The following is a 72,089-nucleotide window of genomic DNA, read 5'->3' on the forward strand; positions in this document are numbered from 1 at the left end:
CCAATGTGGCCCCTGCCTTTGGAGAGTGGCTGACCTGGTGCATTATGTGTGGCAGAACCGAGATGAAACCTGGCGCACCCTCAAGCGGCCCCTGCTGCCAGAGCACCCGGAGTACCACTCCACCCTCAGCACAGTGATCCGATGACCAAGGGCGCTCCTGGGGCCACACCACACACTCCTCCTCCTCCGCCCTTTCCCTTCCTCTGACTCCCTCAGCTTCCTGTGCAGCCTCACCCCAGCCCCCTAAATACCTGTCCTCTCTCCTCTCTCTCTCCCCCTACCTCTCTCTCTCCACGCCCCTCTCTATCTCGCCCCGCCCCCCTCTCTCTCTCCCTGCCCCTCTCTCTCTCTTTCTCTCTCTCTCTCTCACACACACACACACCACACACACACACACACACGTGCGCGCGCGCGCGCGCACACACACACCACACACACACACACACGTGCGCGCGCGCGCGCACACACACACACACACACACACACACACCCCCCATCTCTGGTGCCTGGATTTATCTAGAGCTCCAACTTAACTTAAAGAATGGGAAGGACTTTGGACAGAAAAGAGGGAGGGACCCTAGATGAAAGGTTGTGGAGGTGGCAAGGAAGATGTACAACTTGAAATGTCTGGGCAGTGGCAAGACCAGCCTCAGGGCTGAAAGAGAGGATGCAAAGAGGGATGAGGAGGTGGTGAGACCAAGCTGCAGGTGGGGTCCAAAGTCGGGGTACAGCCAGATTTAAAAGGACACTTTGGGCTCTGCCTCTCTTCTCCCTCTGCCTCTACTGAGAGCCTCCTTCTTGCTTCTTGCCTCTCTCTTGCCCCTAGGCCCCTCTTCTTGCGCTCTGTTAGAAACCTCTCATCTCAGACTCCCTGCTTCCTTCTCCAGACTCTCCTTATCTCTCTGTGCCCTCCTTTATGCACTGACAGGGCTCCTGAGCTCCTTCCTGTGCGAAAAAGGTGGTCTCCTCTGTGACTGAGTTGGGGACGGGTGACTGGAGAGAGCTGGGGGAAGGGGGTAGACCCCAAAACATCACCAGAGAAATCAATAAAGTCACCTTTGTGAAGGAGGAAAAAAGGATCAAGAACAAAGTTCTATGGGCCAGGCGCGGTGGCTCACACCTGTAATCCCAGCACTTTGGGAGGCTGAGGCAGGCGGATCACCTGAGGCCAGGAGTTTGAGATCAGCCAGGCCAACATGGCAAAACCCCACGTCTACTAAAAATACAAAAATTAATCAGGCGTGGGAGCACATGCCTGTAATCCCAACTGCTCAGGAGGCTGAGGCGGGAGAATCAGCTGAACCTGGGAGGCAGAGGTCACAGTGAGGCAAGACTGTGCCACTGCACTCCAGCCTGGGCAACAAAGAGAGAGTCCGTCTCAAAAAAAAAGAATAAAGAATAAAGTACTACGATCCCAAGAGGATTATGTATCAGAGTTTTTCTGGAGTTCATGTATATAAGTTTCATTTGATTTCAATTATTTATAAAACAAATCAAGCAAAAAAAGTCTAGAAAATACATTGTGTGGCCAGGTACAGTGGCTCACACCTGTAATCCCAGCACTTTGGGAGGCCAAGGCGGGCGGATCACCTGAGGTCAGGAGTTCAAGACCATCCTGACCAACATGGAGAAACCCCCTCTTTACTAAAAATACAAAAAATTAGCCGGGCTTGGTGGTGCATGCCTGTAATCTCAGCTACTCGGAAGGCTGAGGCAGAAGAATCACTTGAACCTGGGAGACAGAGGTTGTGGTGAGCTGAGATCTCGCCATTGCACTCCAGCCTGGGTGACAAGAGTGAAACTCCATCTCATAAAAAAAGAAAGAAAGAAAATACATTAGGTAATACAATGAACACCCACTCAGTCTAAAATAAAACATTTCTAAACACAATAGACGCCCTTCCCTACCACATTCCCAGTACAATATCTTTAATTTAGCATTTGTCATTCTCTTTTATGTATTTATACTTTTACTACACAGTATATATTTCTTAACAAAAGATAATATTGTTTGGCATGATTTTTGACTTTACAGAAATTGTATAATACTGTATATGTCCTTTTAAGCTTATTTTTCTCACTCAAGTTTTCTTTGGTGGGGAAGGGGGGGTTTGTTTGTTTGCTTTCTGAAAACTCCCAAGTCTTATCACTCAAGTTTAAATATTTATTTAGCTTAATACACATAATTTTAATTCACTCATTGTATCTGCTATATAGTGTTTCATGATATGAATATATAATTTTTCATTGCATATCATATTGATGAGCATTTAAATTGTTACCCCATCTATTCTACTACCATCAATGCCAAAATGAACCCCAAATCTGACGCCTTATGTTGATTTGCAAGTATTTCTCTAGGCCAGTGGCTCTCAAATTTTAGAAAGCATCAGAATCACCTGAGAGTTTTATTAAAGAATAGACTGTTGAATTCCACCCCCAGAGTTTCTAATTCATTTCTAACAAGTCCTTAAGCAATGTTGATGCTGTTGGTCTGAAGACCGCACTTTAGAACCACCGCCCTAGGATGTTCATCCTGGAGTAAAATTGCTATCAAATAATTGTGCATCTTCAACTTTACTAAACGATGCCAAATTGCTCTGCAAAGGAATTTTAATGATGTGCTCTCCCAAAGAAGTCAGTTCTCTTTCTCATGTCTGAAACCACCTTTGCAAAATTGTGACTGAGACAGTGAAAGAGATCTAACGTAATCGACTTCATCTTGCTTCTAACCTCCAAGCTGTCCTTGTTCATTCCTGGGCGTAAGTTAAACTAACTTTGGGAGAAACTTAGTTTATAGTTTATAGTTTGGAACAAGGACAATAACAGCCCTTTCCCAAAGCAGACCTCCTTCTTGCCTGGGGACCAAACTGCCTTTGTAAGACTAATATTAGCCACGAGGTTAGAAATTATGGTTTAGGAGTCATGCAGCTGAAGGCTGCAAGATTCTGACCCTCCCTAAACTGCTCCTAAGATCAGCGCTTGAGAGATTTTGCAGACCCTGCACTTGATGGATCAGCTGGCCCCACCGAGATCGATAAACTGGCTCATCTGATCTTGTGGCCCCCACTCAGGAACTGACTCAGCTCTAGATGACAGCTTTGACTCCTTATGATTTCATCCCTGACCAATCAGCACTCCTGGCTCACTGGCTTCCCCCTACCAAGTTGTCCTTAAAAACTCTGCTCCTCAAATGCTCAGGAAGACAGATTTGAATTAATAATAAAACTCCAGTCTCTCACACAACCAGTTCTGCCTGAATTACTCTTTCTCTATTGCAGTTGCCCTGTCTTGAGAAATCGGCTCTGTCTAGGCAGTGGGCAAGGTCCACACTACATTTGATGATGTCATAACACTTCAAAAGTTTTGCCAATCCAAAGCATACGGAATTGTATTTCACTATGGTTTCCATTTGAAGTTCCCTGTTACTAACGGGGTGGAGCACCTTTTTATACAGCTGTAGCCACTCAGGCTAAATTATACTGTCTCTTATCTGTTCATTTCTTGGCCTATTTGCTATTAGGATGTTTGACTTTAATTTATTTCAAAAGACAAAATTACAGGCTGGACACAGTGGCTCACGCCTGTAATCCTAGCACTTTGGGAGGCCGAGGCAGGTGGATAACCTGAAGTCAGTTTGATACCAGGCTGGCCAACATGGTGAAACCCCGTCTCCACTAAAAATGCAAAAATTAGCTGAGTGTGGTGGCTGGCGTCTATATTGCTAGCTACTTGGAAGGCTGAGGCAGGAGAATTGCTTGAACCTAGCAGGGGCAGAGGTTAGAGTGAGCCGAGATCGCACCACTTCACTCCAGCCTGGGTTACAGAGTGAAATTCCATCTCAAAACAAACCAAAAAAAAAGACAAAATTACAACAAATTTAGTTTAAAAATCCACTTGGCTTTTATTTGTGATTCTAGAATCAGGCAACGCCTCACTGTATGAAATAGAATGGGTGTTCTGGTAGACAGAGCAGAGGAGGTTGGCTTTGTAGGCCAAAAAGGGCTGAAGAAAACAGAAACAGAGACCAAACGGTAAATTGGGCATTTCATAGTTACTTTCCTTCTAAGGTTAAAAACAGAGGGGACTGGACGGGCACGGTGGCTCACGCCTGTAATCCCAGCACTTTGGGAGGCCAAGGCGGGTGGATCACAAGATCAGGCGATCGAGACCAACCTGGCCAACATGGTGAAACCCCGTCTCTACTAAAAATACAAAAATTAGCTGGACATGGTGGCGTGTGCCTATAGTCCCAGCTACTCAGGAGGCTGAGGCAGGAGAATCGCTTGAATGCGGGAGGTGGAGGTTGCACTGAGCTGAGATCATGCCACTGCTGCCCCTGCACTCCAGCCTGGGCAATAGAGTGAGACTCAGTCTCAAAAACAAACAAACAAACAAAAACAGAGGGAACTTCCTTATTATGCTGTCTCAGGTTGACTGGAATCTCCTATATTTTGGAAAACTGGCCCATTTCAAAGTTCTGTTTGATTACATGGCACTTAGCGTAAGTGACTCCATTCTGGTTTGGGCTGCTGGGGCCTAGGGCAGGAGGCTATCCCAAAACAATGGCCTGTTATAACCCTTACTTAACACTTACGTAGTTATAGTTACTAAACCATCATTTTTAGAACATAATGAGGAAAGGCTGGGCGCCATGGCTCACGCCTGTAATCACAGCACTTTGAGAGGCCGAGGTGAGCGGATCACCTGAGGTCAAGAGTTCAAGACCAGCCTGGCCAATATGGTGAAACCCCATCTTTACTAAAAATACAAAAATTAGCCATGCATGGTGGCGCATGCCTGTAATCCCAGCTACTTGGGAGGCTGAGGCAGGAGGATCACTTGAACCCAGCAGGCGGAGGTTGCAATGAGCCGAGATCGTGCCATTGCATTCGAGCCTGGGCTTCAGAGAGAGACTGTCTAAAAAAAAAAGAAAAAGAAAAAGAAAAAGAAAAAAGAACATAATGAGGAAAATGCATGTCTAGCACATTTTTCAGAAAATTCAAGATATACATTTATACTGAATTTACTATAATACAGAAATTTCTGTGTTCTGTTAACCTAAAAGGGCAAAACTGAGGCAAACTTTAAATATAGAGAGTTAATTTGGGCCAAGGTTGAGGACTGTAGCATGGGACATACTTCCAACTTGCTTTTAGAGTGCTCTGGGAAACAAAGGAGAGGCTCAAACCCACATATCAGGAGGGTGCAATTACTAAAGTTGTTTGTCAGGAAGTCTCCTTGGTTTACAGAAATAACATTGGTTAGCGATTGGCTATCCATTGTTGAACTATAGTCTAGCGCCCCCGTTGCAAGTGGCTTCAAGAGGGGAGTGACTGCTGTTGCAGTTTAAATGCCTCTCTGGGCCTGGATAATTTAAAGAGGCTTGCCTTTCTCAGATTAAAAGATGTTTTTTTCTCTCTCAGTTATAGTATGAGAAAAAAGAATACAAAATTATACTTGTACCACAATATACAAACTAAAATTCCAAAACACTATCCTTAGAAAAGAGACTAAAAGGAAATATGCTATTATTGCATGAGCATTTTAGAGATAGATTTCTTATTTTATGGCTTTAAGTGTGTATACTTTCTTCCAATTTTCTATATTTTCAGTTCTTTTATAAAACAATGCAGTTTCATATTCCATGGAGATTCAGTGCCAAGCTAATACAAAAACCAAAAATCATGTATGCAATATTACCCCAAACATCCCTTAAATTGGGCCATCTCAGTCAGGCACGGTGGCCCATGCCTGTAATCCCAGCACTTTGGGAGGCCAAGGCGGGCAGATCACCTGAGGTCAGGAGTTCTAGACCAGCCTGTACAAAATGGTGAAATCTCATCTCTACTAAAAACACAAAATTAGCTGGTGGTGCAGGCCTGTAGTCCCAGCTACTCAGGAGGCTGAGGCAGGAAAATCGCTTGAACCCAGGAGACGGAGGTTGTAGTGAGCCCAGATCGCACTATTACACTCCAGCCTGAGCGACAGAGCCAGACTCCATCTCAAAAAAAAAAAAAATTGAGCCATCTCTCAGAAAGTCCAATAGTGATTTAGTAAGTGTTCAGGGTAATTTTGCAACATGGCCTATTTTTTTCCCCCATCATTGGAATTGTTGCTATTTGTTTGATTGAGCACCAGATGGAACAACAGAAAAGCAACTATCTACATGTATTTCTTTTTAGAATAACACTTAACTCAGGTAAGATGATGTTATCAGAGGCACCCAGGAACTAGGACCAACAAACTAGGGACCAAGGGAAAGCAGATTTGCACATCCCATCTCATGCTTAGCCTACGGTTCACTGAGCGGAATGTTAGGTGGAATCATGCACCATTTACTTTGCCACTTTCTCCCTCTCTTATTTTCGTGGGGTTGAGTTAATATGGTTGAGCTTGCATATGGTAAATTTGTATGTGATGAGACTCCTTTGTACATAATTCATTTATAATAGAAGAAAACCTCTTTTTTAGAAGGAACAGATTTCTGGAATATATAAAGATATACACACTTTCTGTTTTCATCATTCATTTACTCTTTCAGCAAGTATTGTATCTGCAATTTTTTTTTTTTTTTTTTTTTTTTTTTGAGATGGAGTCTCACTCTGTTGCCCAGGCTGGAGGATAGTGGTATGACTTCAGCTCACTGCAAACTCCACCTCCCAGGTTCAAGTGATTCTCCAGCCTCAGCCTTCCAAGTAGCTGGAATTAGAGGCCTGCACCATCATACCGTGCTAATTTTGTATTTTTAGTAGAGATGGGGTTTCACTATGTTGGCCAGCCTGGTCTCAAACTACCGACCTCCAGGGATCTGCCCGCCTCAGCCTCTCAAAGTGCTGAGATTACAGGCGTAAGCCATCACGCCCAGCAATTTTTGATAGAGGAGATAGAGGGAAGAAGTAAAATAGTCTGTCTCTACTCTCGTGGAGCATAATCAACTAATCTACCAGTAAAATAAATAAAAAACCACCCTGTGATAAAGAAGAAGTACACAGTAGCTTAATAACATATAATTGTAATATTTCATCTTCGTTGAGGGTTTTAGAAAGGCTCCCTGAGAAAGTGATTACTGAGCTGGGTCAGAAGTGTGGTGGATGCTGTGATGTGTGACCAGCAGTGGTACTGGAGTCAGATCATACTGCCTCCTGGGAGCCAATGGTTGAATTGTTAGGAATTTTGAGACAGGTTTTAAACAGCCATTATTAAATATTATGTAAACTTACAACTATATTAAAAACACAAATCAATAATACTCAAAACTCATCACTTCCTAATTATTTTTTGCTACATTTTACTATTATCTGTGCTTTTGAGGTTATCTGTTGTGCATCTTTTCCCAGTTCCACATTCACTGATATCACAATTGATAGCTTGAAACCGAAACAGTATAACATGGGGCTTTTTCTCCCAAAGAGCTGGTTGTTAAACATTTACCAACATACTACTAAGATAGCCAAGTGTAAAGAGGCTCCCGGGGAAACTCTGACCAGCCTGTGCCCACTGGGGTAGAGCCACAGAAGTTCACACCCTTTACAGCAGGAGGAGCCTGGCCCTTCTCTTCCTGGGTGGAACCTGGGATTCAATCTGTAAGGTAGGAAGCCTATATACTAGCAGGACTCTCCCTCTGCTGAGAGTTCCTGTTTCCCTTTTTTTTTCTTTGCGACCAATAAATTCTACTTTTCTCACCCTTCAAAGTGTCTGCAAACCTAACCTTTCATGGTCATGTGACAAGGATCTTGTTTTTAGCTGAACTAAGAAGGAAGTGCTACAACACTACTGTGCACAACCCAAATCCTCCTTCAAAGAAAGATCTCTTGGCCTACGGGGAATGTGGTCAGCAGATGATCTTCAGCTATAGGTACCTTTAGGGATTCCTTACATGCAAAGAATCATCCTTCCAAGGTTGATGTACATCTCATGAATGATTGAAGTGGGAGTATAAAGGCCCAGTCATTTCAACTGAATGTAAGATACCTGAAAGTTCATTTTAGCTCAAAAGGTCTCCATGAGGCTTTTGTTGGACTGTACTACTTCTTGACTTCCCCCTCTGCCAAAGTATGCTTTCTTTCCCTCTCTTTCCCAGCTGTTGTCCCAAAAACACCCTTTTCCACACTAAACTCCATGTGAGTCTGCTTCTGGAGAACTCAACCTGCAAGAAAAAGGATAAGGAGAGTGTCAATGAGAAAATGTTAAGGTAGGGAGTGTTAAAAGAAAGGCTTTAGCCAAATTAAATGTAGAAGAGTTTAATTGAGCAAAGAATGATTCATGAATTGTGCTGCCTCCCGAACCAGAGTAGGCTCAGAGATTCCAGCATAGTCATGTGGTGGAAGAAGATTTATGGACAGAAAGTGGAAATTGGCCTACAGAAAATGGAAGTGAGGTACAGAAAAGGCCAAATTGGTTACAGCTCGGTGTTTCCCTTACTTGAACACAGTTTGAACAGTTGGCCACCTTTGACTGGTCAAAACTTAGCACAAAAGTAGGCTACAATCTGTTTACAACTCCATTTGGGTAATAGTTCATGATGTACAGAGAAACCTTTAGACTGAAGTTAAAATATGTAAGGAGGCAGCTTTAGGCTAAACTTGATTTAACAGGAGTGTTCTAGGGCATGGAAAATTATCTGAGCAATGTCCTATATTAGAAGACAAAACAGCGCTATTGAGAAAGGTACAAAAGGGCTAGTGGAACCCAGAGAGCAGGAAACAGCCTAATGTGAAATGAAGCTGAAAAGGTAAATTGGGGCAAAACCATGTAGGATGTTATTGGCCATTGGTAATGATTTGAGTTTGTCATAAGGATAATGGAAAGCCACTGGAAACCTGGGGTGGAGTGTTATGCGGCGGGCAATGCATTGTAAGATTTGCATTTGGAAAATATTACCATGATAGAATGTGGAAAATAGATTGGATAAAGGAAAGTGTAAACTTGGAAGGCTTAGCTAGAAGATGACTGTAGTGGTAAAGATGATGGCAGAGTAGACTTGATAGTGATGGAGATGAAAATGTTTGGATTGATTTGAGAAACACTTAGAAGGTAAAACATGATGCAACCTGGTAATAGATTACAAGAAAGGGGAGGTGTTAAGGATGATAACTAAGTTTTTGATTTGCTAAACTGGATAAATGGCGCCATCCAATGAGATAGAAGAGGATTAGGTTTGGGGGAAAGATCGTAAGTTTATTTTAGGACACAAAGAACTCGAGCTTCCTTTGAGACAATCAAATGCAGTATTCTGGAAGCCAAGGAAAGAGAATGTTTCAAGAAGGAAAGAGAGATCAATTATATTGAAAGCTGTACAGAAATGAGATAATACACAGCTGAAAGTATGTAGGCCCCTTATCTACGGTTTTGCTTTCCACAATTTCAGTTACCTGTGATCAACCACAGTCTGAAAATATTAAATGAAAAATTCCAGAAATAAACAATTCATAAGGGTTTTTTTTGTTTTTTGTTTGTTTTTGAGACAGAGTCTCACTCTGTCACCCAGGCTGGAGTGCAATGGCATGATCTCGGCTCACTGCAACCTCCACCTCCAGAGTTTAAGCAATTTTCCTGCCTCAGCCTCCCAAGTAGCTGGGATTACAGGTGCTTGCCACCACACCTGGCTAATTGTTTTTTGTTGTTGTTGTTGTTGTTGTTTTTGAGATGGAGTTTTGCTCTTGTTGCCCAGGCTGGAGTACAATGGCACAATCTCAGCTCACCACAACCTCTGCCTCCTGGGTGCAAGCAATTCTCCTGCCTCAGCCTCCCAAGTAGCTGGGATTACAGGCATGCACCACCACGCCCGGCTAATTTTGTATTTTTAGTAGAGATGGGGTTTCTCTATGTTGGTCAGGCTGGTCTCGAACTCCCAACTCAGGTGATCCGCTTGCCTTGGCCTCCCAAAGTGCTGGGATTCAGGCACGAGCCACCGGGCCCGGCCAATTTTTTTGTATTTTTAGTAGAGATGGGGTTTCTCCATGTTGGCCAGGCTGGTCTCAAACTCCCAACTCAGGTGATCCACCTGCCTCGGCCTCCCAAAGTGCTGGGATTACAGGTGTAAGCCATGCGCCCGGCCTGTTTTTTTTTTTTTGTTTTAAGACAGAGTCTTGCTCTGTCACCCAGGCTAGAGTGTAGTGGCATGATCTCAGCTTGCTGCAACCTCTGCCTCCTGGGCTCAGGTGATCCTCCCACCTCAGCCAGCCTCCTAAGTAACTGGGACTACAGATGCACACTACCACCCCCTGGCTAATTTTGGTACTTCTTGTAAAGACAAAGTTTTGCCATGTTGCCCAGGCTGGTCTCGAACTCCTGGGCTCAAACGATCTGCCTGCCTCAGCCTCCAAGAGTGCTGGGATTACAGGCATGAGCCACCATGCCCAGGTGATTCATAAGTTTTAAATTCAGCGCAGTTCCAAGTAGTGTGATGAAATCTGATGCTGTCCCACTCCAGCCCAGCTGGGACATGAATTCTCCATTTGTCCAGCATAGCTCTACACGCTTCCTTTCCGTGAGACACTTATTAGCCTTGTCTGTTATCAGTTTGACTGCCACAGCATTGCAGTGCTTACATGCAAGTCACCCTTATTTTACTTAAAAATGACCCCATTGCACAAGAGTAGTGGTGCTGGCAATTTGGAAATGCCAAAGAGAAGCCATAAAGTGCTTCCTTTAAGTGAAAAGTTGAAAGTTCTCAACTTAATAAGGAAAGAAAAAAATTGTATCCCAAGGTTGCTAAGATCTACAGTAAGAACAAATCTCTCTGTGAAATTGTGAATGGTATATCATTATAATTGTTCTATTATTAGATATTGTTGTTAATCTCTTACTGTGCCTAATTTATAAACTTTATCATTGATATGTACATATAGGAAAAAATATAGTATCTATAGGGTTTGGTACTATCCGTGGTTTCAGATATCCACTGGGGGCTTGGAACATTCCCCCCACAGGTAAGTGAGGACTACTGTGTCCTGCTGCTTCAGGGGAGTGAGGAGTATAGAAGCCAGCTTGGAATGGGTTCAGAGTTGAACAGGAAGAAAGAAAAGAGAGGCACTTTTCCTTCTACCACAAAAACAATTGTAAGAAATGTACTTACATTTGGCCTAAAAGAAAAATGTACCAGGCCCGGCCAGGTGCGGTGGCTCACGCCTGTAATTCCAGCACTTTGGGAGGCCGAGGCAGGCAGATCACCTGAGGTCAGGAGTTCAAGACCAGCCTGACCCACATGAAGAAACCCTGTCTCTATTAAAAATGCAAAATTAGCCAGGCTTGGTGGCGCATGCCTGTAATCCCACTACTTGGGAAGGCTGAGGCAGGAGAATCGCTTGAACCTGGGAGGCGGAGGTTGTGGTGAGCCGAGATTGTGCCATTGCCCACTAGCCTGGGCAACAAGAGCAAAACTCCATCTCAAAAAAAAATTAAAAAGTTTAAAAAAAGAAAAATGTACCAGGCCCAATGGCTCATGCCTATAATCCCAGGACTTTGGGAGGCCAAGGCAGGAGGATTGCTTGAGCCTAGGAGTTCAAGACCAGCCCGGGCAACATTGCACAACTCCATCTTTACAAAAAAAATACAAAAATTAGCCAGGCATGGTGGTATGCACCTATAGTCCCAGCTACTCAGGAGGCTGGGGTGTAAAGATTGCTTGAGCCCAGGAGGCAGAGGTTGCAGTGAGCCAAAATCACACAACTGCACTCTAGCCTGGGCAACAGAATGAGACCCTGTCTCAAAAAAAAACAGAAAAGAAAAAAGAAGAAAGAAAAATGGAAAAATGTGATTCTAACCAAATCAAAATATCAACTGTATTCAAGTTCCATTTAAGATAAAAGCTCATCTCAATTCACACATGTCATTTCACCTAGTTCACTGAGCTCCAAAGGAACTAAACTAGCTCTGGAAAAATAGTTATTACTGCTGCCATCCTAATTAGAGAACAGCAATTTTACGAAGAAACTGCTACCCAAAAACTGCTACAGAAAAGTCACTTTGGTGGGCATAGTGGCTCACAACTGTGATCCTAACATTTTGGGAGGCTGAGGCAAGAGGATTACTTGAGCTTAGGAGTTAAAGACCAGCCTGGCAACATAGTAAGACCTCATTTCTACAAAAGAAAGCCAGGCGTGGTGGCACACACCTGTAGTTCCAGCTACTCAGGTAGCTGACATGGGAGATTGCTTAAGCCTAGCAGGTTAAGGCTTCAATGAACCATGATCCTGCCACTGCACTCAAGCCTGGGTGACAGAGTAAGACCTTGTCTCAAAAAAAAGAAAGAGAAAAGTCACTTCGAGAAAGTGAAGCAAGATTATCATTCTTTTCTGGGCCTTATCTGGCCCACCCCACTCTGAGTCAATTATTATCAGATACAGGCAAAAGACATGGATGTTTTTATAAAAATTCAATAAATAGACATAATACTATTAAACATCCTGAGTTTAAAATCCCAATATAGCTGATGGAGTACTGTAATGTAAACCAAAAATAAAATTCAAAGGCCCCCCAACCATCCGAATGGACCCCTCCTCTTGGCCCAGGGCATTCCAAAGTTAACCTAAAAAGCTAGGCCATGATGAAATGAGGGAGCCAGACCTGCCTCATTATACCCTTCTCCCTGTTGGAATTCAGGCACAGCTGACCAGCTTTAACATCAACACAGAGACCTTAACACTGGCAGAACAGATTCTGTATGTCTCCTCTTTTTTTTTTTTTTTTTGAGACGAAGTCTTGCTCTGTTGCCCAGGCTGGAGTGCAATGGCACGATCTCGACTCACTGCAACCTCTGCCTCCCAGGTTCAAGCGATTCTCCTGTCTTAGCCTCCCTAGTACCTGGGACTACAGATGTGCACCACTATGCCCAGCTTATTTTTGTATTTTTAGTAGAGACAGGGTTTCGCTATGTTGGCCAGGATGGTCTCAAACTCCTAACCTCGGGTAATCCACCTGCCTCAGCCTCCCAAAGTGCTGAGATCACAGGTGTGAGTCACTGCTCCCGGTGACTCTTTATGTCTAATAAGAAACATTTACAAGCTATTCTCTCTGAAGCCTGCTACCTGGAAGCTTCATCTGCATGATAAAACCTTGGTATTCACAACCACTTATGGTAAACCAGACATTCCCTTCTATTGATTCCAGGTCTTTAGATAATAACTCTTTCGACCAATTGCCAATCAGAAAATCTTTGAATCTACCTGTGACCTGGAAGCCCCACACCCTCCTTGCTTCCAGTTGTCCAGACCCAACCAATGTACATCTTTTTTTTTTTTTTTTTTTTTTTTTGAGATGGAGTCTTGCTCCGTTGCCCAGGCTGGAAAGCAGTGGTGCGATCTCAGCTCACTGCAACCTCTGCCTCCTGAGTTCAAGCAATTCTCCCTGTCTCAGTCTCCCGAGTAGCTGGGATTACAGGCGCCCGCCACCACACACCCGGCTAATTTTTGTATTTTTAGTAGAGACAGGGTTTCACCATGCTGGCCAGGCTGGTCTTAAACTCCTGACCTCAGGTGATCTACATGCCTCAGCCTCCCAAAGTATTCCAAAGTATTGGGATTATAGGCGTGAGCCACCACATCCAGCCCCAATGTACATCTTATATGTATTGATTGATGTCTTACGTCTTCCTGAAATGTATAAAACCAAGCTGTAGCCCAGTCACCTTGGGCACATGTTCTCAAGGTCTCCTGGGACTGTGTCATGGGCCATTGGTCACTAGTTTGGCTCAGAATAAATCTCTCACATATTTTACAGAGTTTGACTTTGACTATTTATCAGCAGTATCTTTCTTACTCTTATTTACCTCAAACAAAAGTGTACGCATCTTTAGCCTTTAAAGGTCATACCTTCTGCTGTGTTCTCACAGGATGAGTCTCCCTTCAAAGCCTTCCTCTCGCATCCAAACTCTTATCCAAGTTTTAGGTCGAGTCTTTTCTGGTTATCATGCCTTATTTGGGAAACCTTGGTATTTGTGCCTTTTATGTGTAATATTGCCAACTGCGCCTTGCTCTCAAATTGCCAAATATTTCCACAATGAAACCACCCAATGGGTTCTTCTTGCCTGCTACCCAGATAGAGCCGATCTATCTAGGCAGGTGAATTGCAATAGTGAAAAGTTTTACACACATAGAGCAAGCTAAACAGCAGACTGTAGTTTTATTATTACTCAAATCAACCTCCCCAAAAATTCAGAGGCTAGGGATTTTCAAGGATAGTTTGGGGGAAGAGAGTGGGAGTGGCTAGGCAACAGGTGCTTGCTGCCGACTGGTTGGGGTGCAATCATAGGGGTGTGGCAAATGGTCCTCCTGTGTGCTGAGTCCTTCTGGGTGGGGCCACAGAAGTGGTAGTTGGATCCAGGTGGAGCTATGATACCCCTGGACCCATCAGTCTTCAGACATGCCAAAAAAATACAGAAAAAAGCCTGAAAAGACGTCTCAAAAGGCCAATCTTAGGTTCTACAAGAGTGACGCTATCTGCAGGAGTAATTAGGTAAGTTGTGACCTCTGGAATACTGGCTAGCACTCCTTGATGTCTACACCTTAGCAGAATTCAGGCTCCTCTCAATTCTCCTAGCCTGATGGTCTCTCAATAGCTTTGCAAAGGTGATTGAGTTGGGGGAAGGGCCATTATCATTTAAACTATAAATGTCTCCCAAAGTTAGCTTGGCCCAAGCCCAGGAATAATTAAGGGCAGTTTGAAAGCTAAAGGCAAGACAGGGTTTGATTAGATCAGATCTCTTTCGCCATAATTTTCTCACTGCTATAATTTTTGCAAAGGTGATTTCAACAATAAAGTTCCAGTAGGCAGACTGTGATACCTCATTTTTTATGCTACTAAAGCTCTTTGTGTGTATTCAAATTAGAGTATTGTAAGTTAATTATAATTTATACTGGTCAAAACCCCATTTTCATCTCCAAATCATCCCCAAATTTCCCAGAGTAATAATAATATTTAACATCTATTGAGTGACATGTTATACTATTCATAGTGTTACAGGAAAGGGGTCCAGATCCAGACCTCAAGAGAGGGTTCTTGGATCTCATGAAAGAAAGAATTCAGGGCCAGGCGTGGTGGCTCATGCCTGTAATCCCAGCACTTTGGGAGGCCGAGGCAGGTGGATCACCTGAGGTCAGGAGTTCGAGACCAGCCTGACCAACACGGAGAAACCCCGTCTCTACTAAAAATACAAAATAATCTGGGCGTGGTGGTGCATGCCTGTAGTCCCAGCTAGTGGGGAGGCTAAGGCAGGAGAATCACTTGAACCAGGGAGGTGGAGGTTGCAGTGAGCCAAGATCGTGCCATTGCACTCCAGCCCAGGCAACAAGAGCAAAACTCGGTTTCAAAAAAAAAAAAATCAGGGCGAGTCCATAAAGCGAAAGCAAGTTTATTAGGAAAGTAAAGGAATAAAGAATAAAGAATGGCTACTCCATAGACATCTCTTAGAATGTCTTAAATGTCTGGGAATACAGCCCAGTAGGTCTCAGCCTTATTTTACCCAGTTCCTATTTAAGATGGAGTTGCCCTGGTTCAAACGCGTCTGACAACAGTTGTTAGTCCAAACTGCACCATTTTGTAAGCTCCCCACTATTTTGCAGACCTTGGTCAAAGTGAAACATTTCACAGGGTTTCGGGACTGTAAGAAAGATCCTGTCTAACCACTTGACCACAAGGTGGACAAAGGCCCAAATAAAGAAACATCCTTATCATATGTTGCTGGGCAAAGTTCCAAGGAACACCACGATGACATCTGCCAGAACAAGGGCCAGAACTGCCTCATCACAGGAACATCTTATCAATATCCTGCCAGGCAGCAAGCCATACTGCCCAGACCCCTCCCACCCATACCTATAAGTACCCCCAGCCTGTAAGCAGTGGTGGGCTCTGGCATTAGGCTGGTCCCCTACTTCTGTAGGTTTTATGCTGGACATGAAGCTTGCATTTACTGTCGAGCCACCCTCTTTCTGTGTGTGTTTGTGTGTGTGTCTTTCTCTAACCCTGGCGTTCTCTTCAAAACCTAACAAGTTCTAGAGACTTTTCACATATTAACACATGTATAATCCTCCCAACAACCCTACAATATAAATATTACTATTCCTACTTTGCAGATAAGAAAACTGTGGCACAGAAAGGCCAACTAACTGACCCAAGATCCCACAATTACTAAGTGGCAAAGTTGGGATTCAAACCAAGACTGACACAGGAGCCCACATTCCTAAATTTTTAGCAACAGAAAAATAACCTTTATAATACCCAGTCCTACGTCAGAGGCGTTTGACCCAGAGTGCCTCCATCTCGAATAGGGGCTGGGTAAAATAAGGCGGAGACTTGCTCGGCTGCATTCCCAGAAGGTTGGGCATTATTATTATTATTATTATTATTATTAAGACGGAGTTTCACTCTTGTGCAATGGCGCGATCTCAGCTCACTGCAACCTCCACCTCCCGGGATCAAGCGATTCTCCTCCTCAGCCTTCCCAGTAGCTGGGAGTACAGGCATGCACCACCACACCTGGCTAATTTTGTATTTTTAGTAGAGACAGGGTTTCACCATGTTGGTAAGGCTGGTCTCAAGCTCCTGAGCACAGGTGATCCACCTGCCTCAGCCTCCCAAGTGCTGGGATTACAGGCATGAGCCACTGCGCCCTCTGCCTATGGAGTACCCGTTCTTTTATTCCTTTACTTTCTTTTTTTTTTTTTTTTTTTTTGAGACGGAGTCTCACTCTGTCGCCCAGGCTGGAGTGCAGTGCCGGATCTCAGCTCACTGCAAGCTCCGCCTCCCGGGTTTACGCCATTCTCCTGCCTCAGCCTCCCGAGTAGCTGGGACTACAGCTACTTTTTTAGTAGAGATGGGGTTTCACCGTGTTAGCCAGGATGGTCTCCATCTCCTGACCTCGTGATCCGCCCGTCTCGGCCTCCCAAAGTGCTGGGATTACAGGCTTGAGCCACTGCGCCCGGCCTATTCCTTTACTTTCTTAATAAACTTGCTTTCACTTTACTGTATGGACTTACTCCGAATTCTTTCTTGCGCGAGATCCAAGCTCTCTTGGGGTCTGGATGGGGACCCCTTTTCAGGTAACACTATCTGACTTGTTTTTACAGATGTGCCTGAATTACACAGTTTCACAGGCAGAATTTAAAGAAAATCAATTCTAAAAAAGAAGACAAAACAGTTTGCAGCAACACTTAACAAAATCCTCTTCCTTCTCCTATGTTCTGTCCTTACACACTTAGATTCCAGGGACTCTAACAACGACAGTTACCAGTACTCCAGGCCCCACACAAAAAGCCACAAAAGCAGTCACCTTCCTCAGTTATTTTATTTGATAGATGACCCCAGGCTCCCTGTGGCAAAGAAGAATTCTTTCTTTTTCTTTCTTTTCTTTTCTTTTTTCCCCAGAGACCTTCTTGCTCTGTTGCTCAGGCTGGAGTGCAATAGCATGATCATGCCTTATTGCAACCTTGACCTCCCACGTTCAAGCGATCCTCCTGCCTCTCCCTCCTGAGTGGCTGGGACCATAGGTACATGCCACGCCTGGCTAATTGTTCTTGTATTTTTTGTAGAGACAGGGTTTTGCCATGTTGCCCAGGATAAGAATGTTTCTTTAGAAATCTGGAAATTGCCTTTACGTTCCCTTAGGAGTAGGAGAGAAGGCCCTGAAGATTCGCACATGGTCACTCCTAGAAAACTGCCCTAGGATAGTTTGCTGAGGAGGCAATTTTTGGTCAATACTAGTTTCTTCTCTCCAAAGTCCATCAAAGGCATTGTTCAAAAGAAATGGCTGTACCGCTATTTGTAATCGATTCTCTACAGCTTCAAAAACAGTTATCTCTGGTTGGGGGAAGGGCACGTGGACTTTTAAGACTTGAGGCCTTCTTATCGCAAAAATGATCCATACTCACAAAAACTTAAGAGGCAGAGGGTATGTTAACCTAGATTAAGAATCCCTAGGCCAAGTGCGGTGGCTCACGCCTGTAATCCTAGCACTTTGGGAGGCCGAGGTGGATCACCTGAGGTCAGGAGTTCGAGACCAGCCTGACCAACATGGAGAAACCCCGTCTCTACTAAAAATGCAAAATTAGCCAGGCGTGGTGGCACAAGCCTGTAATCCCAGCTACTTGGGAGGCTGAGGCAGGAGAATCGCTTGAACCTGGGAGGCGGAGGTTGCGGTGAGCCGAGATCGCGCAATTGCACTCTAGACTGGGCAACAGGAGCGAAATTCCATCTAAAAAAAAAAAAAAAAAAAACAGAAGCCCTAACGCAGAGGAAAAGATTGGTGAACTTTGTTTAATCACACTGGCTGTACATTTTCGACGCCTCCTCCCTCTGCGCTGCACGAATCCGCTGTACTTCTGAAGGCCCATAGGTGGCACTGCAGGGACAGGAAAGTGCACCGGGAGCGCCAACCGGAGAGGCTGCTAGGAGGCGGGGCTTCAATGCGCCACAACATGGCGGGAGGAGCCTAAGAAGCGGCGAGGAAAGGCAAGTGTTTTGCTTGCGCAGACGCAAGGCTGGGCACGCCCCTGGGAGTGAGGGTTGCTGGGCCTGATGACGTGGCTTGGCAACGTCCCTACTGGCGCTGCCTCCCGGGAACCTGGCGCCGCCGGAGCTGCCCGCGGCCTAGTCCCGACGCGCGTGTGCTAGAGGGCCGGAGCCGGGGACAGCGGCAGCGGCGGCCCGGCCTGCGGGAACCCAACGGGGCAGCTGCCATGGGGGAGTGACGCGCCTGTGTCCGCTGTTCCGCGACAGCGGCGAGACATGAGGAGACCCCGCGGCAGGGGCAGCGGCGGCGGCTCGTGAGCCCCGGAATGGAGGAGAAATACGGCGGGGACGTGCTGGCCGGCCCCGGCGGCGGCGGCGGCGGCAGCGGCCTCGGGCCGGTGGACGTACCCAGCGCTCGGTAAGGGACCTATCCGAAAGGCAGCGACCGGCTGGGCCGCTCAGGATACACCTTCCCTGGCCTCCGTCCGGTCCCCGCTGACAGCCCGGGACGTCCCGGGGTCGGCGCGCCCTCTCCCTCTGCCTCCCTCCCCGCGCGCAGGCTGCCTCCGGGCTCCCTGGGCCCTTCGGGTGCCCGCTGCAGAATGAAGGCGCTAAAGCCAGAAAGCTTCTGCTTGAATTTCTGGGTTACAAGGCAGTCAGTCAGTCTTAGAACTGCCCGCCAGTTCAAGTGAGAGGTTTTTCTGATCTGTGAGAAGCCTTTCTCTTGGCTGTTTCTCCCTGAAATAGTCTAGTGACTACTTAACCTTTCTGACGTTTCCCTGCATAAATTAGGGGAAGGTGTCACCGTCATCTCTCGAGAGGCGGCGAAAGCAAAGTACATACGTGAACTTGGATGTTCAGATTAACTGAGCACATCAAGGGTCCAGCCCTATTTCCTTTTTTTATTTTATTCTTAAGTAAGAAATGTGTCTTCGTTGTCAAAAAAAAAAAAAAAATCTAAACAGCACAGCAATTCATAGAGTAAAAAGTGAAAATTCCCACTTCCTCTCTCCAATTCTCCCACCAACCCCAAAAGTAAGGGACCAACAGGTGCAGCGACCAGTTTCGAGTATGTCCTTCCTAAGTTCTGAGATAGTGTCAAAGATACACAAAATATAGCCCTGCAGTTTGACTGGAACTGTGTTCATTGCCTCCAGTTTTAACGAGTTCTTCTCATTCTGGAATAAAATACTTTCTTTGATATTTAAAGAAAGTGATAAATGTGATAAATTCTTTAGAACTGTAGTAATAGGCCAGGCGCGGTGGCTCAAGCCTGTAATCCCAGCACTTTGGGAGGCCGAGACGGGCGGATCACTAGGTCAGGAGATCGAGACCATCCTGGCTAACACAGTGAAACCCCGTCTCTAATAAAAAAAATATAAAAAACTAGCCGGGCGTGGTGGCAGGCGCCTGTAGTCCCAGCTACTCGGGAGGCTGAGGCGAGATAATGGCGTAAACCCGGGAGGCGGAGCTTGCAGTGAGCTGAGATCCGGCCACTGCACTCCAGCCTGGGCGACAGAGCGAGACTCCATCTCAAAAAAAAAAAAAAAAGAAGAACTGTAGTAATAGCATTATAATGTAACCTTTTACGTTCCGCTCACCGCAACCTCCGCCTCCCGGGTTCAAGCGATTCTTCTGCCGCAGCCTCCCGAGGACGTGGGATTACAGACATAGGCCACCACGCCTGGCTAATGTTTTGTATTTTTAGTAGAGATGAGGTTTCTCCATGTTGGTGTGACTGGTCTCTAACTCCCGACCTCAAGTGATCCTCCTGCCTCGGCCTCCCAAAGTGCTGGGATTACAGGCATTAGCCACCGAGTCGGCCCAACATAAGCATTTTTTATAAAAATGGAAGAACACCACATAGGACAGAACTTAAAGCAACTGCATTTTTGTAGCATAAATTTAATTTTCTAATCTATTTTGAGCATCTCATTTTGTAAATAACAGCATATCATGTTAATTATTGAGACATGACAACTAAATGCAGTAGGCAATTCTGGTCTGATTTGGTGGGGGAAAAGTGCTTTAAAGGACGTTACTGGGTCAATTTGACAAAATTGTACTATGGACAGTAGATTAGATAAAAGTATCATATCAGGCCGGGCGCAGGGGCTCACGCCTGTAATTCCAGCACTTTGGAAGGTCAAGGCAGGTGGATCACCAGAGGTCGGGGGTTCGAGACCAGCCTGGCCAACATGGCGAAACTCCGTCTCTACTAAAAATAGCAAAAAAAAAAAAATTAGTTGGGCGTGGTGCACGCCTGTAATCCCAGCTACTCAGGAAGCTGAGGCAGGAGAATGGCTTGAACCCAGGAGGCAGAGGTTGTGGTGAGCCGAGATCGCATCACTGCACTCCAGCCTGGGTGACAGAGCGAGACTCCGTCTCAAAAAAAATAAAAAGCATATCACTTAAATTTCCTGAAGTAAACAGCTCTGCTGGTTTTATAAGAGAATGTCCATGTTCTTGGGAAAAACAAGTATTTAAGGATAAAGAAGCATGAAGTGTGTAACTTACTCTCACATAGTCCAGGGGGAAAACCTGTGTGTGTGCATTTAGAGAGAGAAAGAATAATAAATCACACGGGATGATACATTAACAATTACAGAGTCCAGGTAAAGGATATACTATTGTAACTTTTACGTAAACTGGAAATTATTTTTAAATGAGTAGTTTAAAAGTGTTATTTATTCAAGAGTGTAAAGCGTAATGTAGGGAAATGTGGTAAACGATCCTTTGCTATTTTATTTGTACTATTTACTTAGCAGAGTTGCCCTTCTATTGTAGTTTATTGCAGAATCAAATTCAACTCAAGACTGGTTGAATTTTGATGAATTCCAGGTTGCAAGAGTTTTACTTTATTTCAGGTTGCAAGAGTAAAGGAAGGATGAGGTCCTGGATGGAAAATGTGGAGATTAAAAAGGAGTTTCCCCTCTTAACTCTGCCTCCCATTCTCTCATTTAACTCCAATATCCCAAAAGCCAGGCTTCCGGGAGGACCCTTCTGGAAAACTTACCAAATCTCCAGCAGTTGTCTAGGTATAAAGTAAATGTAGGCTGAAGCAGGAGGATCAGTTGAGCCCTAGAGTTTGAGACCAGCCCTAGTAACATAGTGAGACCCCCATCTCTACAAAATATAAAAATTAGCCAAGCACAGTGGCAGTGCGTGTAGTTCCTGCTACTTGAGAGAGGCTAAGGCAGAAGGATCACTTGAGCCCAAGAGGTCAAGGCTGCAGTGAGCTATGATCCCATTACTGCACTAGAGCCTGGGTGATAGTGCAAAACCCTGCCCCACCTTCCCCCCCAAAAAAACTCCAAAAAAACCCACAAAAAACCAACAACAACAACAAAATTAAGCAAATGTATATGTACTAGAAAAAAATAGAACACAAAAAACAACCTTAGAGATTTCAGTGGTTTCTTCCTTCCTTTCTTCCCTTTTTCTTTCCTTCCCTTCTTCCCTTTTTCTTTCCTTCCCTTCCTTCATTCCTTTCTTTCTTCCCCTTCCGTTTCTTTCTGACAAGGTCGTTTCCTCTGTTGCCCACAATGGAGTGCAGTAAAATAATCATGGCTCACTGCAGTCTCAAAGTCCTGGGCTTAAGCAGTCCTTCTACCTCAGCCTTCCCAGTATGTGAGATTGCAGGTGTGCACCATCATGCCCAGTTCATTCTTTAATTTTTAGTAGAGATGAGGTCTTGCTATTTTGCCCAGATTGGTCTCCAACTCTTGGGCTGAAGCACTCCTCCCACCTCAGCCTCCCAAAGTGCTGGAATTACAGGCATGAGCTACCATACCTGGCCTGGATTATTTGATTTTTAAAGTTCCAATTAATGAACTGTTGGGCTAAAAATGAAAAACCAGGCTAAGTAACCTATATTGATAAGCAAAATTATTAATAAGGAGACATTCCTAGTTCATGTTATGAAGGAAAAACAATGGCATCGATTTATCAGGAAGTGAAGATGGAGAGGAGAGGAAAGGGAGGCTAATTTTTTAAAACTTTTTGGAGGGACAGGGTCTTGCTATATTGCCCAGATTGGTCTTGAACTCCTGGACTCAAGTGATCCTTCTGCCTAGGCTTCCCAGGCATGAGCCACCATGCCTGGCCCATCCTCCCCACCCCCCAATTTATAAACCATTTTTTCCGATTAACTAGTCTTGTCAAAAGTTATCAGTGGACTTTTCTGTGAAGGTTTAGAACATTCCCTGGTTCTAAACATGGTGGCTCACGCCAGTAATCCTAGCACTTTGGGAGGCCAAGGCAGGTGGATCACCTGAGGTCAGAAGTATGAGACCAGCCTGGCCAACCAACATGGTGAAAACCTGTCTCTACTAAAAATACAAAAATTAGCCTGACATGGTGGCGGGCATCTGTAATCCCAGCTACTCAGGAGGCTGAGGCAGGAGAATCACTTGAACCCAGGGGCAGAAGTTGCAGTGAGCTGAGATCGAAGATAATTCCCTGGTTCTCTAAACCTGGAATTACTGAAATTTGGATTTAGGTTCAAACCTGCCTCTTGGGCTTTGCCTACTGCCGTAGCTCGACAGTTCTCTGGCTAAAAAATAAAAAATCAGTGTGTAATTCAAGTTCAATTCATCCAATAAATACTCAAGTATCTACTATGTAGAAGGCACTATACCGGCGGTTTTAAACAACTCGGACTACCAGCTAGCTCATTTATCAGTTGTGTGACCTTGGGCAAATTACTTTTCTACGACTCAGTTTTGTGAAACAGGGATACCACTTCTTGGTTTGTAGGACTGTTGTAAGAATTAAATGAAATGATGTATTCAAAGCACTTGGAACATAGCAGGTGCCCAACAAATGTTAGCTGTGACCCTCTGCCCTTCCCCACAAAGAGGACTTAAAGCAAAATAAACCTTTGTTTAAAATAATCCATGTTTGTAAATTTGGACATAAAAATACCCACAATTAAAGGACTTGTCAACTAGTTTTTGTTGCAGATTATAACTAGTATTTGATTTTTGGTCTATATAAAGTAAAACTCTTGCAACCTGGAATCCATCAAAATTCAACCAGTCCTGAGTTGAATTTGATTGATTCTGCAATAAACTACAATAGAAGGGTAACTCTGGTAAGTAAATAGTACAAATAAAATAGCAAAGGATTGTTTACCACATTTCCCTACCTGAGACAATACACCCTTGAATAAATAACACTTTTAAACTACTCATTTAAAAATAAAGTCCAGGGCCGGGCGCGGTGGCTCAAGCCTGTAATCCCAGCACTTTGGGAGGCCGAGACGGGCGGATCACGAGGTCAGGAGATGGAGACCATCCTGGCTAACACGGTGAAACCCCGTCTCTACTAAAAAATACAAAAAAAAAAAAACTAGCCGGGCGAGGTGGCGGGCGCCTGTAGTCCCAGCTACTCGAGAGGCTGAGGCAGGAGAATGGCGTAAACCCGGGAGGCGGAGCTTGCAGTGAGCTGAGATCCGGCCACTGCGCTCCAGCCTGGGCGACAGAGCGAGACTCCGTCTCAACAAAAAATAATAATAATAATAATAATAATAATGATGTCCAGTTTATGTAAAAGTCACAAGAGTAGTATATTCTTTGCCTGAATTCTGTAATTGTTAATGTATCGTCCCATGTGATTTATTCTCTCTCTCTAAATGCACACACACAGGTATTTTTTTCCCCTGGACTATTTGAGAGTAAATTACATACTTCATGCTTCTTTATCCTTAAATACTTGTTTTTCCTAAAAACACGGACATTCTCTTATAAAGCCAGCAGAGTTGTCTACTTCAGGAAATTTAAGTGACCTCGCCAGAGGCTATGACTCGGAACTCCTAATAGTCTTTGAGGAGGGAGTTGCCTCCCGGCTGGGCGGGAACCTGGGAATCTGATTACTTGGAAGACTTCCTAGAGATCCTCTTCTTTTCAGCTTCTCATTCCCCTCCTGAGGTGTTTCCAATTCCTGAGCCTTTTTAGGACTCTAGGTCCAGTCAATTGACCTTTCAACCACAACTCTCACTGTAGTCACTTAACAAGGCAGAGAAGGCGCGAACCAAAGCCATTTACCATTCTTCCATTTCTTCCTTTATTGTGGTCTTTTCATTTCATAACAGAATTTAGTTTTTATTTAGTTCTCCTTATTTGTTTGGAGGAGTTACTAAGTTAGAAAGCAGATAACAAAATAGTCCAGCAACTTGATAAAGAAAATTTTCATTTTTTCGTTGGTCATTTTTTGTTAAAGTAGACTGTACCTATACATAATCATTCATATACATTGAAAAGAAACCCAAAATGTTGTGGTTGGTTGGTTTTTGTTTTGAGACAGAGTCTCACTCTGTTATCTAGGCTGAAGTGCAGTGGTGCAGTTTTGATTCACTGCAACCTCTGCCTCCCGGGTTCAAGCGATTCTCTTGCCTCAGCCTCCCAAATGGCTGGGATTACAGGCACCTGCCACCACGCCCAGCTAATTTTTGTATTTTAGTAGAGGTGAGTTTTCATCATGTTGGCCAGGCTGGTCTTGAGTTCCAGACTTCAGGTGATCCACCCACTTCGGCCTCCCAAAGTGCTGGGATTACAGGCATGAGCGCCCGGCCTGTTTGTTTGTACTTTGAGACAGGGTCTCACTCTGTCGCCCAGGCTGGAGTGCAGTGACACAATCACAGCTCACTGCAACCTCAACCTTCCAGGCTTGGCCGGGCGCGGTGGCTCAAGCCTGTAATCCCAGCACTTTGGGAGGCCGAGACGGGCGGATCACGAGGTCAGGAGATCGAGACCATCTTGGCTAACACGGTGAAACCCCGTCTCTACTAAAAATACAAAAACTAGCCGGGCGAGGTGGCGGGCGCCTGTAGTCCCAGCGACTCGGGAGGCTGAGGCAGGGGAATGGCGTAAACCCGGGAGGCGGAGCTTGCAGTGAGCTGAGATCCAGCCACTGCGCTCCAGTCCGGGCGACAGAGCAAGACTCTGCCTCAAAAAAAAAAAAAAAACAAAAAAACAACCTTCCAGGCTCAGGTGATCCTCCCGAGGAGCCAAGACTGCTGCCACGCGCCATAATGCCTGGCTAATTCTTAGTATTTTTTGTAGAGATAGGCTTTTACCATGTTGCCCAGGCTGGTCTCAAGCTACTGCACCTGGCCTCAAAATGTTAACAGTAGGTTGGGCACGGTGGCTCACACCTGTAATCCCAGCACTTTGGGAGACCAAGGCTGGAGGATCGCTTGACCCAAGGAGTTCGAGACCAGCCTGGGCAACACATTGAGACCCCGTCTCTATGATTTAAAAAAAAAAGTCAACAGTAATTATCATGTGAATGGTGAGTTGTTTGGGGACTTTGTTTTGTTTCATTTTTTGTTTATGTATATTTCTATGGTTTCTGTAATGACCTCGTTTAAAAAACCAGATTGATGAGTTCCTTGTAATTTCAATGATACTAAAAATTGTTTCTGCTTTTATTTTTCAGATTAACAAAATACATTGTGTTATTATGTTTCACTAAATTTTTGAAGGCTGTCGGACTTTTCGAATCATATGATCTCCTAAAAGCTGTTCACATTGTTCAATTCATTTTTATATTAAAACTTGGGTGAGTGTGTGGATTTTTTTTCTTGATTTTTTTATTTCTTTGAAAATCCTGTTTTAACAGAGTGTCTTTAAGAAACTTTACATGCAATATTTTGTTTTGTTTGTTCCTCCTGACAAGTATTTGATAAATTTTTTTAACTGGGAATATACTTAAGATTAGAGGTACAAAGAGACTGAAAAGAAAAGGGATTGTTGTGCTCTAATCACTTGCCTAAACACAGACTTTGATGAGATTTTTGCAAGTTGATTTTAATATCTGGCTTAATAGAGGATAGCCAGATTCTCATAAGTGCCTCAGCATTGAACCTGTTGCAGTATTAGCAATTTCGCTCTACACTCCTGGGAGAATAAGAGTGAAAGGGGCAGATAATGTCTTGGTATTTTTATGAAAATGCTTTTAACCTTGCTGACTTCCTGAAAAGGTCTCAGGGACACTAGGGATTCCTACACTATTTGACTGACACAACCCAGTCTTCAAACAGGCACAGGGTGTTATCTGAAGCCTGTCCTGGAACCAATATTCCTTATTTTCTAAGTTAAACCATGGTTGGGCTGTGTTCACTACATAATCCTTTCTTAGTACAGTCCTCATACAGTATGAACATTAAATTATTTTACTTATAAGAAATGCTTTTTTTTTTTTTCCTTTTTGAGACACAGTCTCACTCTGTTGCCAGGCTGGAGTGCAGTGGCGTGATCTTGGCTCACTGCAAGATCACTGCCTCCCGGGTTCAAGCAGTTCTCCTGCCTCAGCCTCCCGAGTAGCTGGAACTACAGGTGCTCACCACCATGCCCAGCTAATTTTTGTTGTTGTTGTTGTTTTTTTTTTTTTTTATTGAGACGGAGTCTCGCTCTGTCGCCCAGGCTGGAGTGCAGTGGCCGGATCTCAGCTCACTGCAAGCTCCGCCTCCCGGGTTTACGCCATTCTCCTGCCTCAGCCTCCCAAGTAGCTGGGACTACAGGCGCCTGCCACCTCGCCCAGCTAGTTTTTTGTATTTTTAGTAGAGACAGGGTTTCACCATATTAGCCAGGATGGTCTCAATCTCTTGACCTTGTGATCCGCCCTCCTTAGCCTCCCAAAGTGCTGGGATTACAGGCATGAGCCACCACGCCCAGCCTACATACAAGAAATTCTGAATAAAGATTTCTTGAATCTTGAGATTGATAGTGACCACCCTCTCTGTTAATAAAAACCTATTAAAAACTCTTGGGAGTCAGCTGAGCACGGTGGCTCATGCCTGTAATCCCAGCACTTTGGGAGGCCGAAGGGGGTGGATCACCTGAGGTCAGGAGTTGGAGACCAGCCTGGCCAATGTGGTGAAACCCCATCTCTACTAAAAATACAAAAATTAACCAAGCATGGTGGCACATGCCTGTAGTCCCAGCTACTAGGGGGGCTGAGACAGGAGGATCGCTTGAACCTGGGAGGCGGAAGTTGCAGTGAGCTGAGATTGCGCCATTGCACTCCAGCCTGGCAACAGAGCGAGACTCTATTTAAAAAAAAAAAAAAAAAAAACACTCTTGGAAGTATAATTTTGGTAATTTGGGAAATAGATTATTGATTAAGAAATATTAAGCCACTGGTTATGTGCTTTTTTTATTTATTTATTTATTTATTAATTTTGAGACAGTCTGGCTCGGTTGCCCAGGCTGGAGTGCAGTGGCTCAGTCTCAACTCACTGCAGCCTCTGCCTCCTGGGTTCAAGCAATTCTGCCTCAGCCTCCCAAGTAGCTAAGATTACAGGTGTGTCCCACCATGGCTGGCTAATTTTTGTATTTTTTTTAGTAGACACGGGGTTTTGCCATGTTGACCAGGCTGGTCTACAACTCCTGACCTCAGGTGATCTGCCCACCTCAGCCACCCAAAGTGCTGGGGTTACAGGCTTGAGCCACCGTGCCTGGCCAAGTTGTGTGCATTTTTATACAACTGTTTTGGCAATGTGAAAAGGTAGGGATGTATAATTAGTAATTTCTTCATTTTCATTATACTATTTCAAGATTTATTACTGAATTTTAGAGAAAATAGGAATTATTTTCTTTGGTATTTTAAGATATAAAAAAATTGCGACTCCTTTTATGGCTTGTTAGCTAGTGCTGAAGACAGAAAATAAGAGTTCTCGGCCAGGCGTGGTTGCTTATGCCTGTTTTCGCAGCAGTTTGGGAGGCCAAGGAAGGCAGATCAACCGAGGTCAGGAGTTCGAGACCAGCCTGGCCAACATGTTGAAACCTCGTCTCTACTAAAAATACAAAAAATTGGCTGGGCGTGGTGGTGCGCACCTGCAATCCCTGCTACTCAGGAGGCTGAGGCAGGAGAATTGCTTGAACCTAGGAGGCGGAGGTTGCAGTGAGCCAAGATCGCGCCACTGCACTCCAGCCTGGCAACAGAGCAAGACTCTATCTCAGAAAAAAAAAAAGTTCTCTAAATGTTGAAAAGGAGTTTTACTAAAATGAGTATAATTCTCCAGTATGATTTATTCAGAGGATAGCACTTCAAGTTCTGGCATATTTGTTTAAAATAAGTGTCTTTACTTAAAACCATATCTTGTGTTTAATATTGATTAATATTAATATATTAATGTTTCAATATTTACAGGACTGCATTTTTTATGGTTTTGTTTCAAAAGCCATTTTCTTCTGGGAAAACTATTACCAAACACCAGGTATGATCTTTGCAGAATCTTTTATTCCTAGCAGCTTCTCGTTTAGTGGGCCAGGATGCAATGCTTATTTTTTGATAATGGATACTTAATGAATAATTTAAGATATGCTGAAGAGCAATTTTAGAGTTAACTTGCTCTTGTCTTTTCTGAATGGAGACTTTAAACCATAAAGTACTAAGATCATGAAATGTTTTTAAAAAAAACAAGAGGCGCTGGGCGCGGTGGCTCAAGCCTGTAATCCCAGCACTTTGGGAAGCCGAGACGGGCGGATCACGAGGTCAGGAGATCGAGACCATCCTGGCTAACACGGTGAAACCCCGTCTCTACTAAAAACTACAAAAAACTAGCTGGGCGACGTGGTGGCACCTGTAGTCCCAGCTACCCGGGAGGCTGAGACAGGAGAAAGGCGTGAACCCGGGAGGCGGAGCTTGCAGTGAGCCACTCCAGCCTGGATGACAGAGCGAGACTCCGTCTCAAAAAAAAAAAAAAAAAAAAAAAAAAAAAACAAGAGGCTAAAAAAAATTATAAAGCATTCATGTAATTGTTTTCTTCAGTACACACTTCTTATTCTGAAAGATTTACAAATTGGACATGAAAGCATGCCCAAGAGCCTAGTACAAATGTCACTGGAAAGCTGACAAAGCATAGGGGTTAAGAGTGAGGTTTCTGGAGTCAAAGGCGTGTTCTGTCTGTCCTCCTTACTGACCCTTACTTTGGGCGAGTTACTTGATTTCTCTCTACCTTAATTTGCTCACCTGTAAAATGGTGATAATAGTAACTTCCTAATGGAACTGTGAGGAAGAAATGAATTAATACTTATGAAGTTTTTAGAATGATGCCTCATCATTGTGACAGTGTGACACCCTCATGATCATTGTCACTATTCTCTTTAGGCAGCTGTGGTTCATACTAGAACTGTCCTACATTTTGCATAATCATCTCACATCATCACTTCTTTGGGCAGCAGTTATACCATACTACATGTTTGCTTTATGCCATGACTTACAAACCTGTGTCATAATTTTTTTATTAGAAAGACAAATTTAAGTACTTCTGTTTCAGAGACCAAGAACATTTTTTAAAATAGGATTAACAGTCTAAGTCTAAGCCCCATCTTAACTTTTTTCTCTCCTTTCAGATAAATGGATCACTAAAAATTCCTGGTAGAAAAGAATTTAAAGACAAAAAGTTAAATGATCCTAGGAAACTAGTGAGAAACTGAGAAATCGTAAAACTGTACTCTGAAGAAAAAGATTTAAAAATCTACCAGCAGACAAGAATATAGATAATGGAAAACAGAATACTGTCCCTTTTTTTTTTTTTCTTTTGAGAAAGAGTCTTGCTCCATCGCCCAGGCTGCAGTGCGGTGGCGCAATCTTGGCTCACTGCAACCTCCACCTCCCAGGCTCAAGCGATTCTCCTGCCTCAGCCTCCTGAGTAGCTGGGATTACAGGCACCTGTCACCACACCCAGCTCATTTTTGTATTTTTAGTACAGACGGGGTTTCACCATATTGGCCAGCCTGGTCTTGAACTCCTGACCTCAGGTGATCCACCTGCCTCAGCCTCACAAAGTGCTAGGATACAGGCATGAGCCACCGCACCCAGCCCAGAATACTGTCTTGGAAATCTAGACTCAGTCAAGGGATCTTATGTGTTCTACTTAATTTCAAAATACATAATTATTTCATCTTTAAAATATTTGTTTATTTTCTGTATTTTATTTAAAATTGGGATATATAGCAAAATATATGTGACTGAAATTTTTAATTTTTTTGTTTCCATTTATAGTGGATCAAAATATTTAAACATGCTGTTGCTGGGTGTATTATTTCACTCTTGTGGTTTTTTGGCCTCACTCTTTGTGGACCACTAAGGTAAATAAAAATGCATATTTTGAATGTGTGTTTGTATTTCTTCATTTTGAATATTGTTTTTGTTCCCACTGTGTTTTATGTCAAATATTTATCTGTGCAAATGTGTCTGGCACATTTATAGCATCAGAGAGAATTCAACAAATAGAAGAAACCTGTTGAGTTTCTGGACTAGTTCTTTGGTGAATACCATTAATAAATGTATTCATGATTTGTCATAGCTGTTTTACTAGTTAGAATTCCAAGTTTCAGAAAATTTTTAGCATATACGGCTTTTTAATGATTTATTCGTGATCCCTGTTAACAGCTTAGAAGCTATAATAAAAGGTCTGAAGTGGTAAATAAAATCAGCCAATAAGAAGGAGAACAAAATCTCTAAAAGCACTCATTTTTTGCACAGTTTTGCAAGTACTCTCATAAATAAACGTCTCAGAAGTAGTATATCAGTTATCAGATTAAATGCGTGGTGGATAAAGTAAACTACTCCCATTTCGTATTTCCCTAGATATATATAGATTAGTCTTTTTCTGCAAGTGGACTAGTTTAAGGAGGAAATGGCTTAGCAACCACTTGATAGGAGTTGTGTCATGCAGCTGTGTATGAGCATTCTTTTAACATTTCCCCATCTGGGAAGGATTTTACTTAGTGAATAAGTGTAAGAAAAAAATGCCTTGCCATGAGAGTGAGAGGTAAGGAGTGAAATGAAGAATGTTCTTGACCAGCACTGTGGCTCACACCTATAATGCTAGCACTTTGGGAGGCCAAGGGGTGGATCATTTGAAGTTAGGAGTTGGACACCACCCTAGCCAACATAACGAAATCCCGCCTTTATTAAAAAATATACAAAAATTAGCCAGAAATCACTTGAACTCAGGAGGCGAAGGTTGCAGTGAGCCAAGATCACACCACTGCACTGCAGCCTAAGCAACAGAGTGAGACTCCATCTCAAAAAAAAAAAAAAATGTTCTAAAGCAGGGATCCCCCACTCCGTGGCTACAGACCAGTATGGCTTCGTAACCCAATAAGAACCAGGCCACAGAGCAGGAGGTGAGCCATTGGGGAGCAAGCATTACTGCGTGAGCTCTGCCTCCTGTCACATCAGCACTGGCATTAGATTCTCATAGGAGCACAAACCCTATTGTGAACTGTGCATGGGAGGGATCTCGGTTGTATGCTCCTTATGAGAATCTAATGTCTGATGATCTGAGGTGGAACAGTTTCATCCTGAAACATGCCCCCACCACTGCTGTCTGGAAAAATTATCCTCCAGGAAACCAGACCCTGGTGCCAAAAAGATTTGGAGACCACTGTTGTAAAGGATCTCACTCAGAATAGTGGGGTAGACAGAGTGGAAAGTGAAAGGTGAGAAATGTGGAAATGCCTTGTGAAAAGTCCTTTCCCCTCTCATGGCCAATAGAATAGCTTCTGGATTGGGATCCCTTTGACTTGTTTGCTTTGTACGTTATCAGATGCAGAGTAGGTATAATTGGAAATGTCCTATGTCTAGCCGCAGCTGCAGCTTGGAGGGGTGGGAAAGCTAGCTGAATTTCCTAGCGTGGGAAGAGGTTTTTCACCTTATGCTTGAATATAATTGAATTTGATTGAGTGCTGTTGTTGCTTATCATCTGCAATATTTTAAATTTGTTATTCATGAAGTTATGTTTTGGTTCTTGTGTTACTATATCACTGTCCTTTTGTGTTACAATAAGGAGGGAAAGAGGAAGTACTTACATTTTTACTTGGCTCCCTATTTAGTCATCTAGCTCCTAACCTTATCACTACCAACACTGCCCTCTCATTCTTCTACTAAAACCATCATGCAGTTTCTCAATTGCAAAATCTTTAATCCCAGCACATTGGGAGGCCAAAGTGGGCAGATTACTTGAGCCCAGAAGTTCGAGACCAGCCTGGACAACGTGGCAAAATCCCATCTCTACAAAAAATACAAAAAATTAGCCAGTCGTGGTGCTGCGTGCATGTGATCCCAGCTACCCAGAAGGCTGAGGTGGAAGAGATCACCTGACCTCAGGAGGTAGAAGCTTAACCTTAGCATACTTTACTCTTTTGTAAAAACAGCTTAAAACATAAACACATTGTACAACTGTACAAAAATATTTTCTTTCTTTATGTCCTTATTCTATGACTTTTTTCTGTTTTTAATTTTTTTTCAACTTTTTTTGTTTTTTTGGAGACAGGATCTTACTCTGTTGTTCAGGCTAGAATATATGGCACAATCTTGGCTTACTGCAACCTCCGTCTCCTTGGATCAAGGGATCCTTCCACCTCAGCCTCACCAGTAGCTGGGACTACAGGCACCTACCACCACACCCGGCTAACTTTTGTATCTTTTTTGATAGAGAGCAGATTTCCCCATGTTGCCTAGGCTGGTCTCAAACTCCTGGGCTCAAGGATCCACCCTTCTCGCCCTCCCAAAGTGCTGGGATTACAGGCATGAGCCACTACTCCTGGCACTTTTTTGTTAAAAACTAAGACATGCACGCATTAGCCTATACCTACACAGGGTCATGATTATCAATATTACTGTCTTCCACCTCCACATCTTGTCCCAGTAGAAAGTTTTCAGGGTTGGTAACATGCAAGGAATTGTCATTTCCTATGATAACAATGCCGCCTTCTGGGATACCTCCTGAAGGACCTGCCTGAAGCTGTTTTACAGTTAACTTTTTTTTTTTTGAAACCACTATTTGAAGTCAAAGGATATAGTTACCTTTGTTTTTGACAAGCAAAAGTACATTCTAAAGTAATTAAAAGTATAGTATAATAAACACCTAAACCTAAACCAGTAGCATAGTCATGTATTATCATTATGCAGTCTTATGTTCTGTATATAATTGTATGTACTGTATTATATGACTGGCAGTGCAGTAGGCTTGTTTACACCAGCATCACCAGAAACACATGAGTAATGCATTAACGCTAGGTGATTGGAATTTTTCAGCTCCATTATAATCTTACGGGACCACCATTGTATATATGTGGTCTATCATTGACCAAAATGATGTTATACAGCACATGGCTATACGTTGCCTGTAAATTTTTTTTTTTTTTTTTTTTTTTTTTGAGATGAAGTCTTGCTCTGTCACCAGGCTGGAGTGCAATGGCCCAATCTTGGCTTACTGCAACCTCCGCCTCCCGAGTTCAAGTGATTCTCCTGCCTCAGCCTCCTGAGTAGCTGGGATTACAGGCCCATGCCACCATGCCCAGCTAATTTTTGTATATTTAGTAGAGACAGGGTTTCACCATGTTGGCCAGAGTGGTCTCGATCTCTTGACCTCGTGATCCGCCTGCCTCGGCCTCCCAAAGTGCTGGGATTATAGGCGTGAGCCACTGCACCCAGCCACATTGCCTGTATTTTTTGGCTTACTGCAGACAGTGCTGGTATGAGCAACCTTGTAAGTGTTACCTGATACATATCTATACAAGAATAAGAAATCTGTATGACGTAATTCTATGAGGGGTATGATTGGGTATTTGTAGCTTCAGTCTTTCTAAGGTAGATAATGCCAAACTATTTTCTAAAGCGGTTGTACCTATTTATTTTTCTTATGTTTTGTGAAATCAAGGGGAAATGTTTTTCTTTCTCTAACTCTAGTTGAATTCATGTGTCTTGATAAAGATAAATTACATTTCATGAATGATAATGTTTTATTTTTGTAGGACTTTGCTGCTATTTGAACACAGTGATATTGTTGTAATTTCACTACTCAGTGTTTTGTTCACCAGTTCTGGAGGAGGACCAGCAAAGGTAGAATTTTCCATTATCAGTTACTTGGAAATGGAAAGTATGTATGTCATATATTATCCAAAGGAATAAAATCTTATCTTTTACCATTTAAAAGAATGCAGGGAGGCTGAGCGTGATGGCTCACGCCTGTAATCCCAACACTGTGGGAGGCTGAGGTGAGCGAATTACATGAGGTCAGGAGCTTGAAACCAGCCTAGCCAACATGGTGAAATCCCGTCTCTACTAAAAATGCAAAAATTAGCTGGGCATGATGACGGGCACCTATAATCCCAGCTACTCTGGAGGCTGAGGCACAAGAATTGTTTGAACCCAGGAGGCGGAGGTTACACTGAGTTGAGATCACGCCACTGCACTCCAACCTGGGCGATAGAGTGAGACTCAGCCTCAAAAAAAAAAAAACAAAAACAAAAAACAAAAACGGGCTTTTTCTGCTAGTTTTACATTTTTCTTACAAATTTTTTTTGTTTTTGAAGAATTCTGTAAGTTTACAAAAATAGATGTTTGTAAAAATATAAAATAATCTGTAGTTGAAATTTATGAACATGAAAACTGGAAAATGATCTTGAAATGATTATAGATTCCTAGGAAGTTGCTAAAATAGTACATAGAGGACCCTCACCCTTCATTTAGTTTCCCCCAAAGGTAACTTCTTAACCAAATCAAGTACACTATCAAAACCAGGCAATTAGACCTAGTATTTCATATCACAATAGGGTGACCATAATCAATAATAATTTAATTGTACATTTAAAATAACTATAAGAGTATAATTGAATTATTTGTAACACAAAAGCTAAATGCTCGAGGGGATGGATACCCTGTTTTACATGATGTGATTATACACATTGCATGCCTATATCAAAACATCTCATGTACCCCATAAATACGTATACCTACTATGTACCCACAAACATTTTTTTAAAAAAACAGGAAATTGAAATTGGTGCAATCCATAGACCTTACGCAGATTTTACCAATTTTACATACAGTCGTGTGTGTGCATGTGTGTATGTATGCATGTAGGTCTATGAAATTTTGTTGTGTGTAGATTTGTGTAACCATTACAAGCAAGACAGACAACTGATGCATCACCACAATGATCTCTTTCATGTTGTACTCATGCACCTTCCCCCAAACCCCCTACTCATTCTTTTTTTTTTTTTTTTTTTTTGAGACGGAGTCTCGCTCTGTTACCCAGGCTGGAGTGCAGTGGCCGGATCTCAGCTCACTGCAAGCTCTACCTCCCGGGTTCACGCCATTCTCCTGCCTCAGCCTCCCACCCCCCTACTCATTCTTTTTTTTTTGTTTTTTTTTTTTTTGGTTGAGACAGTCTCGCTCTGTCGCCCAGGCTGGAGTGCAGTGGCCAGATCTCAGCTCACTGTAAGCTCCGCCTCCCGGGTTTACGCCATTCTCCTGCCTCAGCCTCCCAAGTAGCTGGGACTACAGGCACCCGCCACCTCGCCCGGCTAGTTTTTTGTATTTTTTTTTTAGTAGAGACGGGGTTTCACTGTGTTAGCCAGGATGGTCTCGATCTCCTGACCTCATGATCCGCCCGTCTCGGCCTCCCAAAGTGCTGGGATTACAGGCTTGAGCCACCGCACCCGGCCCCCCCTACTCATTCTTAAACCCGTAAATCATTTTTGAAAAAAAACTAAAGACTTGTTAAATTTAAATTATGATGAACATTTATCTAACATTTTGCCACCTAAGCATTCCTATTCATCCTAAGTGATTCAAGTATTATCCTTTTGTTAAATGAGCTACCAATCTACAGTTCCAAACTGTTAGAACTATACAGTGTTTCTGTTTTACCAAATTAAACACTTCCTTGCTTGATCTGACTGGTAGACCCTGACTGAACGACAAATGCACTCAGACACAAGTATTTAGTGAAGGAGTGGGCTAGGGGACCAGGCCACTTACAGACCCTAAGGAGGGTGCTATAAAGAGTCAGCAGCTGCGGCTCTGACAAGCTGGCGCTGCGGGCATTTATTCAGTATAGATTTAATGACAAAGGCTTTGAATCAACGTGCTTTGTGGGTAAATAACATTGCTGACCCCCTACGTAGAGAGCAGTCTTGAGTGCAAATGATCAAAGGTCGGTTTTAGGACAACATGAAGTAAACAAGATATTTAGATAAACTCCTGTACATTCCCTTGTATCTAAGCCTTAAGCTTTTAGGCTTCTGATAAGAGAATCTGGCTGCCTTCAGTAAAAGTATCTCAAAACTTGCAAAACCCCCTGGCCTTCCAAGAAGGTTTGCTTCTATTCCTGTAATTTCTCCTGCTACCAAGACCGATCTCCCACACTTCCTGTGCATGGTACATTTTCCTAGACATAGAGGAAAGGATACATAAAGACAAATACAGTGTAATAGTCCCTAGTCTGAAAGGGACTTTCAAGCAAAGTAGTGGAGGGAGATAAATGAAGTAATGAAGTGAACAAAGTAACATGCCAAGTAGAGCAGAGTAAAAGAATACTCTGCCTGCAGATTTCAAACTGGGTCATTAGTATTAAAGCAGGGGCCACTGTTTAATCCTTTCCCCTCATTAATAGAGTACTCCAAAATAAATTTCACAGATTGAAGAGCTTTGCGAGTTTACAAAATAGACATTTGTAAAAACATAGAATAAAATATGTAGATAGAGAAAATTCTGAGCATAAAAGTAATGGAAAAAATCACAAAGGGAAAACTGACTATATTTGGCTTCATAATGATTATAAACTTAACGTATAACAGAAATCAGTATGTAAACAAAAAACAACAACAAAAATTGCCACAAATAAGTTTTACATTTGTTTCAAAGTATAAATCACCCATTTCAGTTTTAAAAATGTTTTAAGATCCTTGGCAGGAAATCAGCAAAAAACTGGGAATGACAACTCACAAAAGAAATAAAAATGACTTGAAAACATTAAAAAGTTTTCCTCCTTAGGTAACTAGAAATGAGAGTGTTCTCATTAGTGTGAGAAATGGATCAGGGCATCAGTCCAGGACTTGATGATTGTTTTTTCTCTTTTTTTTTTTTTTTTTTTTTTTGAGATGGAGTCTCACTGGATTGCCCAGGCTGGAGTGCAGTGGCACCATCTTGGCTCACTGCAACCTCCACCTCCCAGGTTCAAGCAATTCTTCTGCCTCAGCCTCCCTATTAGCTGAGATTACAGGCACATGCCACTATACCCAGCTAATTTTTGTATTTTTAGTAGAGACAAGGTTTCACTATGTTGGCCAGGCTGGTCTTGAACTCCTGACCTTGTGATCTGCCCACCTTGGCCTCCCAAAGTTCTGGGATTACAGGCGTGAACCACCACGCCCGGCCTTTTTTTTTTGAGACAGAGTTGCACTCTGTCACCCAGGCTGGAGTGCAGTGGCACGATCTCGGCTCACTGCAACCTCTACTGCCCAGGTTCAAGCAATTCTCCTGCCTCAGCCTCCTGAGTAGCTGGAATTATAGGTACCTGCCACCGCACCTGGCTAATTTTTGTACTTTTAGTAGAGACGGGGTTTCACCATATTGGTCAGGCTGGTCTTGAACTCCTGACCTCGTGATCTACCCGCCTCAGCCTCCCTAAGTGCTGGGATTACAGGCATGAGCCACCGTGCCCGGCCTTTTTTTTCTTAATTATGAGACTGAAGCATTACAGAATTCTCAGTTGCCTTCTTTGTTAACAAAATACTAAGTTATGTTATCTGTATTTGATTGTTGTTGATGTTGCCATATCCTAACTCAGTGAAAACTTAAGAAATTTAAAATTACATGGTTTTTCTTATGTGTAGCATACTGAATTTTGTTGTAATACCACACTAACAAGAGAATTTATCCATTATAGTGGTAATCATATAATGAATAGAAGAGTATCCTCACTTTGCATTGTAAACTTGAATAGAAGTATTGTATTATACTTCCATTGTAGGTATATATAATACACTTATGTATCCATATATAATAGGTATTCTACAAGTATATGTATCATACAAGACATGTTATACCTGTAAATTTGTAAATATAGAATGTATAGTAATGCTATTTAGCCAGGCACAGTGGTTCATGCCTGTAATCCCAGCACTTTGGGAGACCAAGGCGGGCGGATTACGAGGCTAAGAGATCGAGACCAGCCTGGCCAACATGGTGAAATCCTGTCTGTACTAAAAATGCAAAAATTAGCCAAGCATGGTGATATGCACCTGTAATCCCAGCTACTCAGGAGGCTGAGGCAGGAGAATCACTTGAACCCGGGAGATGGAGGTTGCAGTGAGTTGAGATCGCGCCACTGCACTCCAGCTTGGGCAACAGAGTGAGACTCTTCTCAAAAAAAAAAGAAAAAGGAATGTATAGTAATGCTATTTAGATTGCTCTTGAAGCTACCCTTCTGAAATATTTACATAAACTAAGCTAATAATTTTCTTTTATGAAAACCTTTTTCCTCAACCAGGACAGCATGGCTAGACCTGGTCTCTACAAATAAAAAATTAACCAGGCATGGTAGCACATGCCTGTGGTCCCAGCTGTTTGTTAGGCAGAGGCAAGAGGATCACTGGAGCCCAGGAATTGTAGGCTGCAGTGAGCTGTGTTCACGCCACTGTACTCCAGCCTGGGCGACACAAGACCTGTCTGGAAAAAAAAAAAAATTTTCCCTGGAATGAGAACATAAATTTTAAGTTTATCAGCTTTTTAAGTACTTTATACTTTACTAGATCTTAGAAATGACTTTGCTGGTTTTACCGTGCCCTCTGGATTATTTTTCTGTAGAGGAGTAGTATCTAGAATATTCTTTATTCCTTGCATATTGTAGAGTAAAACAAGTTCCTACTGTTATTCTTTAGCTACTTGGGCTTTTCAACCAAAAGTAAAATAGCATTTAGGAAGGTTGATTCTGTAAACAGTAACAATTAGTGCACAGTAATATGTCTAGCCATGTTAGCAAAGAGATAATCAACGTTATCATTATTTATATCTCTTTGATGTCTTACTGCTAATACTGTAAGCTTATCTAAGAGCTTTAATGTCAGATGTTTTTTCAGTTTTTTAATGCATTTTTGTAAATGCTTACTTGAGAAAATGTTTTTCTACGGTCTTAAAAATCAACCCTTGAAAAAGTCATCCTTGATGTTATTTTCTTTATTTTCAGACAAGGGGAGCTGCTTTTTTCATTATTGCTGTGATCTGTTTATTGCTTTTTGACAATGATGATCTCATGGCTAAAATGGCTGAACACCGTATCCTTTTGGAATAGATCAGAGTTGTTTAAAGTCTTGCAGAAAACTAGATGGGTGGAACAATGGAAAAAGAAAGGATGAGTGAATTAAACTGATCAATGATGAATGAAACTTTCATAGATTAATGTAGATATTCTAAATCAGTATTCAAATAATGAACAAACTCATTATAAGTTAAATATTTTATAGCATCTCTGTATCACCTACAGTACCCTAAGTTTTCAGAAAGGTAGGGACATTGAAAGAATATTTTGGAATGTCCTGGTGCTGGGGGGAAAAAAAAGGTGATTTGCCACTCAACATGTTTGCTCCCTTATAATTTAACAATTTAAATGCTCATAAATGAAAACCCTTTGGTATCTTCTTGCCTGAAAGAAAAAGTTCGAATTCCCTTACCTAATATTCATTGTCTTGCTCTAAATTATTATCTCTAGCTCAGCCCCAACTCTTCTCTTGTAGAAACCCAACTCTCTAGTCAAATATATCTACTCATTTTACTCTACAGACATGCCTTTTTTCTATTTTCTATTCATACATCCTTACCCACTCCATCCAGCAGAACTCCAAGCACCAGTTTTTATTCTTCTATTACTGATACTTACTGCCGTAAAACTTATTAGTAAACTAATAATAATTTTCTTTGTTACAATGAGGGAGAAGAGTATGACTTTGGAAAAGCTCCAGGTTGCTTGTGATACAACCTCTATTCCCCACCCTCTTTTGCTTGTCACTTACTCTGCTAAGATTTATGTGGTCAGTGACTTAGAAGACAGATTTAGGACTCATTTTACAAGTCAGTTTTAAAGGGCAACCTTAATTCTACTGGACAGGAGTGGTCCAGGGAGATTCCTTGCTCTTGTACCTTTGTTGTACTTAAAGGATGTATGCAATATGTCTTTTAGAGGTTAACTACTAAAATCTGGCAAGTTTATCTTAAGCACTATTATAATTGTTTTGGAGACAACAAAATAAATACAGGCATTCCAATTTATAAATGAGGTCCTGGAATTAAATGTTAGATTGTTTTATTTTGTTTTGTTTTTAAGTGAAACACATTATTGAAAGTAATTAGGTTTGGGGCCCCCAGATCAGTCTATATGCAATCCAAAATAGTGTAACTAAAATTTCAGGAGAACTTCAGGTGTCAAAGAGTGACTTTTTAGAATTTTTTCCTTTACTTCAACTCACTTAGCTGAAGGACATCATGACAGTGCTCTAACTCATATGCTTTACACAGCCATTGCCTTCTTAGGTGTGGCAGATCACAAGGTATGATTTATTTGTTCTTAACAGGATCAAAAGATTCTGAAAAGTTGTAGCAACTATAACTTTAAAGGGACATTTAAAATAAATTATCAGCTGGGCCCAGTGGCTCACGCCTGAAATCCCAGCACTTTGGGAGGCTGAGGCAGGTGGATCACCTGAGGTCGGGAGTTCAAGACCAGCCTGACCAACATAGAAAAACCCCATCTCTACTAAAAATACAAAATTAGCCGGGTGTGGTAGTGCATGCCTATAATCCCAGCTCCTCAGGAGGCTGAGGCAGGAGAATCACTTGAACCCGGGAGGCCAAGGTTGCAGTGAGCCAAGGTTGCGCCATTGCACTTCAGCCTGGGCAACAAAAGTGAAACTCTGTCTCAATAAAAAAACAATTACCATTAATTTATAACATTGCCTGCCATTTAAGTAGTTAAGTAATTCAGTATATGGGAAAAATATACTAGTTCCATTTCTTTAAATATTATGTTAGCCTGGTGTGGTGGTGTGTGCCAGTAGTCCCAGCTACTTGGGAGGCTGAGACAGGAGGATCTCTTTGACCACAGGAGTTTGAGGCTGCAGTGAGCTGTGATCATGCCACTATACTTCAGCCTGGGTAACAGAGCAAGACCCCGTCTCTGGGGAAAAAATACAAAACAAAACATCATGTATTTAAGGATTGACTATTGAACTGTATGTGTTTCTAATGAGACTTATCTAATTTTACTCACAGGGTGGAGTATTATTGCTAGTACTGGCTTTGTGTTGTAAAGTTGGTTTTCATACAGCTTCCAGAAAGCTCTCTATCGACGTTGGTGGAGCTAAACGTCTTCAGGCTTTATCTCATCTTGTTTCTGTGCTTCTCTTGTGCCCATGGGTCATTGTTCTTTCTGTGACAACTGAGGTAAGATAAGAGCAAGAATTTATTGCTATTAAATTGCTAGTTAAATGAATTGCTATTAAATTTTTAGTTCACTATATTCAATAAATTGTATTTTAATTTGAGGTTGAAAGTGGCTTAAATTGTCTTTGCTTTTTCTTTGTAGTTTTTTTTTTTTTTAATTTGGAGTTAATTTTATTGTTTATAGAAAATACAAATCAAAGGCTATTACATTTATATATCCCTCACATTCCTATGGCCCAAAAGAATCATTTGAAGAAGCAGCAATTAACCATGTGTTAGGCTTAAGGATTGTGTGTCGCCTAGTGTTTATCGAATGATTACACAATAGTGCTTTTGTTTTTTAAAACTTTGGAGAATACTGAGAAAATGTACCAATATCTTACAGCTTTTATATGTTGGCATATTATGAATCATATTGAATCATGTGGTTATTTATATATTAAAAGATTAACAGAAACATCTTGTAAGATGTGAACTTTATACATGTATAGTCTTGACAATTCTTTTTTTTAATTTCTAGAGTAAAGTCGAGTCTTGGTTTTCTCTCATTATGCCTTTTGCAACGGTTATCTTTTTTGTCATGATCCTGGATTTCTATGTGGATTCCATTTGTTCAGTCAAAATGGAAGTTTCCAAATGTGCTCGTTATGGATCCTTTCCCATTTTTATTAGTGCTCTCCTTTTTGGAAATTTTTGGACACATCCAATAACAGACCAGCTTCGGGCTATGAACAAAGCAGCACACCAGGAGAGCACTGAACACGTCCTGTCTGGAGGAGTGGTAGTGAGTGCTATATTCTTCATTTTGTGTAAGCATTTTCCCCCTTGTTTTTATTTTAACAAATTTCTATTTACAGATTTTGATGGTCAAATCATTTACTTAATTTGGGAAACTTTTCAGTGCTTGCATTTAGTGCTGACAGTTACTGTGTTGGTTTTGGTAGCTTAAACTTCTAAAATTTAAACAATATTCTTTTTTTCTCTTTGTAGCTGCCAATATCTTATCATCTCCCTCTAAGAGAGGACAAAAAGGTACCCTTATTGGATATTCTCCTGAAGGAACACCTCTTTATAACTTCATGGGTGACGCTTTTCAGCATAGCTCTCAATCAATCCCTAGGTTTATTAAGGAATCACTAAAACAAATTCTTGAGGAGAGTGACTCTAGGCAGATCTTTTACTTCTTGTGTTTGAATCTGGTAAGATTTTTAAATGTTAATTGGCATATCCTAAAAGCATAATATTTTAATTTTGATAGTTCTTGTATAAGTTTAGTACTTCCCAAATTTCTGATAATAAGATGGGCTAAAATTTAAATTTCTTCTAAGTATAATAGCAAGATTACAAGATCATATTCAGACTACTTAGGCAATTCTTAAGTCATGTGCCACCATGCCCAGCCATTTAAGCAAACAATTTGTGAGGCATTTCAGAAGCATTGATTTGGTATGTTCCTTCAAATCAGTAAATATAGTAGCATTTAAAGAATTCTAATAACTTACAGGATCTCACTATTAGCAATCAGTGTTACAAATCACCTATTGCTAACATTTTATAACCTAGTTTATTATTTTTTATAGACATATAAACAAAACCAGTTTTAAATAGTTTGTAAAATGGATTTATCTAAGTTTTTTACAATTTAATAGTTTGTAAAATGGATTTATCTTAGTTTTTTACAATTTGCGTGAAATAGGGTTTCTAATATAAGTGGTAGTTAAATAACTAAACAATTATAGCAGATCTTCAAGTAAATTTGGATAATTAAGGGTTAAAATCCTCCTAACTGAAACATAGTTCCCAACATACTCCTCCCTTTTTTGTGTGTGTGTGTGATATTTTTAGCTTTTTACCTTTGTGGAATTATTCTACGGCGTGTTGACGAACAGTCTGGGCCTGATCTCAGATGGATTTCACATGCTCTTTGACTGCTCTGCTTTGGTCATGGGACTTTTTGCTGCCCTAATGAGTAGGTGGAAAGCCACTCGGATTTTCTCCTATGGGTAGGTACATTGACTATTGAGGTGATATATCTTAAGTGCAAATTCCATGTTAAGCAACAGAATTATATTACTTATATTACTTTTAGTACAAATAATTTCCAAATCTTCATTTTTAAAAAATGTGAAATAAATAAGGGATATTAATTGGGCATTTGATAAATACTGAATGGAATTAAGCTCAAAGATTATGCTCCCTTGGCTGAGCACGGTGGCTCATGCCTGTAATGCTAGCACTTTGGGAGGCCAAGACAGGCAGATCACCTGAGGTCAGGAGTGCGAGACCAGCCTGGCCAACATGGTGAAACCTCATCTGTACTAAAAATACAAAAATTAGCCGGGTATGGTGGCACGCACCTGTAGCCCCAGCTACTCGGGAGGCTGAGGCAGGAGAATGGCATGAACCCAGAAGGCGGAGGTTGCAGTGAGCCAAGATGGCATCACTGCACTCCAGCCTGGGCAACAGAGTGAGACTATGTCTCAAAAAAAAAAAAAAGAGGCCGGGCGCGGTGGCTCAAGCCTGTAATCCCAGCACTTTGGGAGGCCGAGACAGGCGGATCACGAGGTCAGGAGATCGAGACCATCCTGGCTAACACGGTGAAACCCCGTCTCTACTAAAAATTCAAAAAAATAGCCGGACAAGGTGGCGGGCGCCTGTAGTCCCAGCTACTCGAGAGGCTGAGGCAGGAGAATGGCGTAAACCCGGGAGGCGGAGCTTGCAGTGAGCTGAGATCCGGCCACTGCACTCCAGCCCGGGCAACAGCGAGACTCGTTCTCAAAAAAAAAAAAAAAAGAGACCATAAAGAAGGACTTTGATGAATATGTAAAATTTTAACAAACATATATAGATATATATGTCTATATATATATAGCTATATGAAGGACCTTCCAGGCATTAATATGATATTTAAAATATTGCTGGCCGGGCGCGGTGGCTCAAGCCTGTAATCCCAGCACTTTGGGAGGCCGAGGCGGGTGGATCACGAGGTCAGGAGATCGAGACCATCCTGGCTAACACGGTGAAACCCCGTCTCTACTAAAAAGTACAAAAAACTAGCCGGGCGAGGTGGCGGACGCCTGTAGTCCCAGCTACTCAGGAGGCTGAGGCAGGAGAATGGCGGGAACCCAGGAGGCGGAGCTTGCAGTGAGCTGAGATCCGGTCACTGCACTCCAGCCCGGGCGACAGAGCGAGACTCCGTCTCAAAAATAAAATAAAATAAAATAAAATATTGCTAACTTTCTAATATTATTATTTAGTAGTATGAAAATTTGGACTTGTTTCCTTATTTATAAAGTTTGTACTTGAAAAATATTTGCCATTTTTCTTTTCTGAAAAATGTTCTATGTTTTTAGGTACGGCCGAATAGAAATTCTGTCTGGATTTATTAATGGACTTTTTCTAATAGTAATAGCGTTTTTTGTGTTTATGGAGTCAGTGGCTAGATTGATTGATCCTCCAGAATTAGACACTCACATGTTAACAGTAAGTCTTCTTATTTTCCTATTTGAATTTCTAGTCATACTTACATAGTTTTTTCTATCCTGAAGTTTAACTGTTTGTAGTTATTACTCTAAGAAGATTTTATTTTATTTTTATCAATATGACTTCCTATCTTGCTGTTCACATTTATACTGCTTCCTCTTAGAAATTCTCTCTTTTTTTTTTTTTTGAGGCAGAGTCTCTCTTTTCCAGGCTGGAGTGCAGTGGCACGATCTCAGCTCACTGCAACCTCCACCTCCCAGGCCCAAGGGATTCTCATGCCTCAGCCTCCCGAGTAGCTGGGATTACAGGCATGTGCCACCACACCCAGCTAATTTTTGTATATTTTGTAGAGACAGGGTTTCGCCATGTAGACCAGGCTGGTCTCGAACTACTGACCTCAAGCCCTCCCGCCTTGGCATCCCAAAGTGCTGGGATTACAGGCATGAGCCACTGTGCCTGGCCAGCTGTAGCAACTTCTAATGTTCTCCCTCTAACACCAAAGCTTTACATGTGCTGTTTCTTGTAGTTGGCATGTCCTTTCCTTACTTCTGCCCTTCAGCCTCCATCAAGATTTTGCTTATGTGTCTCCTCTAGTGAAATACTTTTTTTCTTTTTTTTTTTTTTTTTTGAGACAGGGTCTTGCTCTGTCACCCAGGCTGGGGTGCAGTAGCACAATCTCGGCTCACTGTCACCTCCGCCTCCCGGGTTCAAGCGATTCTCCTGTCTCATCCTCCTGAGTAGCTGGGACTATAGGCGCCCACCACCACGCCCGGCTAATTTTTGTAAATGCTTTCTTTTAATCCCCCTCTTATCTCCTCAAAGTTTGTTAGATTCCTTTTCTCAGTATTCTCATTAAGTTTTGTGCATTCTTCTTTTAGCAACATTGAGTTGCAGTTGTTTAATTTGTCATTCTTCCACAATTAAGATATATAAGTATCTTCAGGACCTGAATTATGTATTATTAACTCATAAGTTCTAGCACCTGGCTTGTCATAGGAAATCAGTTGTTAAATGACTAAAAGCAGCTCTGAGTCTTGCTGGTGGAAGCATATGTGAGTAAAATGTTTCTAGAATAAGTTTGGAAAAATAGACTTTTTTGGATTTTTAAGAGCTTGTATCCTTTGACATTTAATATTTGTCATACATAAACATTCACACAAACATATAGAAGTACATGATCAGTCCGGGTGCGGTGACTCACGCCTGTAATCCCAGCACTTCGGGAGGCCGAGGTGGTTGGATCACCTGTGGTCAGGAGTTTGAGACCAGTCTGGTCCACATAGTGAAACCCCATCTCTACTGAAAATACAAAAATTAGCCGGACGTGGTGGCACACACCTGTAATCCCAGCTAGTTAGGAGGCTGAGACAGGAGAATCACTTGAACCAGGTGGCAGAGGCTTCAGTGAGTCCAGGTTGTGCCACTGTGCTCCAGCCTGGGTGACAGAGAGACTCTGTCAAAAAAAAAAAAAGTAGTACATGATTCATTGTGCCCTTATTTATAATAGTGAAAAAATGGAAACAATTCACTGTCTACCAGTGAAAAAAGTAATTAAATAAAATTGTTATCTGTATAATAGAATACTATGGAGCTACTGAAAAGAATGAGATATATCTATATATACTGGCATGAAAATATTTACAAGATGTACTAGTGAAAAACAAACTGCAGGCCAGGCGTGGTGGCAGGCGTCTGTAATCCCACCTGCTTGGGTGGCTGAGGCAGGAGAATCGCTTGAACCTGGGAGGCAGAGGTTGCAATAAGCTGGGATCATGCCACTGCACTTCAGCCTGGGCAACAGAGCAAATCTCTGTCTCAAAATAAGAAAAAAAATGTAAAAGAGTATTATGATTACATTGTTGGTTTTAAAGGGTGTTATGTGTATGTATGTTAGTACATAGATGGAAAATATACCATTTTAAGCATGACTAACCCTTGGTGGTAGAATTATAGGAGACTTTCATCTTCTTTTTTTTTTTTGAGACGGAGTCTCACTCTATCGCCCAGGCTGGAGTGCAGTGGCCGGATCTCAGCTCACTGCAAGCTCTGCCTCCCGGGTTTACGCCATTCTCCTGCCTCAGCCTCCCGAGTAGCTGGGACTACAGGCGCCCGCCACCACGACTGGCTAGTTTTTTGTATTTTTTAGTAGAGACGGGGTTTCACTGTGTTAGCCAGGATGGTCTCGATCTCCTGACCTCGTGATCCGCCCGTCTCAGCCTCCCAAAGTGCTGGGATTACAGGCTTGAGCCACCGCGCCTGGCCTGACTTTCACATTTTTATTTTCCTGATAAAATACACAATGATGATGTATTTTTCAGTAGGGGAGAAGGAGTTCTTAGGAGATGATGGAGTCTCTGTAAGCAGTACTTGGTTTCATGCAAAGTCATTAACCATCTACAAGCTTATAAAGCCTAATGACATTTTAAAATCTGGAGTCAAATGGTCCCAATCACAGGAAGAAGTAAATAACCTCCCTACACATTTAATAAAGTAAATCTCTTACTACTTTTGAAAAGTAATTAAAAGTATTTGTCCTTCTCACTTTATATTTTCCTTTTATAAAACAAATGGATTGCTTTAAATTGTAGATATAGGCAAATTAACACCCTGAGCTACTACTATTCAAGATCATTTTGTAAGAGCAGATAATCAAGGATAAGTAACTTTGTTTATCCTTTGGAGTGTTATTGTGGCAGCATTAAAGTAATTTCATTCACTTTGTTAAGAAAAAAACGAGAGACCAGGCATAGTGGCTCATGCCTGTAATCCCATAATCCCAACACTTTTGGAGGCCAAGGCGGGAAGATCACTTGAGCCCAGGAGTTCGAGGACAGCCTGGGCAACATAGACCCTGTCTCTGCCAAAGAAAAAAGTTTGTTTTTAGTTTAAATAAATGAGAGATTACTATTGTATGTTTGCTTTTTCATTATACTTGTTTTACTTTGGAAAATTTTACTATGTTTAAGACATAATAAGACCATATTTGGAATCTGCTCATTAATAAATTATCATTATTTGCATATGAACTGTTCAAATTTACCTAGTAATATAAACAAGATTTCAGGTACAGTGTATGCTTGCCCTAGTAAGCAGTACTTTCAAACTCTTAAATAAACAAAACTTGGCATCATTTATTTATACATAAACCATAAACCAAGTACATACCATTCTTAATTGAAATAAGTCCAAATTCCTCTACTTACCAATTTTGCTTGATATTTGAAAGTTAAAATGTTTCTTCTAAAATGTTCTAAAATTCATATTTTTAAGATTTGGACTTACTGAAACCTAGTAAAGTTTTACTGTGAATACTTTCAAAACTGTAAACAGAAAAACATATATAGCTATATAATAACTTTTAAATAACAAGTTTATTTTTAAATTACTAATTTAAAGGGTTTTTTTCTCCCTTTTGCTAGCCAGTCTCAGTTGGAGGGCTGATAGTAAACCTTATTGGTATCTGTGCCTTTAGCCATGCCCATAGCCATGCCCATGGAGCTTCTCAAGGAAGCTGTCACTCATCTGATCACAGCCATTCACATCATATGCATGGACACAGTGACCATGGGCATGGTCACAGCCACGGATCTGCAGGCGGAGGCATGAATGCTAACATGAGGGGTGAGTCCTTGCAAAATATTATCCTACTTTCCGACTGTGTTCTAAATTGACCCTCTGTGTTTATTTGTATTAAGTTTTGGGCTTCTGGTATGATATGATTTTTAAAAAGCAATCTGTGAGTAAAAGAAAGGTCTGAAGCTATTGCTATAGGAAATACTTTTACCTGAATACACATAAAATTAAATATTTTTCAGCCTTTAAAAAGAGGGACATTCTGGTTGGGGGCGCAGTGGTTCATGCCTGTTAATCCCAGCAATTTGGGAAGCTGAGGCGGGAATACCACCTGAGGACAGGAGTTTGAGACCAGCCTGGCCAATATGGTGAAACCCTATCTCTACCAAAAATTCAAAAATTAGCCGGGCGTGGTGGCGGGTGCCTGTAATCCCAGCTACTCAGGAGGCCGAGGCCGGAGAATCCCTTGAACCCAGGAGGCAGAGGTTGCAGTGAGCCAAGATTGTACTACTGCACTCCAGCCTGGGAGACAAAGCGAGACTCCATCTCAAAAAAAAAATTTTTTAAAGGGACATTTTATGCTTTTTTTGGCAACACATATACTAAAATTAGAAGAGTACAGCAAAGATTAGCATGGCATCTAATTTTAAAAAATAAATAAATAAGTTCTATAATATGTGACATCATAGATGAACTTTAAGGACATTATGCCAAGTGAAATAAGCCAGTCATGGAAAGATAGATACTGCATGCTTCCACTTACATGGAATGAAATTCATAGAACCAAAGGATAGATTGATGGTGGCTAGGATGAGGGGGAAATGGAGGTCACTAACCCACAGGTATAAAGTATTAATGGCAAGACGAACAAATTCTAGAGATCTGCTGTACAACATTGTACCTAAAGTCATTGATAATGTTTTGTGCCCCTTAAAATTTTCTTAATTGTTTTTACCACAATAAAATTTTAAAAATTTTAATGAAAATGAATCTTGCTGTAGAACACAGAAAAAAATTTAAAATGAAAATAAAAATATAGCAGGAATTCTGATGTCACAGAAAATTTTTTTTTTTCTTTTGAGATGGAGTTTTGCTCTTGTTGCAAAGCTGGAGTGCAATGGCACAATCGCGGCTCACCACAACCTCCGCCTCCTGGGTTCAAGTGATTCTCCTGCCTCAGCCTCCTGAGTAGCTGGGATTATAGGCATGCACTACCACACCCGGCTAATTTTGTTTTTTTTGTTTTTTTTTTTGGTTTTTTTTTTAGTAGAGATGGGTTTTCTCCATGTTGATCAAGCTAGTCTCAAACTCCTGACCTCAGGTGATCCGCCCATCTCAGCCTCCCAAAGTGCTGGGATTACAGGTGTGAGCCACCATGCCCGGCCGTCACAGAAATTTTTTTAAAAAGAAAATGAGGCCAGGCACAGTGGCTCACATCTGTAATCCTAGCACTTTGGGAGGCCGAGGTAGGCAGATCACCTGAGGTCGGGAGTTCAAGACCTGTCCCTCCAACGTGGCGAAACCGTGTCTCTACTAAAAATACAAAACAGCTGGGTGTGGTGGCAGGGGCCTGTAGTCAGTCTCAGCTACTCAGGAGGCTGAGGCATGAAAATCCCTTGAACCTGGGAGGTGGAGGTTGCAGTGAGCCGAGATTACACCACTTTACGCCAGCCTGGGCAACAGAGTGAGACTCTGTATCCAAAAAAAAAAAAAAACAGAAAATGAAAATATATTTGTTCTTAAATGTTAGTGTTTAAATGATTATAATTATAGAGTCCTTTTCATAGTAACAGCTGAATAGATATTAGTTGCAAGGTAAACACAGTGTGCTATTATGAACCCTCGCTACAAAAAGGAAATTCTTACTCCTCTTTTAGAAATTTTTATTGCACTATAAAAAAAATGGAGGAAGTACTAATCATTTATTATGATGAATTGTTTATTCTGATTGCTTAATATAAGTAATTTGGGTAATGTCAAAACTTGCCTCAAGTATGATTTTTGGGAAGCCTTTCCAGGCAAAGTACACCATAAAATTCAGCACGCTGTGTCATGAGTGCCCATGTCCTTATATTTTTACCACTGTATTATAAATTCCTTGAGGGCAGTGATTATGTTTTAGGCATTTTGAAGTACTAGCCAGTAGCAAAGTATGTGGTGCACTGTAGGTATCCAGTAATATTGGTAGAATGTATTAAAAAACTAAATTAGATGTGCCTTAATTTTTAATGTCCTTGTATATTTTATTTGTAGGTGTATTTCTACATGTTTTGGCAGATACACTTGGCAGCATTGGTGTGATTGTATCCACAATTCTTATAGAGCAGTTTGGATGGTTCATCGCTGACCCGCTCTGTTCTCTTTTTATTGCTATATTAATATTTCTCAGTGTTGTTCCACTGATTAAAGATGCCTGCCAGGTTCTACTCCTGAGATTGCCACCAGAATATGAAAAAGAACTACATATTGCTTTAGAAAAGGTACTGTATGTAATTTCTTCACTACTTTCTTCCTTGAAAATCACATTTTTGAAGTCTTTGCTGGAAATAAAACAGACAACCAAATAAATAATAAAACAAAACAAAAAGAGGCCAAAAAAGAAATATAAAGTAGCATTTAAAATTTAATAAGTTGACCTGACAAGAAATATGCAAGGTATAAATGAGAAAAATACAGTTTTATTTAAAGGACATAAAACAATGACTGAATAGATGGATGAGATTTTCTTGGATGAGAAGACTCTTTATTATAATGATGTTGATTTTATTTTATTTAGATTTCAATTTAGTTGCCTTCATTGGATATTTTTGTTTATGGTTTGTGATGTTCTAAAATTATTTGGAACTTACTTGGAAGAGTTAGTGCTTGAGACTAAGAAAACATACAGAATTAATTAATAGGATCCTACTTTGTAATTATAAAGTAACAGAATTAAGTGACAAAACTAAATAGTTTGGTCCTTGCACAAGAATAAAGACATAAATCAACTTTTAAAAAAATAATAAGTTCCCATTCTTGTGACCTGGGATTGTTTCCTGGGCAGCGCAAAAAAAAAACAAAAAAAAAAGTAACAATAGTAATAATAGGTTGTCTGTAAAAGAAGAAATAATAAAAACTGAAAATAAATGAAGAATTATGGTATATAGCATAAAAGAAGAAATAAAAATAATAGGTTGTCCAGAAACAGACACAGGAGTTTATGGAATTCAGTATATAGCAAAGATGGTATTTTAGATCACTGGGGAGAAATAGTTGACATAAATAACCAACTTTCGGTTAATTACTTCTCTACTTGGTGGGGAAAAAAAAGCTATTATCTCTATGCCATATTACATAAAAATACATTTCCAGTGGATTAAATATGTAAATGACAAATTATGAAACTACTAAACAGAAAAATATTTTTGTTTGTTTTTGGAAACAGAGTCTTGCTCTGTTGTCAGGCTAGAGTGGAGGGGCGCGATCCCAGCTCACTGCAACCTCCACCTCCCAGGTTCAAGCGATTCTCCTGCCTCAGCCTCCCAAGTTGCTGGGATTACAGGCCTACCACACCCAGCTAATTTTTGTATTTTAGTACAGACGGGTTTCGCCATGTTGGCAAGGCTGGTCTTGAACTCCTGACCTCAAGCTATCCACCCACCTCGGCCTCCCGAAGTGCTGGGATTAGAGGTGTGAGCCACCACGCCTGGCCAGAAAAATAAGTTTATAATCACAAAGATAGGGAAAGCCTTTTTAATATACTTGAAACCAGAAGCTGAAAAGGGAGGATAAAATTTGCAAATTTGACCAGTTGAAAATTGCCAGTTGGTGGAAGATTTCATTAACAAATATAAAACACAAAAGGCAGACCAGGAAAAAACATTTGCAGCACATATAAACAGGCAAAGGCTTACTGTGCATAATACTTGAAGTCAAGAAAAAGACAATCTTAGCTGGGCATGGTGGCTCATGCCTGTAATCCAGCACTTTGGGAGGCTGAGGTGGGCAGATCACTTGAGGCCAGGAGTTCAAGGTCAGCCTGGCCAACATGGTGAAAGCCCATCTCTACTAAAAATATGAAAATTAGGGTCAGGTGCAGTAGCTTACACCTGTAATCCCAGCACTTTGAGAGGCTGAGGCAGGCAGATCATGAGGTCAGGAGATCGAGACCATCCTGGCTAACATGGTGAAACCCCATCTCTACTAAAAATACAAAAAATTAGCCAAGCATGGTGGCAGGCACCTGTAATCCAAGCTACTTGGGAGGCTGAGGCAGGAGAATGGCTTGAACCCAGTAGGTGGAGGTTGCAGTGAGCTGAGATCATGCCATTGCACTCCAGCCTGGGCAACAGAGCGAGACTCTGTCCTCCCCCACAAAAAAAAAAAAAAAAAAAAATTAGGCCGGGCGCGGTGGCTCATGCCTGTAATCCCAGCACTTTGGGAGGCCGAGGTAGGTGGATCACAAGGTCAGGAGATTGAGACCATACTGGCTAACACGGTGAAACCCCATCTGTACTAAAAAAATATGAAAAATTAGCCAGGCGTGGTGGTGGGTGCTTGTAGTCCCAGCTACTCAGGAGGCTGAGGCAGGAGAATGGCACAAACCCGGGAGGCGGAGCTTGCATTGAGCTGAGATAGCGCCACTGCACTCCAGCCTGGGCGACAGAGTGAGACTCCATCTCAAAAAAAAATTAGCTGGGTGTAGTAGTAGCGCACACCAGTAATCCCAGCTACCTTAGTGACTGAAGCATGATAATCGCTTGAACCCAGGAGGCAGAGGTTGCAGTGAGCCAAAAATCACACCATGGTACTCCAACCTGGGCAACAGAGCAAGACTCTGTCTCAAAGGAAAAAAAGTCATGTAGAAAAATAAGATGAGAATATAAACCAGCAATTCCTAGAAATAAACAAATATAAAATAGACTGTCTTTCACCTTGTGGTTTTCTACATCATATTAAAGAATTGGGATCTGCTGATGAAAAGATGGCATCTTGAATATTTAAGTTCTATCATCTTAACCCATTGTTTTCATAAATGAAATTAGTAAAGTTTCTCTCACCTCATAATTAGTAGATAGTAGTACATATGGGGTTTTTTAAAGTTGTTGTTGGTTTGTTTTGTTTTGTTTTTAAATAGAGCTGGGGTTTCTCCATGTTGCCCAGGCTGGTCTTGAAATCCTGAGCTCAAGCCTCAGCCTTTCAAAGTGCAGGATTATGGGCATGAGCCACCATGCCTGGCCTAAAGTATTTTTTATTTCAATAATAACATATGTCTGTTGCAGGCCGGGTGTGGTGGCTCACACCTGTAATCCCAGCACTTTGGGAGGCGAGGCAGGCGAATCACAAGATCAGGCGTTTGAGACCAGCCTGGTCGGTATGGTGAAACCCCATCTCGACTAAAACTAAAAAAAATACAAAAATTAGCTGGGTGTGGTGGTGCGTGCCTGTAGTCCCAGCTATTCAGGAGGCTGAGGCAGAAGAATAGCTTGAACCCAGGAGGCAGAGGTTGCAGTGAGCGGAGATCGCACCACTGCACTCCAGCCTGGGCGACAGAGTGAGACTGTCTTAAAAATATATATATAATATAATAAGTATATATATATAAATAATGTGTGTGTATATATATATATATATATATATATATATATATATATGCCCTTTACAGAAAACTTCAAAATACAGAAAAGTGCAAAAAAGGAAAAAAAAGGCACATAATTTTGCCAGGAATTTTGCCAGGAAACAAAAAGAAACACTTTTTGTTTCCTTCCCATTCTATAAAAAGCTTTTGTAGTGTTTTATAAATTTTCTTCCCACTTAATTATGTCATGTTGATTAATATTCTAATACATCGTTAACGACTGCAGTATTACATTATATGGGTAGTCAATAATTTATTTAACCAATCCTCTGTTGTTGAACATTGAGGATATCTTTTGAACATGTTATCTCTCTATAACAAATAATGTGCATATGAATGTATCCGTGTAAATGAGACCTTGTAGTTCATTGAATGTGTCTAGGTAATGGTTAGAATAGGCAGAATTGTGCTGTATTAGTGAAAATAAGGGTACTGCTGTTGATAAGAGCCCATTTTAGGTATAAAGATAGCTGTAACAGCTGGGCACGGTGGCTCACGCCTATAATCTTAGCACTTTGAGAGGCCGAGGTGGGCGGATTGCCTGAACTCATGAGTTCGAGACCAGCCTGGGCATCATGGTGAAACCCCATATCTACTAAAATACAAAAAAAAAAAAAAAAATTAGCCAGACGTGGTGGCGTGCGCCTATAGGCCCAGCTACTTGGGAGGCTGAGACAGGAGAATTGCTTGAACCCGGGAGGCAGAGGTTGCAGTGAGCCAAGACGGTGCCACTGCACTCCAGCCTGGCAACAGAGCAAGACTCCGTCTCAAAAAAAAAAACAAAAACAAACAAAATAAAGATACCTGTAAGACCCATTTGCCTTCCAACTCAGAGCTGCCATACTAGCATCATTCCTAGGTGAGATATCTTTTTCCCCCAAACATCTGTAGCCTCCAGAAATAGATCAGAATATTTTAGGCACCTTTACTTTAAGCTAATTTCCCCTTGCCTATTCCTTCCTGCTTCTGGCTTCTCCTCATTATGGCTGGTTTTTTGCTTGTTCTGTTTTGTTTTTTTAATGAGCTTAATAGTGATCCTGGACCAAGGAACCTGTGTGTTTACTTTCTGTCAGAAAGCATCTCCATTGTGTTGTGTAAAGTAGCCTGTATGACCGTTTATATCACATCTTTTATTTGACAGATACAGAAAATTGAAGGATTAATATCATACCGAGACCCTCATTTTTGGCGTCATTCTGCTAGTATTGTGGCAGGAACGATTCATATACAGGTGACATCTGATGTGCTAGAACAAAGAATAGTACAGCAGGTAAAATATTTTGTTTTTAAAGTAATTTCAGTTGAGGTAGATCATACCCTAAATTGTACACCTCATAAGTTATATGGCTCAGTAGTCATTTACTATTCAAAAATATCAATCTTCCAACTCTTTTTTTTTTTTTGAGACAGGGTCTCACTGTGTTGCCCAGGCTGGAGTGCAGTGGCATGATCTCAGCCCACTGCAACCTCCACCTCCTGGGTTCAAGCAGTTCTCCCTACCTCAGCCTCCCAAGTCGCTAGGATTATAGGCACCCGTCACGATGCCCGCCTATTTTTTTTTTTTTTTTTTTTTTGTATTTTTGGTAGAGACGGGGTTTCACCATGTTGGCCAGTCTAGTCTCAAACTCCTGACCTCAGGTGATCCGCCCGCCTCGACCTCCCAAAGTGCTGGGTTTACAGGCGAGCCATCATTCCCGGCCTAATCTTCCAACTCTGTAACGATAATATCACTTACTTTTTACGTCTAGATTTGTTTTATATCTAAAATTGCTAAAATAAATGAAGTTTTGTGTTTAGAGGATAAGCTTTAGTTAATGTAAAAAAATTCATTTATGAATTTGGTTCATCTTGGTTCCCAGTAGATTATCAAAAAATAAGTTATTATAAATATACTCCTAAATTAGTAATAATTTGGCAGGGTATATGCTGTGTTTGGAGATAGAGGTCAGAACTAAAAGCCCTATTCTAGATGTGCCAAATTGGAAACAATGGTTGTTTTCCTTTTCTGCTGTGAATGTCAAATCAGTAATTTACTGACCTAAAAGAGTCTAATATTTTAACTAACTAAATGATGAACATTACTTTGAAGAGATTTATCTTGGACTAGTGTAACTGTTTGTTTGTTTGTTTGTTTACTCATTCATTTTAGAGACAAGATCTCACTGTGTTGCCCAGGCTGGTCTCAAACTCCTGGGCTCAAGCGATCCTCCTGCCTCAGTCTTCCTGGGCCACTGTGCCCGGCCTGTAACTATTTTAAAAATGTGACACAGGTTTAATATTCCTTATCTAAAATGCTTGGAACCAGAAGTGTTTTCGATTTGGGATTTTTTTTTTTAATACTCGCCTTACACTTACCAGTTGAGCATCCCTCATCTGAAAATCCAAATCCAAAATGCTCCAATGAGCATTTCCTTTTAGCACCATCTTGGCACTCAAAAAGTTTCAGATTTTAGAGCATCTCAGATTTCGTATTTTCAGATTAAAGATACTCAACCCGTATCAACAATGTACAGCATATTAAGACATGTGTACTAAATGCATTACTCTAAATGCTTCGAAATGTCTGGATTTTTATAACAGGTTACAGGAATACTTAAAGATGCTGGAGTAAACAATTTAACAATTCAAGTGGAAAAGGAGGCATACTTTCAACATATGTCTGGCCTAAGTACTGGATTTCATGATGTTCTGGCTATGACAAAACAAATGGAGTCCATGAAATACTGCAAAGATGGTACTTACATCATGTGAGATAACTCAAGAATTACCCCTGGAGTATGAACAATGAAGATTAAATGACTCAGTATTTGTGACATTGCCAGAAGGATAAAATTTCACATTAACTGTATAGAAACAGAGTTCCCTACTACTGGATCAAGGAATCTTTCTTAAAGGAAATTTAAATACAAGATGAAGCATTATGGCACACGTGGAGTAATTATTTAAATTATGTGTATAAAAGGAATCAAATTTTGAGTAAACATGATGTATTACATCATCTTCAAAAATAGATATGATGGATTCTAGTGAAGACCAAAATTACTTCTGTTTACTTTCTATCAGGAAGTATCTCCATTGTAAATATGTATTTACATGTTTATTACAAAGACCCAAATTAAAAATTTTTAGTCCATTTTTTGCATAGCCTAAGGATAAAATAGGAATAAAAGTTCTATATTTATGGATTTTCTGTATATAAAACTGGTTTCTAATTATAACTTAAGTCCATTAAGTAAAATCTGTATTGCCACTTTAAATGTAAACTAAATTATTTGGGAGAAACTTCAACCACTGATATGAGATAAGCAGTGAGAATAGGGAAGTGTATAACATCACATTTTTTGATGTATTACAAAAACCAACCACTCTATAAAATAAATTTTTTTTACTTTTGGTAATATTTGCAAATGAATAATTTATTAGGTTAAAGAACGTATACTAAGTTGTGTCCATGTTATTCATTTACTTACCATGTTCCTTTAAAGTAGAATATTTCATTTCTTGTTATATATTTGACATTCCAAGCTGCTTATCAAGCTGGTATCCAAGCAGTGGTAAGCTTTCATCCTTTCTTAGCTCCATAATATTGTGAAACAGCCAGTTAAGACAATCGTAAATAATTGTCAACTCACAGTTGAATTCTCTGCCTATGGAGGTAACTTTTTTCTAATTTCTGGAACATATGTAAGAAATACCAAAGAATAGGTAGTTATTTCAAAATTTAATAAGTAAAACTTGGCCATAAACATTTGAGCACCATGATATCAAAATACCCTATAACTACTTTCTATAGTCATATCCAATTTATATTTTTTTCATTTCCAGTTATAACTAGATATGATAGATAATAACATGCAGTTTTAGCAGCACCAAAGAATGTTGTCCAAAAGAAACTTTTTAATACCTGTCTATTTATAACCATCTGAATATTTTCATTCTTATATTAAGGATTTTGATAAGTAGGTTGAATTTAGTATGAGTACTATTTTCTTATATATATAGCACAATGGCAAACATGTATTATAAATCATATTTTTGTCTTACCAATTTTAATATATGAGGGATTTTAGAAATTTGTTGTAAGTTATTTTTATATTCCTTGTCTTTTGCATATTTTTTGCCAAAATCTTCAATACATATTAAAATTTTTGAGTGGTGGGAAAATAATTGCATATTGATGTTTTAATGCAATTTTTGTACATTAGAAAAATTTAAGTAGATAGGTGCAGTAAATATTACACCAAAGTTAAAATTGTCATTTCCCTTAGAAGACATATAAACAGCAAAAAAAAATTGATTGTGAGATATTAGAGTGAGAGAGAGAGCAGGGGCTGAAGGTTAGGGAGGTACAATTAGAAAGTATGGAAACTCGGCCGGGCGCGGTGGCTCAAGCCTGTAATCCCAGCACTTTGGGAGGCCGAGACGGGTGGATCACGAGGTCAGGAGATCGAGACCATCCTGGCTAACACGGTGAAACCCCGTCTCTACTAAAAAATACAAAAAACTAGCCGGGCGAGGTGGCGGCCGCCTGTAGTCCCAGCTACTCGGGAGGCTGAGGCAGGAGAATGGCGTGAACCCGGGAGGCAGAGTTTGCAGTGAGCTGAGATCCGGCCACTGCACTCCAGCCTGGGCGACAGAGCGAGACTCCGTCTCAAAAAAAAAAAAAAAAGTATGGAAACTCTAATACTGAAAGTACCAGGGTACTGTGTTTCAGCTCATGCAAATCATGCAACTAGGCCAGGTGCAGTGTCTCATGCCTGAAATCATGGCACTTTGGGAGGCTAAAGGGAAAGGATAGCTTGAGCCCAGGAGTTTGAGAACAGCCTGAGCAACATAGCAAGATTCCATCTCTACAGAAATTTTTAAAAATTAGCTGGGACATGGTGGCACACACCTCTTGGGGAGGCTGAGGCAGGAGGATTGCTTGAGCCTAGGAGGCCAAGGCTGCAATGAGTCATGATGGCACCACTGCTCTCTAACCTGGGTGACACAGGAAGATCTTATCTCAAAAAAAAAAAAAAAAATTCATGCAACTTTAGGCAAATCAGCCTCTCTGAGATATCTTTTTTTTTTTTCCTCATACATAAACTAAATAAAACCTGCTCAAATCTGCACAGGATTTGGGAACAAAAAGTATAATGTATGTGGAAATGCACTGTAAGTTGAAAAAGGCTAAATAAAGTCAAAGAATTGTTACTATTTTAAGCCTGACTTCAAAGGTAGCCATCATTAACTTGTCTCTTTTTTTCTATAAATCAGCATCTCAAGAGATTAATTAGATGTTTAATGTATAAATAAGTTAAAAATAATACCCAAAATAGAAGCCTGTTTTGAGGGAGGGGAGTTTGGATTTTTTTTTTTCAGAGACAAGGTCTCACTCTGTTGCCCAGGCTGGAGTTCAATGACATGATCATAGCTCACTGCAGCCTTGAACTCCTGAGCTCAAGCAATCCTCCCACCTCAGCCTCTCCAGTAGGTAGGACTGCAGGTGCACACTACCATGCCCAGCTAATTTATTATTTGTTTGTAGAGACAGGGTTGCAACATGTTGCCCTTGCAAGTCTCGGAACTCCTCGGCTCAAGTGATCCTCTCACCTCTTCTTCCCAAAGTATTAGGATTGTAGGCATGAGCCACTGCACCTGGCCCAGAAGCCTGTCTAATACTTCATTTGCCCCAAGAAAGGTGATGGTGGTTATATACCACACCATTAATTTATCTTCCTTCCCTTTCTCTCCAACCATGGTTTTCTATTATTACCAATTTGGGAGCTCATGATGTAGACTTAGAATAAATTTTACATCTTTTATAATATACATTTATTGTTTCTTTAACGTGATAACTGATCAAGGCCCGGCACAGTGGCTTACACCTATAATCCCAGCACTTTGGGAAGCTGAGACAGGAGGATCACCCAAGCCCAGGGGTTCGAGACCAGCCTGAGCAACATAGAGAGATCCCCATCTCTAAAAAAACAGAAATAACTGATCAAATTTTAAACTTTTCTAATTTCATCAGAAAATTAAGCTACATAATTCGATATCTCTAACCAAAGGATCCTGGTTTTACTTTAGATTATGATTCTCCCCTAAAATGTCTACTATAGTAATGCAGAGATGTGTGTTTTTACTAGTTAATAGTCACATGGCCCAAAGTTCAGAAGAGTAAATGGCATAAAGACTTCCACTTCTTTCACTCACATACACAGCTCTCCTCTCTAGAAACGACCATTCTTGTCAGTTTCTAGACTATCTTTCCAGATATTATATGCATACACAAGAAAAAATGTGTGATTATTTTTCACTTAGAAATTATTCCATAATTAAAACAGTAAAAAGCATTCTTTTTTTAGCTGCCTAATAACTCCATTGATGGATTTTTTTTTTTAAGATTGGTTCTAATCTTTTGCTATTCTAGACAATACTAATATGAATAGCCTTATGCAGACATTTTGCATGTGTGCAAATAAATATGTAGGGTAAGTTCCTACAAGCGGAATTTCAGAGTCAAAGGGTTTGGAACATTTATAAATTTGAAAAATATTACTAAATTTTACTCCATTGAGATTGTAACAGCTGGCCGGGCGCGGTGGCTCAAGCCTGTAATCCCAGCACTTTGGGAGGCCGAGACGGGCGGATCACGAGGTCAGGAGATCGAGACCATCCTGGCTAACATGGTGAAACCCCGTCTCTACTAAAAAATACAAAAAACTAGCCGGGCGACGAGGCGGGCGCCTGTAGTCCCAGCTACTCGGGAGGCTGAGACAGGAGAATGGCGTGAACCCGGGAGGCGGAGCTTGCAGTGAGCTGAGAGCCGGCCACTGCACTCCAGCCTGGGCGGCAGAACGAGACTCCGTCTCAAAAAAAAAAAAAAAAAAAAAAGAGATTGTAACAGCTTACCTTCCTGCCAGCAATGTTAGATGTCTTAAAATGGAAAGAGAAACATTTCTTACGGCCTTAATTAGTAGCAAATTAAATATATAGGAAGATTATATTTAGATGGCTGAGCTCAGTTATAAAGCCACTAAAGTTCATTTCATTTTAGAGTGATTTTCCAGAAGGAAAATTTTCTGGTAAATTAATTATTTAATTTAATTAAAATGGTAATTTACCAATTTTTTTTTTTTTTTTTTAAAGACAGTCTTGGCCGGGCGCGGTGGCTCAAGCCTGTAATCCCAGCACTTTGGGAGGCCGAGACGGGTGGATCATGAGGTCAGGAGATCGAGACCATCCTGGCTAACACGGTGAAACCCCGTCTCTACTAAAAAAATACAAAAAATTAGCCGGGCGAGATGGCGGGCGCCTGTAGTCCCAGCTACTCGGGAGGCTGAGGCAGGAGAATGGCGTAAACCCGGGAGACGGAGCTTGCAGTGAGCCTAGATCGCGCCACTGCACTCCAGCCTGGGCGACAGAGCGAGACTCCGTCTCAAAAAAAATAATAATAATAAATAAATAAAGACAGTCTTGCTCTGTCACACAGGCTGGAATGCAGTGGTGCGATCTCTGCTCATTGCAACCTCCACCTCCCAGGTTGAACTGATTCTCCTGTCTCAGTCTCCCCAGTAGCTGGGACTACAGGCACGTGCTCACCATGCCCAGCTAATTTTGTATTTTTAGAGACACCGTGTTGGCCAGGCTGGTCTGGAACTCCTATCCTCAGGCAGTCGGCCTGCCTCAGCCTCCCAAAATGCTGGGATTACAGGCGTGAGCCACCATACCCGGCCCTTTTTCAGTCTTATTCCTTGTATCCATAGCACATTTCTGACACAGATGTTCAAAGATGGTCATATGCAGTGCATATAGAAACACCATTCTGTTACATATTTTCTTTCCTGATATTTTTATTAAGGTGTTTTTAACATAGAATAAATGGCCTGGGCGTGGTGGCTCATGCCTGTAATCCCAGCACTTTGGGAGGCTGAGGTGGGCGGATCACGATGTCAGGAGATTGAGACCATCCTGCCCAACATGGTGAAACCCTGTCTCTACAAAAAATACAAAAAAATTAGCTGGGCCGGGTGCAGTGGCTCACGCCTATAATCCCAGCACTTTGAGAGGCCAAGGTGGGTGGATCATGAGGTCAGGAGTTCGAGACCATCCTGACCAACATGATGAAACCCCGTCTCTACTTGAAAAAAAAAAATACAAAACTTAGCCAGGCCTGGTGGCTCGTACCTGTAATCCCAGCTACTCAGCAGGCTGAGACAGGAGAATCGCTTGAATCCGGGAGGTGGAGGTTGCAGGAGCCGAGATCATGCCATTGCACTCCAGCCTGGGCAACAGAGTGACACTCCATCTCAAAAAGAAAAAAAGAAAAAAATTAGCTGGGCGTGGTGGTGCGTGCCTATAATCCCAGCTACTCAGGAGGCTGAGGGCAGGAGAATCGCTTGAACCAGGGAGTCAGAGGTTGCAGTGAGCCGAGGTGGCGTCACTGCACTCCAGCCTGGCAAGAGAGCAATACTCTGTCTCAAAAAACAAACAAACAAAAATCATAGAATAAACTACACAGATCGTAAGTGCTCAGTTCAGTGAAGTGGTGAGGACGTGGAGCAACTGGAACTCACTGCTAAAATTAAGTAATACATGCATCCTGCGACCCAGCATTTTCACTCCTAGGTATTTACCCAATATGAAGCATGTGTTTACAAAAAGACTTGCACAAGAATATGTATTCGTAATAGCAAAAAAAAACTAGAAACAACCCAAATGTCCATCAATAAGAGAATGGATAAGTCAATTGTCATGTATTCATAATGGAATAATAAGCAGTAAAAAATGAAATTACCATTACATTTAGAAGAATCTCAAAAACATATTAAGTGAAAGAAGGCAGACAGAGTTCATACTGTATTCATTTCATTTATATGAAGTCCAGAGGGCACAGCAGCTCACACCTGTAATCCCAGCACTTTGGGAGGCCAAGGTGGGCAGATTGCTTGAGCTCAGGAGTTCAAGATCAGTCTGGGCCATGTGGCAAGACCCCATCTCTAAAAAAATACAAAAATTACCCAGTCATGGTGGCATGCACCTGTGGTCCCATCATTTGGGAAGCTGAGATAGGAGGATCACTCTTGAGCCCAGGCTGAGGCTACAGTAAGCTGTGATTGCACCACTGCACTCCAGCCTGGGAGGCAGAGTGAGATCCTGTCTCCAAAATTTTTTTTCAAATTCATGTATATGAAGTCCAAGAACAGATAAGACTAATACATACTGATAGAGCACAGAAAGTGGGTTTGTATTAGTTTTCTATTGCTGTTGTAACAAATTACCACAAACTTAGTGGCTTAACATGCATTTTCAACCTGAGAAGGCTGATTAGTAAAAGATTTTTTTAAAAAACAATTCATTGCTTTACAGTTCTGTGGGTCACAAGTCCAGGATGAGTCTCATTGAGCCAAATTCAGGGTGTAAGCTGGGCTGTGTTTCTTCCTGGAGGATCTACAGGAGAATCTGTTTCCTTGGTCATTAAGGTTTTCGGCTGAATTTAGTCCTTACAGACATAAAGCCGTGGTCCCTGTTTCTTCACTGGTGTTCCCAACTTCTAGAGGCCACCTGCATTCCTTGCTTGTGGTCCCCTTCCTCCATCTTCACAACCAGCAAGAGTGGGTCACATAGTTCTCATGCTTCAGATCTCTCCTCCCTCTTCTTTCGCCACTCTGACCTGTTTTGCTTTCCTCTTCTACTTCTAAGGACTCATGCGATTGCACTGGGCCCACCCAGGTAATCCAGGATATCCTCCCCATCTCAAAGTCTTCAAAGTTCCATTTGCCAGGTAAGGTAACATATTCACTGGTTCCAGGCATTAGGGCATGGACATCTTTGGAAGGTCCTTATTCTGGTCATCTTGGGAAAATAAGAGATTTGTTGGAAAGGGGCAGGAAGGATCTTTTTGGAGTGATGGAAATGTTCTGTATCTTGATCAGGGTGGTGGTTACACATGTGTATACAGTTGTCAAGTCTTAAATTATAATTTCTACATTATGACATTTTCTTTTTCGAGTATTTTTTATTTTGCTTTTAATTATTTAGAAGCTACTTTGTGCTCGGCACTGTATTAAGCACTTTATGTAATCATCTTGTGCTTTTTTTTTTTCCTTCTAGCACACTGATATTATCACATATTAAGTTTGCTTTAGGCCGGGCACTGTGGCTCATGCCTGTAATCTCAGCACTCTGGGAGGCCAAGGCGGGCCGATCACTTGAGGCCAGGAGTTAGAGACCAGCCTGCCCAACATGGCAAAACCCTGTCTCTATAAAAAATACAAAAAGTAGCCAGTTATGGTGGTTCACGCCTGCAGTCCCAGCTACTTGAGAGGCTGAGGCGGAAGGATTGCTTGAGCCCAGGAGGTGGAGGTTGCAGTGAGCCAAGATCACTCCACTGCACTCCAGCCTGGGTGACAGAGCCAGACCCTGTCTCAAAAAAAAAAAAAAAGTTTCCTTTAGTCAAGTTTGATAATGCAGTAAGGTCAACTAGACTCATTCAGGTACATATTATTCCACTTTATGGTTATTTGCTATTTGAATTTAAAACCCAAGGTTTCTCCGTGCAACAAACTTTAATAAATAGATGTGTTAATATTCACACAGTTACAGCAAGCCTGTTTAAGAAAATAATACAATCATTTATGGCTTTTTGTGTTTTATTTATGTTTTTATTTATTTGTTTTTAGAGTCTCACTCAGTTGCCAGGCTGGAGAGCAGTGGTGCAATCTGTGCTCACTATAATCTCTACTTCCTGGCTTCAAACAATTCTCCTGCCTCAGCTTCCTGTGTAGCTGGGACTACAGGTGCGTGCCACCATGCCCAGCTAATTTTTGTTTTGTTTTGTTTTTAGTAGAGACGGAGTTTCACCATGTTGGCCAGGATGGTCTCGATCTTGACCTTGTGATCCATCCACCCACCTCGGCCTCCCGAAGTGCTGGGATTACAGGCATAAGCCACCGTGCCCGGACTGTGTTTTATTTTTAATTATAATTCTTTTCTTCTGTTATCGCAATTTATGGCTTTTTAAACATTCAATAAATTAACTCATAACAAATACTGAAGGCCTTTACACTAAATACACTGCACTAGGAGCTAGCGATAAAGTCATCCGTAATACAAAGTCCTGCCCTAATGGAGCTTACTTCTAATGTAGAAGACAAGACCAGTATGTAATAAAATGTAGTAAATGCTATGAAGAAAAGCAATAACTTACTGAACTTTTGCCATGTTCCAGATGGACACTGTTCTAAACAATAAATATGTGTAATTATTATTTCCATTTTACTGATGCGGAAACTGAGGCAGGAAAAGGTTAATTAACCTGCCCCAAATCATACACGTTGTAAGTGGGAAAGCCAGCTTTCTAAACTAGGCACTTTGGATTCAGGGTTGAGACTTAACTAAAGCAGGGTTCAAGGACAGAGTTATAGAGGTGCCAGAGAGTGGTTGAAGAGGATTTCTATGGAAGAAGACTTCAGCACTGCACTGAAGTCAGGAGGCAGTCTCCAGGATTCTAAACTATCTTCTACTAACAACTACTATTCTAGACTGAGAGAACATCAAATGAAATGCAAGGACATTTGAGACAGGAGTGCTTAGCATGATTTAAAAAAAAAAAAAAAGCAAGAGGCCAGTGATAGCAGCAAACTTAGACAGCATGTTGAGAACTTGGAAAGTCTGTGGATGGCTCCAAATAAGGTACTGACTTGAGCCAATGTGTTTCAAAAGTATCAGGGTAGGAGAGCAAGAGTAGAATCTCGGGTACAGTTGGAAGGCTTTTGCTGAAGCTGAAGTGAGAGAGGACGGTGACTTGAACAAAGTAACATATTCATGGCCCCTTATTTGTAAGCTTGCTCTTTAAGATAAAAAGACGAATCAGACATAAACCCTTCCTTCAATATGAGTGTTACAGCAGGGAAGAGAAGACATAAGTAACTCAAAGATTAGAGAGATTTGATGCCATAAGTAAACAGCAAACTTCAGAATGTGGAAGTTACTTTTATTTTATGAGTTGGGTGTTGCTTTGTTGCCAGGCTGGAGTGCAGTGGCGTGATTATGGCTCACTGCAGCCTTGAACTCTTGGGGTCAAGTGATCCTCCCACCTCAGCCTTCCTATAGTAGCTGGGACTACAGGTGCGTGCTACCACGCCCAGCTAATTTTTTATTTTTTGTTGATACAGGTTCTATATGGTCCAGGTTGGTCTCAAACTCCCGGGCTCCAGCGATCCTCCCACCTCAGCCTCCCAAAAAGCTGGGATTACAGGAATGAGCCATTAAGTCAGGCAGAGGTTACTTTTAGCTGAAGGGAAGAGGGCAAGGCTAGAAAGAGGAAGTGGCATTTGATAGACCTAGGGGACTAGTAAGCTTTGGAAGTATGATGGTAAAGGGATTCAGTCCACCTGGAGTGAACCATGTAAACCCATTGGCAGTTCAGTTTTACATAATCTTGGCCTACAGACATGGGATAAATAGGTCTACAGTGGGCCGGGCGTGGTGGCTCAAGCCTGTAATCCCAGCACTTCGGGAGGCCAAGACGGGCGGATCACGAGGTCAGGAGATCAAGACCATCCTGGCTAACACAGTGAAACCCCATCTCTACTAAAAACTACAAAAAACTAGCCGGGCGACGTGGCGGCGCCTGTAGTCCCAGCTACCCGGGAGGCTGAGGCAGGAGAATGGCGTGAACCCGGGAGGCGGAGCTTGCAGTGAGCTGAGATCTGGCCACAGCACTCCAGCCTGGGTGACAGAGCGAGACTCTGTCTCAAAAAAAAAAAAAAAAAAAATAGGTCTACAGTTAGGAAGCTTAGGAGCAGGGATTTGTGGTATTTGAATACCAGGTTAACGATCTGTTACTCTCTGGCCCAGCATGGCAGCTCACGCCTGTAATCCCGTCACTATGGAAGGCTAAGGCGTGCGAATCACCTGAGGTGAGGAGTTCAAAAGCAGCCTGGCCAACATGGTGAAACCCTGTCTCTACTAAAACTACAAAAATTAGCCAGACATAGTGGCAGGATTACAGGATCTAGGGGACAGCTACTTGGGATGGGTTGGGGGAAGAGGGGCGGGGGACTGAGGCAGGAGAATCGCTTGAACACGGGAGGCAGAGGTTGCAGTGAGCTGAGAAGAGAGACTTCTGTCTCAAAAAAAAAAAAAAATCTATTACTCTCACAGAGGTTGCTGTAAGCCAAGATTGTGCCACTGTACTCTAGCCTGGGCAAAGAGCAAAACTCCATCTCAAAAAATAAAATAAAATAAAATTATAAAATAAAATAGATCTATTACTCATCCTCTTTTTATTGTTTGTTATGAGTTAACTTTACCATAGACATGTTAGGTAACCATAAGGGGGTTAGTTGTCTAACCCTGTAAAAAAGCATCAGGTAAATTATACTAACTTACACTTTACAAATGCCTGACTTCAAGCAGACTTTCCTGTCGTTGTTTGCCTCGATTTTCCTTAAGAACAGGATAGGCTTGCCTAATATGAAAGACTGCAAATTGATACAGTGAGATGGGCTGGCCTAGGAAAAAGACTCCTCACCATAGTAGTGATCTAACTGCCAGTGTCTTATTCCCACATTTTAAGTCATGGGGTTTGGATTCAGTAAACATAAGGTAGATCCCTTGTAGTCCTATGAAATCAAGGGAATAGTCCCAAATTAATCTATGGGAACTATTTTGTTAAAGGTATCTATTTAGTCAACAGATGCATTAAAGACCTAATATATGTAAAGCAGTGTGTATGATGCAAAAGAGGTATGATATGGTTTCTGCCCTCACAGGAAAGCACTGTTTATTGAGCATATACAAATATGTAAAAATAGAGGGCATGAAGAGATGCATGCTGGAAGAAAGGCAAAAGTAATATTGTTTTGAGTTCAGAAGAGGACAAGAACCCCTTTTCCTGGGAGATTAGAAAAACCTTTATGGAAGAGACGGCATATACTGTTGATAATCAGAAAAAAACAATGGATTAAGCTATGATTATGAAGATTGGCTCAACCATATCCTGGCTCCATAGCAATTCAACTTAAACTCAGAGCTTCAGATTCCTCAACTATGTACACTAGTTTTTGGATCAATGGTGCCATTCACCTCTTTCCACCCTTGACCCCACCAAATAGCAGATTGTAAAGCACAGGTGAGCACCAATGTAAGGCTATTAAATTGTGCTTGCAAATCTCCTCTGTTACTGAATCCCATGTCACTCAGTCCCAGCCTTGGAACCTCAGGCTACTGTGCCTTCCAGGAAGACAACTCACTGTGCAAACAGAGTAGCATCAGACACAGTAGGAGTGGACTGTGGAAGAGAACCCTTACTTCAATTTCCAGGTCCAGTAGAAGGCCCTCAATCTCTGCCACTTTTCTTTCAGACCTTCTCTTTTATTATTTGCCCTCTCTCTTCATTTCCTTTTAGCTGCCTCTATCTTCTGCCATCACTTAACTAAGAAAATTGAAGGCCCTACGAGGATTAAACTTAAGCCTTGTAATGGAAGATTTCTCAAATATGTAAGATATTTACTTGTGAAATACTTCACCCCAGGGGACATAACTTATGTCCCAGAGCAGTTTCTGTAGAAAGAGAAACAAGTTCCCCTTGCTGGAGTACTATAATTAATCACAATAAACAGAGCCTCCATGCAAAGGAGGCTTTTTTGTGTAAGAATCAATTCAAGAAAAATTTAAATACATACAGACCACATTCTAAATATAACAAAAACAGTTTTCACTACCTTCTCAGGTGCTGATTCCAAAACACTCTTACCTCTAAGCCAATTTGCATATTCTCCATGCCCACACACATGCGTACACTGGGATAGGAGTAGGGTCATATGTGTCTTGAAACTTCATGCCTCAATACGATATTCTGTTACTTGTTTTTTTCTCTAAAGATTTAGAGATTCTTGGCCAAACTTGGTGGCTCATGCCTTTAATCCCAACATTTTAGAAGACTGAGAAAGGAGGATCCCTTGTTTCTAGGAGTTCAAGACCAGCCTGGGCAATATACTGAGATCTCCAACTCTATTAAAAAAAAAAAGACATAGTCTTGCTCTGTCACCCAGGCTGGAGTGTAGTGGCACGATCTTGGCTCACTGCAACCTCTGCCTCCCAGGTTCAATTCTCCTGCCTCAGCCTCCCAAGTAGCTGGGATTCACAGGCATGTGCCACCACGTCTGGCTAATTTTTCTATTTTTAGTAGAGACAGGGTTTCATTATGTTGATTGACCAGGCTGGTCTTGAACTCCTGACCTCAGGTGATCCACCAGCAACGGCCTCCCAAAGTGCTAGAATTACAGGCATGAGCCACCGCACCTGGCCAAAAATAATTTTTTTAAAAGTTAAAAAAAAGATCTAAAGACTTTTAAAATCTGTGTACTCTCACATTTTCATAGAACATTCTTATTTAAAAATTATTTTTTTTTTTTTGTAATAGGGACGGGGTCTCACCATGTTGCCCAGGCTGGTCTTAAACTCCTGAGCTCGAGTGATTCCCCTACTTGGCCTCCCAAAGTGCTAGGATTACAGGCATGGGCCACTGCTTCCAGCCCACAGCATATTCTTAAATGATACTCAAGAAACTTTTTTCTTTTTTTGATTAAAACAGAGACAGGGTCTCACTATGTTGCCCAGGCTGGTCTGGAACTCCTGGCCTCAAGCGATCCTCCTACCTCAGCCTCCTAAAGTGTGGGATTACAGGCATGAGCCACTGTAACTTTTAATATATTTTCCTTTGTGGGGGAGGACTTTTTATTGTATAACCTCCTCAATCATTACAGACAGCATCTAAAACCTAAATTTTTAAAACTTTCACTTTTATAATAGATTAAAGAGTACGTGTGCAGGTTGGTTACATGGGTAAATTGTGTGATGCTGAGGCTTGGGGTCCCAACTATCCCATCACTCAGGCAGTAAGGATAGTGCCCAATAGGTGGTTCTTCAGCCCACATCCCACTCCCTTCCCATCTGATGATCCCCGGTGTCTGTTTTTCTTTGCATTTACATGTATTCATTGTTTAGCTCCCACTTAGAAGTGAGGACAGGCAGTATTTGGTTTCCTATTCTTGCATTAGATCACTTAGCATAATGGCCTTCAACTCCATCCATGTTGCTGCAAAGGATATTCTTCTTCTTTTTTATGACTGCATAGTATTTCATGGTATATATGTACCACATTTTCTTTATTCAATCCACTGTTGATGGGCACCTAGATTGATTCCATGACTTTGCTATAGTAAACAGTGCTGCGATAAACATATGAGTTCAGGTGTCTTCTTTTTTTAAGTTTTTTGTTTGTTGGGTTTTTTTGAGACAGAGTGTCACTCTGTTGTGCAGGCTGTAATGCAGTGGCATGATCTCGGCTCACAGCAACCTCTGCCTCTCAGGTTAAAGAGATTCTCCTGCCTCAGCCTCCTAAGTAGCTGGAATGACAGGCATGCGCCACCATGCCTGGCTAATTTTTTTTTTTTTTTTTTTTTTTTTTTTTAGTAGAGATGGGGTTTCACCATGTTGGTCAGGCTGGTCTCCAACTCCTGACCTCAAATGATCTGCTCACCTCGCCCTCCCAAAGGGCTGTGATTTCAGGCATGAGCCAGGTGTCTTTTTTTTTGTTTGTTTCTTTTGAGACAGAGTGTCGCTCTGTTGCCCAGGCTGGAATGCAATGGCGTAATCTCAGCTCACTGCAAACTCCACCTCCCAGGTTCAAGCAATTCTCCTGCCTCAGCCTCCCAAAGAGCTGGGATTATGGGCGTGAGCCACCACGTCCAGCTAATTTTTTTATTTTTAGTAGAGACGAGGTTTCACCATGTTGGCCAGGCTAGTCTTGAACTCCTGACCTCAAGTGATCCACCCACCTCAGCCTCCCGAAGTGCTGGGACTACAGGAGTGAGCCACCTCGCCCAGCCAAGCCAGGCATCTTTTTGATAAAACAACTTCTGTTCCTTTGGGTAGAAACCCAGTAGTAGGATTCCAGGGTAGAATGATAGTTTTATTTTTAGTTATTTGAGAAATCTCCATACTGTTTTCCACGGGATTTAACAAATTTACATTCCTATCAACAGTGTTTAAGCATTCAATTTTCTCTGCATCCTTGCCAACAGCTGTTGTTTTTTGACTTTTTAATAATAGCCATTCTGACCAGTGTGAGACGGTATCTCCATTTGGTTTTAATTTGCATTTCTCTGATGTAAATCATAACCTTTTGTTAAACCAATATTCAGTGTTTCCAATATTATGACTATAAATTGCCACAATGCCCTGTGTACCATATTATGATTATATTTCCATTTTCCATATTAACTTCTAGTTTGCTCCAGGTTTAATATGGCCTTGTTTTTTTTGTTTGTTTGTTTGTTTTCGGGTTTGGTTTTTTTGTTTTTTTTCTTTGAAACAGAGTCTCGCTCTATTGCCAGGCTGGAGTGCAGTGGCGTGATCCTAGCTCACTGCAACCTCAGGCTCCTGGGTTCAAGTGATTATCCTGCCTCAGCCTCCCGAGTAGCTAGGAATACAGGCATGTGCCACCACGTCCAGCTAATTTTTGTATTTTTAGTAGAGACGGGTTTTCACTGTGTTAGCCAGGATGGCCTCAATCTCCTGACCTCGTGATCCGCCCACCTGGGCCTCCCAAAGTGCTGGGATTACAGGTATGAGCCACAGCGCCCAGCCATGGCCTTGTTTTTTTATCATTTGCCTAGTTTTATAAATTTCTTCTCAGTCTGTTCCAATACATCAGCTACCAATTTTATTTATT

The 72,089-nt window shown here is 41.6% G+C and overlaps 1 protein-coding gene across 2 annotated transcripts; it reads left to right on the plus strand.

Moving 5' to 3' along the window:
- Positions 1–18,161: 18,161 nt before the first annotated feature.
- SLC30A5 (solute carrier family 30 member 5) lies at positions 18,162–58,525 on the plus strand. Of its 2 annotated transcripts, XM_033179754.1 has the most exons (16): positions 18,162–18,865; positions 25,888–26,010; positions 28,603–28,669; positions 30,460–30,545; positions 34,221–34,308; positions 39,440–39,527; positions 40,720–40,796; positions 41,518–41,688; positions 42,209–42,497; positions 42,679–42,887; positions 43,534–43,691; positions 45,042–45,171; positions 48,591–48,792; positions 50,998–51,224; positions 55,503–55,631; positions 56,942–58,525. In XM_033179754.1, exons 1-16 carry the CDS (start codon positions 18,774–18,776, stop codon positions 57,110–57,112), a joined length of 2,307 nt encoding a protein of 768 aa, XP_033035645.1. In that variant the 5' UTR covers positions 18,162–18,773; the 3' UTR covers positions 57,113–58,525. The 2 variants fall into 2 exon arrangements, with proteins under 2 accessions (XP_033035645.1, XP_033035646.1); XM_033179755.1 differs by lacking the exons at positions 34,221–34,308; positions 39,440–39,527; positions 40,720–40,796; ... (7 more) ...; positions 55,503–55,631; positions 56,942–58,525 and having other exon boundaries at positions 29,808–30,569.
- Positions 58,526–72,089: the final 13,564 nt, after the last annotated feature.

The sequence above is a fragment of the Trachypithecus francoisi genome, unplaced genomic scaffold, assembly GCF_009764315.1.
Source record: "Trachypithecus francoisi isolate TF-2019V2 unplaced genomic scaffold, Tfra_2.0 Lachesis_group2, whole genome shotgun sequence".
In the NCBI taxonomy this organism is placed as follows: Eukaryota; Metazoa; Chordata; class Mammalia; order Primates; family Cercopithecidae; genus Trachypithecus; species Trachypithecus francoisi.

Coding starts and splice junctions, on each gene's coding strand:
- SLC30A5 (XM_033179754.1), top strand. CDS start 18,774: ATGGAGGAGAAATACGGCGGGGACGTGCTGGCCGGCCCCGGCGGCGGC. Junction 30,546..34,220: donor ACTCTTTGTGGACCACTAAG/GTAAATAAAAAT, acceptor TTATTTTTGTAG/GACTTTGCTGCTATTTGAAC. Junction 42,888..43,533: donor ACTTCTTGTGTTTGAATCTG/GTAAGATTTTTA, acceptor TGATATTTTTAG/CTTTTTACCTTTGTGGAATT.